Raw genomic sequence first — 67151 nt, 5'->3', positions numbered from 1 at the left:
AGCTAAAAAAACAAAAAGTACCAATGTATATGAAGTCTACACATTAAACACACAAAAAATTCTTTATACAGAATTTTATTTATTTAGTTAGATAGTTATTCATTCATAAAACAGAAAATACCAACATATATATTTACTCATCAAACACAAAAATGCTTCATACTACAGCAATATTAATTAATTTATTTATTTAATCTTAAAAAATACCAACATATACAAGTTTACTCATCAAACGCATTAAAAAATTTCATACAGCAATATTTATTTAATCTTAAACAACAAAATACCAACATATGTTTACTCATCAAACGCATAAAATATTTTTGTGTGTTTGATTAGGAAACTTATTTGTGTTTGTATTTTCTTTTTTATAATTACATAAATTTCACTATATGAAGATTTTTTTGTGTGTTTGATGAATAAACGTTGGTATTTTCTTTTTTATGATTACATAAATATTGCTGTATAAAGACTTTTTGTGTGTTTGATGAGTAAACTTATATATGTTGGTATTTTTTATGATAAATATATAAATAATACTTATAATAATAATTACTTAAATTAATAATAATTAAATGAATAAATAATACTTACAATAATAATTATTTATTTATTATTATTTATAATAATAAATAAATAAATACATTTTGCTGTATGAAGATTTTTGTGTGTTTGATGAGTAAACATGTTGGTATTTTCTTTTTTATGATCATGTAAATAAATAAATATTGCTGTATAAAGCATTTTTGTGTGTTTGATGAGTAAACATCTGTTAGTATTTTTTTGCTTAAAAAAGCTTTTATTGAGCTTTTATAAATAAATAAACACTGTTGCATGAACATTTTTTGTTTGATGAGTAAACTTTGGTATTTTCTTTTTTATGATTAAATTAATTCATTCATTAATTACTTAATATTGCTGTATAAAGCATTTTTATGTGTTTGATAAGTAAACTTATATGTTGGTATTTTCTTGTTTAAGATTAAATAATTAAACAAATATTGTTGTATGAAATTTGTATGCATTTAATGAGTAATGTTGGTATTTTAAGATTAAATAAATAAATATTGCTGTAGTATGAATCATTTTTGTGTTTGATGAGTAAACATATATGTTGGTATTTTATGTTTTATGAATGAATAACTAACAAAATAAATAAATACAATTCTGTATAAAGAATTTTTTGTGTGTTTAATGTGTAGACTTCATATATATATGTATATAATTAATTAGATTATAGACAGAAAGATCATAACACCACATTATATACGCACACTTGTATTTCTTGTGTTAATATTTCTTTAGATTTTCTGTCACTTACAGTATGTTACACAGCAGAAATCACTGACTAAGAATAATACAGAGCATTACCGGACTGGCTTATATCAGCAGCAGCGTTTTATTACTCCCAACAGACGCTGCGAGTTTATATCTCTTTCATCGATAACCTCACACTGCATAACTGTGAAGCCAGATGTCATATCTGATGTTTGTCATCCAGCAGCAGGAACATAGAAAGCAAGAGTACAAGCGTTATGACAAGCAGACGTGACATTGTGTTTGTCATAGAACACGGAATGATAATCTCCTCTGTTTACTCAGGGCTCCGAGGTGACGGGAAAATTGAGGCATTCCAAGCCAGTTGCCTCGGCAACCAGGATATGATAATGTTGCTCTGACAAGAGAGAGAGAGAGAGAGGCAGAATGGAGCGCTGTTGTGTTCAGGGACAGAGCAGCCGGGGGAAGTGAATTAATGGGATAATTTTCACACTGTGAGGGTGGCAATCGTCCTGCTCCTTCATCTTCTCCTGGCCTCCACATCCAAACCTTCATGAACACCAGCCGACTCCATTTTACACGCATCAATCTCCATTCCTCAAAACAGGAGGAGAATATTACATCACGAAATGTAAATGGTGTTGAAATGATCATAATTACATGATGTCAATATGGAGATTCTGGTAAAACAGACAAAATGTGATAGTAAACACATGTACAGAAAAACTGGTGGGAATCTTTGTAGCTATCTAAGCGACACAGAGATAAACAAAAGGATAGTTCTAACATATATATGCACACTTTTTATTTTTTTAATGTCATACTTTACACGCACCATTTTTTCACATAATGTTTAGCTTACAGTCTCTGAATAAAAATCAGCAGTGACTGATTAGACTATATTTATTTATTGTACGTTATGTTAAAGCAAAGCAAACGTTTTGCTAAAATATCCACAAATACAAGTGCCCGGTTTATCAGATAGCAGTAGACTTTGGTGCATTATTTTTTAGAAACAAAGAATAATTGTACAATTAAAACAACTTTTGTTGTTGAGATCACAAAAAAAATTGTGAAAACAACTTATTTCGAGATTGCAAGAAAATTAAGTCATGATAACAAAAAATACTTTTAAGTCATAAAACAAAAACAACTTTCGTTATGTTGACATTACAAGAAAACTATTGTTGTATTATGAAAAAATTAAATCACGATAACGAGGAAACAACTTTCGTTAAGCCATAACCACTCAAAAACAGCTTTTGTTATTTTGAGATTACAAGAAATCTTTTAGGTCAAGATCACAAAAAAGTTTAACTGTGATAACGAGAAACCAACTTTCGTTAGGTCATATTGACGTGAAAACATTATTATGAAAGATTATGAAAAAATTTAATTGTGATATTGAAAAAAAGCCTTGTGTGTTGAGATCACATGAAAACTTTTGTTGTGTTAAGATAACGAGAAATCTTTGAGATTATGAAAAAGTAAATCGTGATAACGAGAAACCAACTTTTGTTGTCATAACCACGCTAAAACAACTTTCGTTATGTTGAAATTACAAGAAAACTTTTAGGTCAAGATTATGGAAAAATTACATTGTGATAACAAGAAAGTCATTCATGCGAAAACATCTTTTATTAAGAGAAAACTGTCGAGAATACTAAAAAATGTAACTTTGATATTGCAAAAAAAAACTTTTATTTTGAAATCACACAAAAAATGTATGTTAAGATTATGAGAAAACGTGTTATATTGAGATTATGAAAAAATTTAATTGTGATAATGAGAAAACACCTTTTGTTGTCATAACCACACGAAAACAATGTTGAGATTAAATAGAGAAAATTAAATCGTGATAACGAGAAACCAACTTAGATTAAGTAATAACCACGTGAAAACAACTTTCGTTATGTTGAGATTATGAGAAAACTTTTATGTATAGATTATGAAAAAATGTCATTGTGATAATGAGAAACCAACTTTTGTCAAGTCATAACCATGCAAAAACAACTTTCGTTATGTTGAGATTACGAGAAAAAATTTGTTATGTCTAGATTAAAACTTTTATTTATATTATGAAAAAAATTCAATTGTGATAACAAGAAACCAACTTTCATTTAGTCGTAACCACTTGAGATTACAAGAAAACTTTTATGTCAAGATTACGGAAAAATTAAATCATGGTAAGAAGAAACTTTTGTTATGTTTACATTACGAAAAAATTACATTGTGATAACGAGAAGCCAACTTTTCAGTAAGTCATATTCATGCGAAAACATCTTTTATTATGAGAAAACTGTCGAGATTACTAAAAAATTTAACTTTGATATTAAAAAAAAAAACTTTTATGTTGAAATCACACAAAAAATGTCGTTACGTTAAGATTATGAGAAAACGTGTTATATTGAGATTATGAAAAAATTTAATCGTGATAACGAGAAACCAACTTTTGTTAAATCATACTCACGTAAAACAATTTTCATTATGTTGAGAATTTGAGAAAACTTTGTGTTGAGATTTAAAAAAAAAATCGTGATAACGAAACTAACTTTTGTTATGTCATGATAACGGAAAATGAAGTCGTGATGATGACAAAACAACTTCAGTTATGTTGAGATTACGAGAAAATTAAATCATAACAACAAGAAACTTTTGTTGTGTTTACATCACGAAAAAATGTAATCGTGATAATGAGAAACTAACTTTCAGTAAGTCATATTCAAGCAAAAACATTTTTTATTATGAGAAAACTGTCGAGATTACTAAAAAAGGTAACTGATATTGAAAAAAAACTTTTATGTTGAAATCACACAAAAAAATTTTATGTTAAGATTATGAGAAAACGTGTTATACTGAGATTATGAGAAAATGAAATTGTGATAATGAGAAACCAACTTTTGTTAAAACATAATCACACAAAAACAACTTTCGTTATGTTGAGATCACAAGAAAACTTTTATGTCAAGATTACGGAAAAATAAAATCATGAAAACGAATAACTTTTATGCTTACATTACGAAAAAACTTAAATCGTGATAACGAGAAACCAACTTTCGTTGAGTCATAACCATACAAAAACAACATTTGTTATGTTGAGATTATGAGAAAACCTTTGTTTATATCACAAAAAAAATGTAATTGCTGAGATTGCAAAACAATTACTTTGTGATAACAAGAAACCAACTTATGTTAAATCATACTCTAGCAAAACAATTTTCATTATGTTGAAAATTTGAGAAGACTTTGTTGAGAAAAAATTAAATCGTGAAAACAAGAAACCAACGACAAATTATGACAAAATGAAAGCATGATAACGACTAACCAACTTTCATTACATTACAACCACAAAAAAAAACAACTTTCGTTATATTGAGATTACAAGAAAACTTATGTCTACATTATGAAAAAATTAAAGCATGATAATGAGAAACCAACATTCATTAAGTCATAACCACGTGAAAACAACTTTTGTTATATTGAGATTATAAAAAAATTTGATGATGAGATTGCAAAAAAATTACATTGTGATAACGAGAAACCAACTTTTGTTAAGTCATACTCACGCAGAACAATTTTCATTATGTTGAGAATTTGAGAAAACTTTATGCTGACATTACGAAAAAAATAAATTGTGATAACAAGAAACTAACTTTTGTTATGTCAAAATAACGGAAAATGAAGTCGTGATGATGACAAAACAACTTTAGTTATGTTGAGATTACGAGAAAATTAAATCATGACAACAATAAACTTTTGTTGTGTTTACATCACGAACAAATTTTATAGTGATAACGAGAAACTAACTTTCAGTAAGTCATAACCACGCAAAAACAGCTTTTATGTTGAGATTACAAGAAAACTTTTGTTATCTCTAAATTGTAAAATGTAATTGTGATAACGAGAAACCAACTTTTAAGTCATTACCAAGTGAAAACTTTTATGTTGAGATTACGAGAAAATTTTTGTTGTTTACATCACGAAAAAATTAAATCGTGATAACAAGAAACCAACTTTCATTACATTATAACCATGAAAAAAAACAACTTTTGTTATATTGAGATTACAAGAAAACGTTGATGCCTACATTACGAAAAAATTAAAGCATGATAATGAGAAACCAACTTTCATTAAGTCATAACCACATGAAAACTTTCCTTATGTTGAAATTATAAAAAACTTCTGATGAGATTGCAAAAAAATTACATTGTGATAACGAGAAACCAATTTTTATTAAGTCATACTCACTCTAAATAATTTCATTATTGTGAGAATTTGAGAAAACTCTAAATTGAGATTACGGAAAAATGAAATCATGATAGAAAAATAAAAAAGAAAGAAAAATGATTATAAATCATGGCCTTTAAGGACTTCTGTACTTTCCAATTACAACGGCCTATAACTATTTTATGATGACAGTCTGATTGAATTTCAGAGTTGTCATTTAGCAGGGGAATGCACGGTGTCTGGCAATAAGAGGCGCGTAAACCCCGCGGTCTGTCAAACAGACATGCTGAAGAGTCGCGTGAACAGGCGGTGTCAGTAACACACGCTCCCGCTGCCGCCTGCTGTAAATCACTCATTAGCGGCGACAGATCTACGAGTCTGATTCACGACTCTGATACGAGCCCGTGGCACGTCGAAACCCCGCGGGGCCCCGCGGAATCAAATCAATCACGTGTTTATTAAAGCAGCCGTTCGCCGCGTGCGTGTGCGCTCTTCTCTTCTCCTGCCTTTCTCGCACTGCGTTTTTTTAATCAATCCATAATTGTCATGGCCGGGCAAAATAAATTTACATTCTCATTTCTGTTTGCCGTGGTCAGCGTGCCGTTTGCTATGCTAATTAATGAGTAATTGCGGTGAGATGTGGGAGGAAGCAGCGAGAGGTTGGTGTGGGGGTGGAGGGGAAGCTAATGAGGTGAGACAAAGGGGTAAAACACAAGCTTGATTTCTTCCTGTGTTCACTGCCATCTGTGAAGCATTATGATGGTAAACCGGCGCTCCCTTGCGCGGTGGCGGCGTACAGATGTGGCATTGTTTCGCTCCTCCGCGGCCTAATTTGACGGCGAACGGCAACAAAAGGATGCATCCGTGGGTTCTGGTGCGCTAAACGCAAAGCGCGGTGAGAGAATCAAAGGCATGCTTTGACAGACCTCAAATTACCTACAAATTATACAGCATGAAAGCAGCACTCAACCCCTGTGCCAGGTTACGCGATGCAGACAGGTGCACGAGCACAACACCTCATAGTGAATATACAAATTAGCTGATGCATATGCACGCATGCTTCAAAAAATGTCAGCTCAATGAAATGCATTTTAATTAAAATGGGAAAATAATGCATGCATGCAAATGTTAAGGATGCAGAAGCATACTCTTTGCATGCAGGCAAACTCCTCAGAGTGTGTATGTCATTAAACCAGATGGGTAATATTACTTGGGAAGCTGGATAAGCTTTGATAGGTTAACAATTTCACTTTACCTCAACAGTTGATGACTTGGGTCATTCTTGAACGATTTAATGTGACTCAGAAGAACAAGGCGTCTGGAGTCGCTCAAGCGCAACATCCTATTAGGTTCTGTACTGGAAATAGTCCACCTGTTTCGAGTCTTTGGGTTTTTCGAGTCGTTCGTTCATCTTATGGGGCTGTCACGTGATGAACGAACGACTCAAACCCGAAAACTTGTCAGATAAGAGGTGAGGTGAACTAATCATAGACTAAAGACCCAGGTAAACAACGAATGAATCTTTTCTGTTTCTTACAGCATTATAGTTTTGTCTTATTTGTAGTGTGATCAACGTTTGTGTAAGCAGTAGATGTGTTAGAGAAGTAACACGTAATTTATATTTTTCAATTATATTTAATGACTCGAAAAATGATTCGTTCATTCTGCTGAACGAGACTCAAAGGTCAGAGTCGGAAAAACGATTCATTTAAAAAATGCTGTAAAAATGATTTTTTAAAGTTGTAAATAGATTAAGTTTATTCTCCTCTCTTTCAGTGAATATGACTTTCTATATGTTTTTGGAGAAGTGTAGCATTGCATCACTTGCTCACCAATGGATGTGAATGGGTGCCGTCAGAATGAGAGTCTAAACAACATCACAATAATCCACAACTAATCCACACCACTCCAGTCCATCAATTTATGTCTTGTGCAGTGTTGGGCATGTTACTTTAAAAAAGTATGTACACTGTAAAAAATAAAAAACACAATTTGTTGGGTCAGCTTAAAATAATTTGTCACCCTGCTGCCTTAAAATTTTAAGTTCAGTCAACTAAAATAAGTTTATTCAACTTAAAATGTTAAGTTGTACTAAGTAACAACTTAGATTTTTGTGTTTGCTAAACTTAACAGATGGGTAAGTAACCCAGCTGCCTTAAAATTTTAAGTTGATTCAACTCAAATATCTAAGTTGTCACTTAGTATAATTTAACATTTCAAGTTGAATAAACTTTTTTTTGAGTTGACTGAACATAAAATTTTAAGGCAGCCAGGTTATACATTATTTTAAGTTGACTCAACAAATAGTTTTTTACAGTGTAGTTAAAGTTACAAAAAGTAACTACACAAACTGAGTTACATCATTATAAAAGTAACTAATTACCAGGGAAAGTGTTCTTTTTTTTTTTTTTTTTTTTAAAAAAGGCTCAAATATGTCAAATAACTTGGATGTCCCCAACATTAAATTTGTTAAATAGAATCTATTATTATTATTATAAAACATAATCTACTATAATGTATTTTAATGCTGCTGTGGGACAATGTGAAAAACACTTTTCAAAAGTAAAAATAATATTATAAATATTATCAACCTTCTACGGACAACTTGGCAATAGAATCGCCATTGGCTTATCATTTTTTTTGTTTATTCACCAGACTAATATTAAATATCTATAGTTTTTTAAATATCTGAAAGTACATTTAGCATCATTCAGTCAAGCATTACAAAATGGTATAATAATAATTTAGCATTAAACTTTAGTAATTAGAACTTTAGTCATTAGAATAACCTTGTATGAATGCATATTTGTCATGTTGACTGAATTTAGGACTGCTGGTGGTGCTTAAGATATTGTGGTAACACTTTATAATAACGACACACTATGAATCATTAGTTATGCATTAATAAATAGTTTATTAATCATTTGTAAATCATTGTTCCTACATTAATAGACATTAGTAAGCAGTTTACAAATACAGCTATAAATGCTTTATTATTGGTTTATAAGCATCTATATAATATGCTTAATAATTGTATTTTCATACTTTATTAAGGATCATTTAATCATTTCTAAATTAAACATTAAATTATTTACAAACCAGTTAGTTAGTAGTTGTAAGTGGTTCATGAGATCATTTAGAAAGTGTTAGTAAATGATTAATAAATGTTTTGAATGCACATTTATACATCTTATTGTTCAGACATATGGTAACAGCTACTCAGTGTGTTAATAAATGCTGTAACACTGCATGATGCAGCATGATCTGAATGCAGGGAAATACATGGAAGTGAATCGGCGTCATTTAGAAATGATTTTTTTTCGATTAATCGAAAAAAAGTTAAAAACATCTAAATGATGGATTTGTTTCTTACAAACACACAGCTTTTGTCTTCTCAAGATGTTAACTGATGGACTGGAGTGGTGTGGATTACTTTTGGATTATTGTGATGTTTTTATCAGCTGTTTGGAATCTCATTCTGACGGCACCCATTCACATCCATTGGTGAGCAAGTGATGCAATGCTACATTTCTCCAAATCTGATAAAGAAACAAACTCATCTACATATTGGATGGCCTGAAGTGAGTCAATTTTCAGCAAATCTTCCCTTTTATTTGTAACGTCTTTGTGTCTTGACGATTGCATTTTAAACAGTACGCACAATGTGCACAGCGTTTCTGAATAAATTAAGTAACCTTCACTCCTGATATTACAACACAGCAGCCCTCATATGCGCGTGTGATCATCGTGTTAAGTAAAAGAGAGCGTAACCCGGTCAAGTCTCTGAACATTCATCATAGTTTGGTTAATCCCTGTAATAAATGTCTACGGAGGCCTGCAGGGAAACACATGTAAATGATGAGGTCGAGGTCTTCTTCTTTAACCCTACATATAAAGGCTTGTGAAATAGAGGCCATGTGGCCTTTTTAACTCTAAGATGAGAGAAAACTCTGATTTATTCACCTGACCTTATTACAGTGAAACAGTAGGGCTCTGAAGGTAAAAATGCCATTCAAAAGCTCCATAGAGAGAAAAATTGATTTTAAGCAATCATTTTTCAAGACAGACACACCATGAGACCCAAGGTTATAAAATGATGGTGTATTCTTCTGCTGAAGCCACAAGTCAGTGTCAGACTACACTTTTGAGAATTAATCATTAAGTTGTCTTGAGAAAGTCAACATACTGCTCTACTATTTAAGATTATTATTATTCTTCTTCTGAGCCAAATTTCGGTATCTGTCTCCTCCTAGAGCTTTCAAGCTAGAACCACCAAACTCGGTCCAGATCTTCAGACTGGTCTGACTCGGTGTGCTGTATCTTTTCAGACTGATCCGGTTTACAGTTTTCATAAACCAGACTATCAAAACCACCAAAAATCCCATAGACTTACATTGACGGAATGTTCAAATGAGCAACACTATTCAAACTCCAACTGACAAAATTCAAATCTAAACTCCCAGAATCCCTTGAGACTCAATCAACACTTCTCTTCTATGTACTATTTCTAATCCATTTACACTCATTTAAGCTTCACTCTAATATTTCTAATCTATCTAAATCATGCTAGCAACATGCTAGTAACATGCTAATCATGCTAACAACATGCTAGTAACATGCTAATCATGGTAACAACATGCTAGTAACTTGCTAATCATACTAGCAACATGTTAGTAATGTTACTTATGGTAGAACCATGCTAACAAAATGCTAGTAACATGCTAATCATGATAAAACCTACTAGTAACTTGCTAATCATGTTAACAACATGTTAGTAACATGCTAATCATGTTAGAAACATGCTAACAAAATTCTAGTAACATGTTAATCATGCTAACAATATGCTAATAACTTGCTAATCATGCTAACAACATGCTAATAACTTGCTAATCATGCTAACAACATGCTAATAACTTGTTAATCATGCTACAAACATACTAGTAACTTGCCAATCATGTTAACAACATGCTAGTAATATGTTAATCATGTTAGAAAACATGTTAACAAAATTTTAGTAACATGCTAATCATGCTAACAACATGCTAATAACTTGCTAATCATGCTAACAACTTGCTAATAACTTGCTAATCATGTTAACAACATGCTAATAACTTGCTAATCATGCTAACAACTTGCCAATAACTTGCTAATCGTGCTAACAACATGCTAATAACTTGCTAATCATGCTAACAACTTGCCAATAACTTGCCAATCATGTTAACAACATGCTAGTAACATGCTAATCATGTTAGAAAACATGCTAACAAAATTTTAGTAACATGCTAATCATGCTAACAACATGCTAATAACTTGCTAATCATGCTAATAACCTGGCAATCATGCTAACAACTTGCTAATAACTTGCTAATCATGTTAACAACTTGCCAATAACTTGCTAATCATGCTAACAACTTGCCAATAACTTGCTAATCATGCTAACAACTTGCTAATAACTTGCTAATCATGCTAACAACTTGCTAATAACTTGCTAATCATGCTAGCAACATGCCAGTAACATGCCAATCATGTTAGAAAAATGCTAGTAACATGCTAATCATGCTACAAATACACTAGTAACTTGCTAATCATGTTAACAACATGCTAGTAACATGCTAGTCATGTTAGAAACATGCTAACAAAATTCTAGTAACATGCTAATCATGCTAACAACATGCTAATAACTTGCTAATCATGCTAGCAACATGCTAGTAAAATGCCAATCATGTTAAAAACATGCTAGTAACATGCTAATCATGCTACAAACATACTAGTAACTTGCTAATCATGTTAACAACATGGTAGTAACATGGTAATCATGTTAGAAATATGCAAACAAAATTCTAGTAACATGTTAATCATGCTAACAACCTGCTAATCATGCTAACAACTTGCTAATAACTTGCTAATCATGTTAACAACATGCTAATAACTTGCTAATCATGTTAACAACTTGCTAATAACTTGCTAATCTTGCTAGCAACATGCCAGTAAAATGGCAATCATGTTAGAAACATGCTAGTAACATGCTAATTATGCTAGCAACTTGCTAACAACTTGCTAATCATGGTAGCAACATGCTAGTAACATGCCAATCATGCTACAAACATACTAGTAACTTGCTAATCATGTTAACAACATGCTAGTAATATGGTAATCATGCTAGAAACATGTTAACAACAAGCTAGTAACATGTTAGCCATGTTAGAAACATGCTAATAATATGTTAATCATGCGCAAAAAATGCTATCAACATGCTAATCAGGCTAGAACGATGTTAGTAACTTGCTAATCATGCTAACAACATTCTAGTAACTTGCAAATTATGCTAACAACATGCTAATCATGCTAACAACATTGTAATCAGCATATAAAATAAAGCAAAAAGTTAATCATGCTAAAACATGTTAACAACAAAAGCTGCTTTCATACTTTTACAACTGCTTCAAAATTTCAGGCTAGGCTTTCTCAAGTCAACTTAAAGTTTGTTCTCAAACTTTACTCAGCTAGTTAATAATTAATATGTATAGCACAAATGGTGGTAGTTTGTGTTTAGCTATATAACATTAGCTAAATGCCTAGTTACATTAGAAATGTAACATTAAATGTAAGAAGTTTAAAAAACTGGAGTTGGCATTACATTAATTTCCAAATTCACTGGTCTAAAATGTCATAAAATTCAGCTTAATAGAAAGTAAATACTTCCACATAATATTCTATATATTTATATAATAGTATTGATAAAATTTGCATTTATTATTTATTTTCTTTTACATTTTAGAATATTTAAAAGGATATTTTAAAAAGTCTGAAAAACATACAATATGGTAGTTTCGCATTTTTTAATTCCAAACTGAATAACGTTTTTATTTTGAAGATGTTGTACTACTACATCCAGTGTTATTTTCATATCTTTGAGATACTATTATACATTTTATTAATATTTTAATTTGTTTTTTATATTTTTTGTTATTTTAGTAAATTTGCAGTTTTCTTCCATTTTTATTTAAACTGTTTTTAATCATTTTATATGCTAATTAGTGCTGTCAAACAATTAATCGCGATTAATCACATCCAAAATTCTTTAAATAGTTTTTGTTTACATAATATATGTGTGTGTACTGTGTATATTTATAACGCATATATAAATACACACAAGCAAGTATATACTTAAGAAAAAAATTATATATTAAATATATTAATATATAATATAAATTATATGAATATAAATACATACATGTAAATATTTTTAAAAAATATATACAGGAATGTGTGCATAATAAATATACACAGTACACATATATATATTTATTATAGATTACTCATTTGACAGCACTAACTCGCATATAAAATGATTAAAAACTGTTCAAATAAAAATGGCAAAAAACTGCAAATTTACTAAAATACTAAAATATTTATTATGCATATATAAATACACACACATGCATGTATATATTTTGAAAATATTTATATGTATATATTTATATTTATATCATTTATATTATATATAAATATATTTAATATATGAAGATAACATTTTTTCTTGAATAGATACATGCAAGTATGTGTATTTACATATGCATAATAATATACACAGTACACACGCTAGATAAGACCTTTCTTCCTTGGCTGGGATCGTTTACAACCGCATTTGGAATCATTTGAAGCCGCATTTAAACTGCATTTTGGAAGTTCAAAATCGGGGCACCATAGCAGTCCATTATATGGAGAAAAATGCTGAAATGTTTTCCCTCAAAAAACACTTTCTTTACAACTGAAGAAAGAAAGACATGAACATCTTGGATGACAAGGGGGTAAGTACATTATATGTGAATCTTGGTTTTGGAGATGGACTTCTCCATTAACTATTACATTTCTGGCATCATCTCAGATATTATTAGTTTGATTCAACTATGTATTGAAGACATTTCTGAAATGTCTATGGAAAAAAGAAAACTATATTATATAACTAAAAAAATATTAGTTGGTTCTTTCTGAATGGGGAACAGACCCTTTTTTGAGAACTAAACAACTACATCCAATGAAATGATCAAAACCTGATCCAGAAGCAGTTCAGTCTCTTTGAAGGAAGCCTGTAATGAAGAGCGATCATGCCTGCGTTCAACGGGAGTCGTGTTGCGGACGGCATTTTTCTTCATGAGTTCTCGTCACTCGAGCGATCACAGTGCCGATCCGGTGGAAGTGCTGACAGACGGAGTCGAGTCGTCACCCTGACAGAAAGCAGCGTAAGGGAAACTCAGACTGCAAAACACAGCGTCTGCACAGATGCATGTACCACAGAAACACACACATAAACACACAGTCAGCAGGGAGGTCCAGGTGTAAAATCAGCACACCTGGAGATCCACATCACTCTGAGATATTAAAAGACATTGACATTTGGGTAAAACAGAGAGCGTTAATGTTGGCGAGGTCAATTTACTCATGGAACAGCTACCAAAATACACAAAATAGTCCCAAAAATACATTACATTTAAATATAATACTGAGAAATAAGCATTATGGTGGTTAAACATTTGCTTGGTTTTGTCTAAAGCTCAGTTGAATTTGTTCTGCATCATTAGACGTGACATTATGGTGTGTTGGATGGCAGTCTGAGAGCAGTTTCCTTTGGAGGAACAAGCCATTGACTAACTGGGCAGCAATGCAGCTGTCTTTGGGTTTGGACACAGTTTGAGTCATTAAATGCGTGTGGAGAGATGAGCCTAACACATATACACACAAACACACACTGGTCCTCCCCAGCTGTGTGTTCTCCTCAGAGTAAAGGGAGCTTGTCAGATATCACAGAAAACCCGGAGCCCAGAGGCTCCAGACGTTCAAAAGTTCACATGCTAACCTTGAATACCAACCACACACACACACAAACACTGCTCAAAACAACTCAGGCCTAAACAACCACACCACATCTGAGCAAAGCAGGAATACAATCCGTCAGTGATATGGACCATCTAAGTAGGTTTCTTAGACGTTATATTTACAAATTACAGTGCAAATTATGAGTACACCCCCTCTGAATAAATATAAAAGATGTATTTTCTTAATGATCACTAACATAATTCATGGAAAGATGGCAAAATTGAAATTATTAAACTTAAAGGAGAAGTCCACTTCCAGAACAACAATTCACAAATAATTTACTCACCCGCTTGTCATCCAAGATATTCATGTTTTTGTGTCTTCAGTTGTGAAGAAATTATGTTTTTTGAGGAAAACATTTCAGGATTTTTCTCCATATAATGGACTTCATTGGTGCCCGATTTTGAATTTCCAAAATGTAGTTTAAATGCAGCTTCAAAGGCTCTAAACGATCCCAGCCGAGGAAGAAGGGTCTTATCTAATGAAACGATCGCTAATTTTTTTCGGAAAATAGATTTTTTATACTTTTTAAGCACAAAAGCTTATGTAGCACAGGCTCTGGGATGTGCGTCCACGACGCTACGTACTACTGAATCACGTCGAAAGGTCAAACTACAGACCCAGTGTTTACAATGCGAACGTACAAAGACTAAGAAAGTGCAAGTAAGTCAAACGCTGTTTACAAACAAAAAGGTACAATGATATCGGACGATTCTGAAGTTGTAGGAGAAAATAAGATGGAGTTTTTTGCCATACTCAGTACACAGACCATGAACTTAGACGTGATTCGTCGGATCATTTTACCGACTCTGACCTTTGAGTCTCGTTCAGCAAAATGAACGAATCATTTTTCGAGTCATTTCGTTCATTTTAGCAAAATATAATTAAAATATTACGTATTACTTCTCTAACACATCTACTGCTTACACAAACGTTGATCACACTACAAACAAGACAAAACTATAATCCTATAAGAAACAGAAAAGATTAATTCATTGTTTACCTGGATCTTTAGTTTATGATTAGTTCACCTCACCTCTTATCTGACAAGTTTTCGGGTTTGAGTCGTTCGTTCATCACGTGACAGCCCCATAAGATGAACCAACAACTCGAAACAGGTGAACTAATTCCAGTACAGAACCTAATAGGATGTTGCGTATGCATGACTCGTTCTTCGCGAGTCACTTTAAAGATTTGTTCAAACTGAAAGAATCATTTAAGAATGACCCATTGCTAATTTGCAGCATAGTGAACGCGCATCCCAGAACCTGTGCTACATGAGCTTTTGTGCTTAAAAAGTATACACATTTTTATTTTTCGAAAAAAATGACTGATTGTTTCACTAGATAAGACCCTTCTTCCTCGGCTGGGATCGTTTAGAGCCTTTGAAGCTGCATTTAAACTACATTTTGGAAGTTCAAAATCGGGGCACCAATGAAGTCCATTATATGAAGATGTATCCTGAAATGTTTTCCTCAAAAACCATCATTTCTTTACGACTGAAGACAGAAAGACATGAACATCTTGGATGACAAGGGGGTGAGTAAATTATTTGTAAATTGTTGTTCTGGAAGTGGAGTTCTCGTTTAATAAAAATAAACAATATATGCCAATATTTTCTGTAAAATAAATAAATTAGCCAATTTTGTTTAAATGAAGGACTGAAGTACACCCTAGATGTTATTCAGCAAATGTATAATATTCTAGTACTTACAGTATGTCCTCCAGAACTTTAAGTACACTGCTTTGACTCTTCTTGGCACTGAATGTATAAGTTCATGACAAAATGGCACATCTGTCCTGTTTAACTCCTGGAGGACGACCTCCTTAAATGCCCTGGTCTTTAATGGGGAGTTTTTCTCAGCTCGTCTCAGAATCCCTCACAGCTGCTCAAGAGTGTTAAGACTGAGTGAAATACATGTCCACTGAAGGATTTTCACCTTGGGAGAATGAATATCTTCATTGTCATGTTGAAAAATGCCTAACAATGCAGGGCATGAGGAGAGGGTATCATCTTCTGTTTCAGGTTTTTGCATTACATCACACAGTGGTGTGTGATTTCATGACAGCGTTGACAAAGCACAACTCCCTCATACCTTCAGCACTCATACATCCCTATATAAGAGCTTTACTACCACTGAACGTCACTGTGGGAACCAGTCACTTCTCACTGTACTCCTCCTCTAGCATCACCAGAACATTTTAGATGCTTTTGGATCCAAAATGATTGACTTGGTCTCTTGAGACCAGATTATGGATTCCCAGAAGTCTATATTTTGTAAATATGGGCCTTGGGAGAGGTTAAATGAGTATTATTGTGCTTTGGCTACAGTAGGTAATTCTAGTGGTGACAACAACCATCCATGTCACTTCTGCAGACTGTGTCGTACTCTGAGATAAAGTGTCACTCTTTTCATTTCTTTTGCTGGCTCTTCTTTTGAGGCATTTGCATGGTATTTCTCCTGCTCTTTTTCTAGCAAAAACTGACTCATGACTTCATGAAAACTTAGCCTTCTCACAAGTCCATTGTTTTTGAATGTTAGTGGTACTTCTGCTATATTTTCACACCTAAAACAATAATTTGGTATTCTTCTTGTACTATTGTCCTCTATTATGCTAAGAAATAAGTCACCTGGCAGTTCTCTTCCAAGTGATTTCATTGTTGACAGCATTAAGTCTGAGTATGATTCAGTAGGCTATGAAACACGTTTAACTGTCAGGAAATTACTTGCCTTTAAAAGTTTTGGTACAATATGCATACATATTAAATCTATACTTTTTTTTTAATTTAGTAACTTTCAGGGGGGTGAACTCATTTTTGCAACACAAAATTTTATCACTTTGATAAGAATTTTTTTTCCCCCTTATTTACCAAAAAGCATTTAAAAAGCATTTAAGTATTCAAATCTTAGATGTTTGCTAAAATCCTTCTATTATCTATTGAAACCCACATAATAATATTTAAAACATATAAGATCATCATTTATTGGGCACTTTTAAATTCTTTAATGTGATGTGGTCACTACCGAAACATGGGATGTTTTGTCAAAAATAAAGTATACTGAATTATCAACTAAGATGTTATGAACGTTTTTGGTTCAATGTATATTTAAACTAATGAATCCTTAACTTTGAAATCAGTATGATCAGATTTTCGCCTTTTACAAAGAAAAACTGGATTCAAAATACAACAAATCTCATTAAAAAAATAAAATAGCAAAAAATATATATTTACAATGTGGATGTAAGCAAAATCTTAATAGGTGAATATAACCCTTCTAATTAAATTATTATTACTGTTTCGGTAGTGACAAATTTGGGGAGAGGACAAATATTTACCTTCTGAAAATACAATATGAGAATTAACTGCACAATTACCAGAAATGTGTACCTTGGATATTGTACAATTTGCATACAGTACATACATTTTTTAATTTTTGGAAAAAGACATTTTTCCAAAAGAAAAGATGTTTCCAACTCTTGACCTTGAACAAATTCTGTAGAATGGCCCATATTTAACTTTATATGTACTTTTTTCTTTTTAAAAGAAGTCTCTTCTGCTCACCAAGCCTGCATTTATTTGACCAAAAATACCGTAAAAACAGTAAAATTGTGAAATATTATTACAATTTAAAATATCTGCATTCTATGTGAGGATATAATAAAATGTAATTTATACCTGTGATGCAAAGCTGAATTTTCAGCATCATTACTCCAGTCTTCAATGTTACATGATCCTTCAAGAAAACATTCTAAAATGCTGATTTGCTGCTTAAGAAAAAAATCTGATCATTAGCAATGTTGCAAACAGTTGTGCCGCTTCATATTTTTGTTTTTCTGGATTTTTTGATGAACAGAAAGTTTAAAAAAACAGCATTTATTTGATATAGAAATCTTTTGTAACATTATAAATGCCTTTACTGTCACTTTTCATTCATTTAATGCATCATTAGTGAATTAAAGTATTAATTTCTTTCAAAAAAGCCATTTTTAAATTAGACTCCAAATGGTATACATAGCTAAAAGTGACTCAAGCATGAAAACAACAAACTGGTTAATCATTCGTGGCCTTACTTGTGTGAAGTATGTTTGTTTCTTATGTAGTTCCTGCCCTGTTCCAGTATGAGAACTATTCCTGTTGCTCAGTGAAGTATTTCACCTGACCTGCTCTCTGTTGAAGACAAAACTGTCTGATTTCACAGCCTTGACAGGTGGAGTCTTCATTCTCATCACGCTTCGACCAACGTGCTCTTGATGGGCAGAGGTATAACCAAAGTCTGGTGTCCCTTCGCGAAGAGCAGAGAGATAAGAGAGACATGGAGCGAGCGAGACTTTCCCTTTGAAGCTGTTGATATTAGCACATCAAACAGAAATGCTTTCGCGCTGCTTTTTCACAATCGGAATATAAAAAACCCTTCAGCAGAGTTCAAACCAAAACACTCCAGATAGCCAGTGACAAATCCCTGAGTCCCTGCTTCTCTTTATCGCTCTCGCTGTCTTTCTCACTCACACACACACACACACACACACACACACACACACTGAATTTCCACATCTTTAATGTTCACAGCAGGAGGTAAAAACGTCTTTGGGTGTTTTTTTCTTACCTCGATCTAATCCCAGAGTATGAGACATTTCCTGTCATGGCGCTCGGCTGACATTTTGACCGCTTATTGTTGACGAGAGCCAGTAATTGAGGAGGCCGCGGTTTGTCTCAGAAATTATAGCTAGTCCATCACCGATTCCAAATTACAGAGAATTTATTGTTTTTTTTTTTTTTTTCCCACTTCAACTTTTAGAACATTTTATTGTTGGATGCCACAGATGATTTTGCGGAGAAGGTGGTGGAATTTTCACAAACAAAACAGTATAATTTAATGAAACGAATGTCTCATTGTAATCAAAAAGACGATGAACTAATCGACACAGCAATTTGTCCCGTCACATTAAAGAGCATGAAAAACACGTTATTGCAAAACACATTGTTTGTATTTCGCTATAAAACTGACATATTTAGAAAGCTGAGACTTTGTTTTATATTAAAAGTACCAAAAGCACAAAGCTTATTGCTATTATTGGGTGGCTGGCGCACTGTAAATAGGCCTACTGAATGCAGTCAAAGACGTGAAATATTATTTCAAAACATACTGTCCTTGCGAAACATTTTGTCTTTGTTTTCGAAATATTTAGACTTTATTCTCGTCATTTTGACTTCATTTTCGAAACATTTAGATTTTTATTCTCGTAATTTTGACTTTGTTCTCGAAACATTAACTTTTTTCTAGTAATTTCAACTTCGAAACATTTTGACTTTGTCCTGGAAACATTTTGACTTTGTTCTCAGAATTTTGACTTTATTCTCGTAATTCAACTTTCGCGTAATTTCTATTTTATTCTCATAATTTCAACTTTGTTCTCGAAACATTTTGACTTTGTTCTCACAATTTCGACTTTATTCTCATAATTTCAATTTTTGTACAATTTCTACTTTATTTTTATAATTTCGACTTTGTTCTTGCAACATTTCGACTTTGTTCTCGCAAACCTTCCGACTTTGTCCTCGAAACTTTTCGTCTTTGTCCTCGAAACATTTTGACTTTGTCCTCGAAACTGTTCAACTTTGTCCTCGCAACTTTCGACTTTGTCCTCCAACATTTCGACTTTGTCCTCGCAACATTTCGACTTAGTTCTCGCAATTTCGACTTTGTTCTCGAATTGTTGACTTTGTTCTAGTAATTTAGACTTCGCTCTCGAAACATTTCGACTTTGTTCTCAAAACTTTTCGACTTTGTTCTCAAAACTTTTTGACTTTGTCCTCAAAACTTTTCGACTTTGTCCTCGAAACTTTTCGTCTTTGTCCTCGAAACATTTTGACTTTGTCCTCGAAACTGTTCGACTTTGTCCTCGAGACATTTCGACTTTGTCCTCGCAACATTTCAACTTTTTTCTCGAATTGTTGACTTTGTTCTGGTAATTTAGACTTCGCTTTCGAAACATTTCGACTTTGTTCTCGAAACTTTTCAACTTTGTTCTCGAAACTTTTTGACTTTGTTTTTTGCAACATTTCGACTTTGTTCTCGCAATTTCGACTTTATTCTCATAATGTTGACTTTGTTCTTGTAATTTCGACTTTGTTCTCAAAACATTTTGACTTCGTTCTCATAATTTCAACTTTGAAACATTTTGACTTTGTCCTTGAAACATTATGACTATTCTCGTCTCATTTCGACTTTGTTCTCAAAACATTTCGACTTTATTCTCGAAACATTTAGAATTTATTCTTAAAACAGTTGAACTTTATTCTCGTAATTTCGACTTTATTCTCATAATTTAAAAACGCTAAATTTTAAAACTCGTAATTTTAAAATTCTAAAACGCTGTTGTAATTTCAACTTAGAAACATTTTAACTTTATCCTTCGAAACATTTTGACTTTGTTCTCATAATTTCGACTTTGTTCTCCCAATTTCAACTTTTGCGTAATTTCTACTTTATTCTCGTAATTTTGACTTTGTTCTCAAAACATTTCGAATTTATTCTCGAAATATTTTGACTACATTCTCAAAATATTTTAACTTTATTCTTGTAATTTCGACTTTATTCTCGTAATTTAAAAAACGCTGTTCAGTTTTACTGTTTACTGCATATTATTCTTCTCGTTATTTCCCTAAAGCAGCTAATGAATCAGAAGTCTCACCTATAGGCTTACTTCCACGTTGAAGAATAAATGGATAATCAGACTACTTTTTGATTACATTTAGATTACTTCTGACCTAACTCATTTATCACATTGATTTAAATAGGACAATCTTGTACCATACTGATATAAAAATAAAACGAGAATGAAAATATATTCCATTTGTTGAAGTGCATTAAAAATTACATTACGCCAAGGTTTCCCAAACTGGATTTGTAATGGAACTGCAGGGGGGTTGTGAAATTAATAAAAACCTAATAATTAATTAAATCATAAAAATGTAAATTTAAAATAAATAATTTTAAAACAACAAACAAAATAAAAACGGTGTGAATGTCAACAAAATTGAAAGACTTTCTGAATGTATATAAGCCGAAGACTATTTTAGAAAAAAAAAATTTAAAGATAAAAGAAAATTATATTAGAGAGAATTAACAGATTATGAATAATTTATTGTTATTGTGTGAATAGTATGTAATCATAATATCACTATAAAAGTAACTGTAATCTGATTACAAGTATTTTAAAATGTAATATAATCTAATACAAGTAATGTAATCTAATTATATCTAAATCTAAATAATTACATGTAATCAGTTACTACCCAGCTGCCTGTCTCCCCAACCGTTAAGATCATACTGAGAAGGAAGAAGGATTTGTAAAGGAAGTGTCTTTTCAGCACTAGAATAAATACTTCTCTGTAAACATTTTTGCAGGGAGGGAAGCATTTTGAGGCAATGCATCATTCGAAAAGTCCTTTGAGGAACATCTTAAAAGTTTATCTTACAGGAAACATGAGTTATTTAAAACACAAGCTTTGCAAGTACATCTTCAAGGCTGCAAGAGCTAACATTACTTTAAAATGCCCTGAGATGGGTGTCAAAATACAAGCTTTTTCAGAGTGGTTTTAAGCACACTTTTGTGGTTGATAGATGGTTGCCTTGCAGTTGCTAGGCTGTGTGATTTTTTTAACCTGTTTTATGGCTCAGCAGGTGAAAATGGTGTGTCTAATTACTTAGAAAAGTATCAACACACTCTCCTCAACAAGATGTTTTGAAAAATCAATTACGTCTGGAGCACAAACGCTGTAGGATGAGCAATAGCGAGGTTGTTTTGATTAATACGCACACCAAAATGTAGTCGACTGGAAAAACGAATAGAAGCAGACGTCAGGATTGGTGATTGGTGACCACAGGTCAACTCCTTCCAGACTGATGTTTCCATTGGATCGCCAACGCCATTTAACATCCAGCTAAACTCGTCGTGACCGGGTGACGTTTCCAACACAATCCTGAAAAAACAGAGAATGAGAAAAAGATTAGAATTCAATAAATAGTTAAAATAGTGAACATTTCGAGCATCCTAACCTATATGAGTTTCTTTCTTCTGTTGAACACCAAAGATGATGTCTGGGAGAAAGGTGGTAAACAAACAAACTATGGAAGTCAGTGGGTACCGGCAACTGTTTCCCAACATTCTTCAAAATATCTTCTATGGTGTTCAACAGAAGAAAGACACTCATACAGGTTTGAAACAACACTAGGGTGAGTACATTGCATAATCTTTATTCTCGAAACATTCGACTTTATTCTTGTAATTTCCACTTCATTCTAAAATCATTTATTCAAAACATTTTGGCTTTACTCTCGTGATATCGACTTTATTCTAAAAACATTTCGATTTTATCCTAGAAACATTTCAACTTTATTTTTGAAACATTTCGACTTCATTCTTGTAATTTCGACTTTATTCTAGAAACATTTATTCAAAACATGTCGACTTTATTTCTAAACATTTAGACTTTATTGTTGTAATTTCGACTTTATTTTTGTAATTTCGACATTATTGTCCTAATTTCGACTTTATTTTTGAAACATTTAGACTTTATTTTCGCAATTTCGACTTTATTCTCGTAATTTCGATTTTATTTCTGAAACATTTCAACTTCATTCTCGTAATTTCGTCTTTATTCTAGAAATATTTATTCAAAACATTTTGACTTCGTTTCTAAACATTTAGACTTTATTCTCGTAATTTCAACTTTATTCTTGTAATTTTGACATTATTGTCGTAATTTCGACTTTGTTCTCGAAACATTTCAACTTTATTTTTGAAACATTTCGACTATTTTCGAAACATTTCTACTTTATTTTCGTAATTTCAACTTTATTCTCGTAATTTCGACTTTATTCTTGAAACATTTTGACTTTATTCTCGTAATTTCGATTTTATTTCTGAAACATTTCAACTTCATTCTCGTAATTTCGTCTTTATTCTAGAAATATTTATTCAAAACATTTTGACTTCATTTCTAAACATTTAGACTTTATTCTCGTAATTTCAACTTTATTCTCGTAATTTCGACTTTATTCTTGAAACATTTCGACATTATTGTCGTAATTTCGACTTTATTCTTGAAACATTTTGACTTTATTCTCGTAATTTCGACTTTATTCTCGTAATTTCAACTTTATTTCTGAAACATTTCAACTTCATTCTCGTAATTTCGACTTTATTTTTGAAACATTTCGACTTTATTTTCGCAATTTCGACTTTATTTTTCGCAATTTCGACTTTATTCTAGAAATATTTATTCAAAACATTTTGACTTCATTTCTAAACATTTAGGCTTTATTCTCGTAATTTCAACTTTATTCTTGTAATTTCGACATTATTGTCGTAATTTCGACTTTGTTCTCGAAACATTTCGACTTTATTTTCGAAACATTTCGACTTTATTTTCGAAACATTTCGACTTTATTTTCGTAATTTCAACTTTATTCTCGTAATTTTGACTTTATTCTCGTAATTTCGACTTTATTCTTGAAACAATTCACCTTTATTCTTGAAACATTTCAACTTTATTTTCGTAATTTAGACTTTATTCTCATAATTTAGACTTTATTCTCGAAACATTTCGACTTTATTTTCGTAATTTTGACTTTATTCTAGAAATATTTATTCAAAACATTTTGACTTCATTTCTAAACATTTAGACTTTATTCTCGTAATTTCAACTTATTCTTGTAATTTCGACATTATTGTCGTAATTTCTACTTTGTTCTCAAAACATTTCGACTTTATTCTCGAAACATTTCGACTTTATTCTCGAAACATTTCGACTTCATTTTTGTAATATCGATTTCATTCTAGAAACATAAATTCGAAACATTTTGACTTTATTCTCATAATTTCTGCTTTATTCTTGTAATTTCAACTTTATTCTAGAAACATTTATGCAAAACATTTCGACTTTATTTCTAAACATTTTGACTTTATTCTCCAAACATTTTGACTTTATTTTCGAAACATTTCAACTTTATTTTTGTAATTTTGTCATTAGTCATATTGTTTGACTTTATTCTTGTAATTTCGACTTTATTCTAGAAACATTTCGACTTTATTCTCAAAATTTCAACTTTATTCTCAAAATATTTCGACTTTATTCTCGAAATTTTCTAATTTATTCTTATAATTTCGACTTTGTTCTCAAAATATTACAACTTTAATCTTGTCATTTTAGATTTTTTTATTTTTTAACGTGGCACTAAAGCGCAGTTGTATGAACACACACTGGTTTTACTGTTTACTGCACATTGTAATTCGGTTTGTTATTCACGGATAATGCCCGTGACCTGGTGATGTTCCCAACAGAAACAGAGAATGAGAAAAAGAATAGAAGAATAGAATTCAATAAATAGTTTAAATAGTGAACATTTCGAGTATCCTAACCTTTATGAGTTCCTTTCTTCTGTTGAACACCAAAGAAGATATTCTGGAGAAAGCTGGGAAACAAACTATGGAAGTCAATGGGTACCGGCAACTGTTTGTTTCGCAACATTTTTCTCAAAATATCTTCTATGGTGTTCCACAGAAGCAAGACACTCAATACAGGTTTGAAACAACACGAGGGCGAGTAAATGACATAATTTTTATTTCTGTGTGAACTGTCCCTTTAAGAATGAAGTTTCTTTTGAGTGAACTATGCTGTTTAATAGGCAGAGAAAGGGAGAATCGCCTACCGCAGTTTGTGTTTCGCTCTGGAAACATTCACTGCTAATACATTTTGCAGGCTTATGGATATTTGTCACGTTGTTTTGCTTGTCACGGAGAACGTATTTTCCACTCAAGTCACAAGAGCTGATGAACTGAGCAGGTGGGCGGGTGGAAAACACGTCTTCGCTGCCTTTGTAATGGACTTTAATGAGCAAATTAACCGCAGGTCAAAGCAGTCGAGCCAATTCCTGAGAGATTTCCACGGCGAAACTCGGAGCGGCTTTTCTCGAGTGGCTCTCAGAGGCCAGACGGACGTTTTTTTTAGGTGGAGAACGCGAGGGATTGTTCAATTACGCTGATTGAGGGCTTGCAATGACCTTTTGAAAGTCTTAATGAGAATTTATCCCATAATGCGATGCAGCGGATTCACAGACGCGTATTCATGACCCGCGTGGCAGTCGTGATAAACCGTGCATTATGGATGCTTTACACATATGCGTCACGGGTTTGAAACGCAAATGTGTGTGTGACGTGTGTTTTGATGGCAGGTGTCTCTGCTGTTCTGGGCAGAAATGTGAGGTTTCATTGGAGATTTGTGCAATCCTGAATCCAGATGTGCTTCTGACTTATAAACTTCTAAAGGAACGTTCAGGTTTATAACAAGCTAAGCTCTATTGACAGCTGTGGATTACGACTGAAAATAATTCGCCAAAAATACATTTGCAGCAATGGAAGTTTAAGGGGAAAGACATTCAGAAGGGTTTAAACGAAAAAATATGCAGCACATCTTAATTCCTTCAAGCAAAAAATTACTAATTTAAAGAATAGTAATATAAAATATAAAATCTGTTATTTTAGTAACATTGGTATACCAGTATAGTTTGTGTTAATATTTTGAAATATATATATTTTTTAATTCATTCACTTTAATTTTTGTTTTTAAGTTTTCATTTTTATTATTGTGTTTTTATATGTCTATATAGGCTTTGTAAAGTTTTTTATAATTTACATTTTTTATATATATATTTTTTAATGGATACATTTTAATTAATTTGGTTTTAGTTATTTTAGTACCTAACGTTTACTAAACCAAACAAAAATGAGAAATGTTGATTTGGCAACTAACTTTAATAAAATATATTATTTATATATAATTTTAGAAATATTTATATAAAAATATATGATTTTATTTCAGTTAATATGTCTGTATAGGTTTTATATGTTTTTTTTTTTCATAGTTTACATATTTTATAGTTTTTTTTATTATTATTTATGGATTTTATTTAATGTAGCTTTAGTTATTTTAATACCTAACGTTAAACTAAACAAAAATGAGAAATGTTGATTTGGCAACTAACTTTAATAAAATATATTATTTATATATAATTTTAGAAATATTTATATAAAATATATTATTTTATTTCAGTTAATATTTATTTTATTTAAATTTTTTTTTTATTTAGTTTTCACAGATTTTTTGAAGTTTTCAGTTTTATTATTGTTTTTTTTATATGTCTATATAGGTTTTATATAGTTTTTTTATATAGTTTACATATTTTATAGTTTTTTAAATTATTATTTATGAATTTTATTTAATTTAGTTTTAGTTATTTTAATACCTAACGTTAAACTGAACAAAAATGAGAAATGTTGATTTGGCAACTAACCTTAATAAAATATATGATTTATATATAATTTTACAAAAATGTATATAAAAACATATACATTTATTTGAGTTAATATTTATTTTATTTCAATTTTTTTCAAATTTAGTTTTCACAGATTTTTAAGTTTTAATTTTTATTATTGTTTTTTTTTATATGTCTATATAGGTTTTATATAGTTTTTTATAGTTTATATATATATATATATATATATATATATATAATTTTTGGATTTTTATTTAATTTAATTTTAGTTATTTTAATACCTTATGTATGAGAAATGTTGATTTGGCAACTAACTTTAATAAAATATATTATTTATATAATAGTTTATAAATATATATTTATAAATATATAATTTTATTTCAGTTAATATATATTTAATTTCAATTAGCAAAAAAAAAAAAAAAAAAAAAAAAACGGTTTTTGTTTTAAAACCCTGTTATGCGAATTAAAAAAAAAAAAAAAGAAGTTTGAAGACTTAAAAGCAAATAATGGTATGAAGTTTCAAATCCCTATAAAATTATACACATTTTCTTCCTGAATAAGTTTGGAAAAAAAGTACGGAAGCAAAACAAGAAAATAAACTGCATTTTTTTATTTTAAGTCAACACGAAATGGTGTTCGCAACTGTTTTAGTAAAATAATATGATGTATTTACCTGTAAACTTTTTGGAAATATGTTTGAATCCCGAACCAGTAAGACTAGAAACATGTATTGGAAAACTAAATGACTTTTGATTTCCATGTTTCAGATGCTAATCCAAGCACAGATTACAGCTACAGGCTTTCTATAAAACTCAATTGGTTTTATGAATTGGCAGCATAACCACACACACAGGAAGTGTATTGGATTTAACCTTTGCCGAGATGTGAAGCATAAGATTTAATGAAACTCTTCACTGCAGCGCCGATCCGTAGAGTCAAATCAATTCAACATGTGTCCAAAGATCCTGCTCTTTGAACTATTACACACAAGACTGATTGCTTCTGCGCGTGTGTGGCCGCTCCGCTCGTTTTTCACTCGCAGGCTCCGCTCCAAAACCTAGTGAGCGACCTTGCTGTCTACAGTCTACATAGAAAGCGTCCTAACTGAAATACAATCTACCCTAGCAAACAGGTAACATTATTAGAACATTCTGGCAACGTTCTCTCAACGTTATGAACACTATCAACACTTCACTAATGTTAACACAAAAATGTTAATCATACATGGAATGTGTTTTTTTCTTGTAAACATTTTAGTTGGATTGTTTTTAGTTACTACGTGTTTTAGAGCATTTATAGAAGTAACGCATTTCAGAAAGTAACGTTTGCAAAATTATAAAATGGAAAAATAAATGAATAATTAAAAACAACCGGACGTTCAGAGAACATTCAGAAACTGTTTTCATAGTCTTCATATTTTAATAATATTTTTGGTCCATTTTTAATATGTATAGTTTTATTGGTTTTAATTTATTTAGTTTTAGTGATTTTAGCACTTCACGTTAAACTGAATAAAAATGAAAAATGCTGCTTTGGCAATTAGCTCAAATAAAGTAAATTTAAGTTTTATATATATTTATATTTTATACATATTTTATTTCAGTTAACATTAGTTTTAGTTAATGAAAATGTTTGTTTTATGGTTTTAGTTTTAGTTACATAATATAATATAACTTTGTATATAATAATATAACTATAAAAACTTTGTATGTGAGTGTTTCTTTATTTTTAAATGATTAAAAAAAATACATTACAAACCTAGACATAATATAATAATTTGAAGGTTAAATAATGGTTAAAATTAAATAATGGCATGTAATCAATTGTTTTCTGAGCAATGTTATTTTAGTACCCCATTTACTATTATAGTTTTTGCTAATATTTTGATTTACATTTTTTTTTGTTAATGTTTTTGTCTATTTCATTAGTTACATAGTTGTTATGTATGTCTATAGTTATTTTAAGCTTGCTATTCTAGTGATTTTAGTACTAAATAAAAATGAGAAGTGTTTCTTTGGCATTTAGCTGAAATAAAGTAAGTATAAGTTTTATGTATATCACTTAACAAAAATGTGTTTTTAATTTAATTTTATATTTTGGTTTTAGTTAACTATAATAACCCTGTATCTGAGTGTTTCTTTTTTATTTTTACATTTTTTTAACCTAAAAATAAAGAAAAATAAAACAAAGTTTGAAGGTTTAAAAGTAAATAATGGTATGAAGTGACAACCTTTCACCATTAACGATTTGTTTGGATGTTCAAACATTTTTGTTTGCTTCTTGTTTCAGAATGTTCACTTAAGTAATGTTTGCAAAATTATAAAATGATTAAAAAAAAAAAAAAAACCTGGATGTTCAAAGAACATATTTTTTTCATAGCCTTCAAATTTTAATAATAATGTTTGGTCGGTTTCATATGTATAGTTTTATTTTTTATCTACTGGTTTTAATTTATTTAGTTTTAGTGATTTTAATACTTCAAGTTAAACTGAATGAAAATGAGAGATGTTGGTTTGGCAGTTAGCTAAAATAAAGTAAGTTTTATATATATTTATACATTATTTTATTTTAGTTAACATTTATTTCAGTTAACAAAAATGTTTGTTTTATGGTTTTAGTTTAAGTTAACTATAATAGCCCTGTATCTGGGTGTTTTTTATTTTTAAATTATTAAAAATGCTGTAAAAACAAACTAGATATAATCAAGTTTGAAGATTTAAAAGTAAATAACAGCATGAAGTGTCAATCTTTTACCATCAAATCAATTTACTTAACCAATCAATCAATATATCTACACAATTGTTTTCTGAGCAATGTTATTTTAGTATCCCATATACTATTATAGCTCTTGATTTACATTTTTTTATTTTCTTACATTTTCAGTCACTTTGTTAAAGTACATCTGTATAGTTATTTGAAAGAAGTCCATCTCCAAAACGAAGATTCACATATAATGTACTCACCCCCTTGTCATCCAAGATGTTCATGTCTTTTTTTTTTCAGTCGTTCTCTAACTGATATGAATCAAAACAAAAACAGTTCAGAGTAAAACAAGACGAGCGTTTGACATTAAAAAGTATATAAATAGTATTATTTTAATGAAAATAACCAATCGTTTTGCTAGATAAGACCCTTCTTCCTCATCTGGGATCGTTTACAACTGCATTTGGGATCATTTGAAGCCGCATTTAACCTGCATTTTGGAAGTTCAAAATCGGGGCACCATATCAGTCCATTATATGGAGAAAAATGCTAAAATGTTTTTCTCAAAAAACAATTTCTTTATGACTGAAGAAAGAAAGACATGAACATCTTGGATGACAAGGGGATGACTGTGAATCTTTGTTTTGGAAGTGGACTTCTCCTTTAAGTTTTTTTACATCTAAAAAACTGGACTTTTAGTATGGAAGCCTGTTTCTGCCACTGAATAAAAAATTAAAAGGATAATTGCTACATTTTATCTCACGATTCAGACTTTTTTTTCTCGCAATTTCAAGTTTACATCTCACAAATCTGACCTTTTTTCTCACAATTCTCACAAACTCACAATTGCGAGTTATAAAGTCACAATTCTGAGAAATAAATAAGTCGCAATAACCTTTTTTTTTATTCAGCGGTGGAAACGGGCTTCCATAGTTTACAGACCTTTCAGCAATAACATTTTCATAGTTCAAGTTTTACATTTAATGATTTACCCTATTTTAGCTAATTGCCAAAGCAACATTTCTCATCATTGTCATTGAGTTTAACTAAAATAGATAAAAATATAAAATTCTACATATGAAAATGACAAAAAACCCCCACAATTATTAAAACTTGATGTTCTCTGAACATCCAGTTTTTTATATATTTTCATTTTGCAAATGTTACTTTTGAACATTCTTAAAACAAGTAACAAAAAATGTTAGATTATCATCCAACTAAAACGTTTGAATGAAACAGGATATATAACTTAAAATAACTATAGACATACTTCCAAAAAAAAAAAAAAAAAAAAAAAAAAATATATATATATATATATATATATATATATATATATAAAATGACTGATCATTTTCACATGTATAGTTTAGTTTTAGTTTATTTATTATTGTATTTCAGGTTAAATTAAATAAAAATGAGAAATATGTTGGCAATTAGCTGAAATAAAATAAGTTTAAATTCGTAAAAAAAAATATTACATATTTTATTTCAGTCAACATTTATTTTATTTTAATTATTAGTAATTTTATTTTTTATAGTTTTAGTTAAATATAATAATAACCCTATCTGAAGTTATTTAAAAAAATACATCTCATAAAGTCTGAAGCTTTAAAAGTTAATAATGGTATGAAACGCAAACTTTTCACCATCATATCAATTCACTGTGGATAAAATTCATATATTTTCTGTGTCATTTGAGCATGACATTTTTTAAATGTTACTTCTTGTTTCAGAACATTCTGAGAACATTCAAAAGTAACATTCACATAATGTTGCAACATAATAAAATGGAATGTTTCCTTAACGTTCATTCAACCAAGAAAGAATGTTACATTTAAAAATGTAAAAACGTAACATTTCAGAGAACATTCAGAAATAACATCAGGTCTTCAAAATATAAATCACAAGCAGGATGAGTTTTAGCAAATGTGTGACAACTTTAAAACACCCTAAACTAATTACACAACCCAGGCCGTCGTGCATTCTGATTGGCTGAGGGATGAGTGTTTGTTTGCGTGCAGGAACGAGAGCGTCACTCACACCCACGCCGACTGTCTGGAGAGAACATGGTGACACTCATGGGTTTATACCGCGGTAATAATAACCTCACAGTAAATGCACATCAGCACCAATTACTCTGACAGCTCAGATACGCACACCTACACGCAATAATTACCCATAATACTCTCATCCCGCTTTCTAATACCATCTCTGGCATTTCAGCACAACAAACACACACAACTGCTCATCACCGCATACTAATGACTGTTTTGTTAGTTATGAATATTCATAACATTCATACTCTTTAAGGTATGTGGATGTTATAACAATAACAATGGAATAAATTAAGCAAATGCTGTGTGATTTGATACAAATTAAACACTGTACAAATTACACTATATCTTACAGTAACATTTAATATTAATAGTCATTAATAGTTAAAAAAATCCTTTTTAGACTTATACTCTATTCATTTACATACTGCTTGTTTTCTTAAAAAAAAGCTTCTCTGTTCTTTTTATATTCTACCTATTTTTTTCTATTTATTTATTATACAATTAACAAAAAAAAAAAGCCTCTAACACCAGCTTGCTTTTTCTTTTATATTCTATTAGCTTTCTTTTTATTTAATATATAATTATATTAAAAAAAAACCCTTGCTACGTGTACTGTGTTAGGCTAACTGAGACTTTTAATATCACTTGCATGTTACTTGCAAGTCGCTTTGGATAAAAGCGTCTGCTAAATGTCTAAATGTAAATGTAAAATCCAACAAAATACAGTATAATACAAAATGCATATATCCAAAATATGTGTATTTTTGTTTTTATTTATTATTTTATTTATGTTTTTATTTACGTTTTTGCCATTAAATAAAGTTTTAATAATTATTTAATAATATATTTTGTCTTAAAATTTTTTTTAAATATTACTTAAATGTTTTAAGACACATAATTATGTTATAAATGTTATCTGCTAAATGTCTAAATGTAAAATCCCACAAAATACAGTAAAATAAAACGCATATATCCATATAATGTGTATTTTTGTTTTTATTTATTATTTTATTTATGTTTTTATTTATGTTTTTGCCATTAAAAGTAGTTTTAATAATTATTTAATAATATATTTTGTCTTAAAATATTTTTTTAAATATTATTTTAAATGTTTTAAGACACATAATTATGTGTTATAAATGTTATAAAAATTATTAAAAACACTAGAATACTGAATTTCTTACATGCACGTAGCAGATCAACAACAAATCTGCAACCGTGAAACAAATGAGGGCTAAAAATGGCAACAGAAGTCAGTGAAGTAGAGAAAAATGTGGCTTGAACATTAACCACAGCCACAGCGAAGCCAGAGCTGAGACCCGCGGCCACCCTCTGTACTGTATTTATGTGCTGAACATACTGTGATCATTCATGCTTGACTCCATTTGAACCGGCTGAGACTCTGAGTGTGTGTGTGTGTGTGTGTTGGGAACAGGCCCACACACTCTCTCACTCCTCTACTTTATTCGACATGTCTTTCATAGCAGCCAGAGTCACTTATCCATGAAAGTCATGGGCGGCTCACCCAGCCGGAGGCTCGCTGCCAGCCGGCCGGATTCACAGTCCCGCCTCCCGCTGCCAGACAGATGGAATCCAGCATCAGCCTTCCAGAATCTCGGAATCCCGGAAAAATTCTAGAAGTCCAGCTCTGCTGGGATCCTGGAACGTTAAACTCACAGGAGTGCAGCATGAAAAAACTGATATAAAAGCAGAAAGAATAAAAGCAGTTTAAATTGTGGGAAATTAACAAGACACAGAATGTGCCTAGTTAAAGTAGATTTTGTTGATTCAGGCTGTTAAAAGAATGTTCCAGGTTCAATAAAACATGTTGATTACCATGTATAAATTGACAATGATTACTAAAAATATTAATATAAAAAGGATTAATACTTTAGTGTTTAGTATATATATATATTTTTTCCAATTATTACTTATTTTAAAATAATATAAAATATATTACATGTAATAAACATTAAATTAAATATTAATATTAATACAGAAATTATTAATTTAAATTATATAAAATATATATTAAGTAAAAATGTAATAAAAATGTTCTATAATTATTAAGATGCTTTGAAACATTCTACTTAACAGAATAAAAATATATTATTTTTAATAAAATGTATTATTAAAAATTAGAATGATTCTGAATAACTGCTAAAATATTCATTTAAAAAATGTTAATTTAAATGATATACAATATATATTAAAATACATATTAAATAAAAATGTAATTAACATTTTCTAATTATTAAGATGCTTTGAATTATTACTAAACATTCCATTTAAAATAATAAAAATATATTATATTTTATAAAATGTATTATTAAATAATTAAAATAATTCTGAATGACTGCTAAAATATTCATTTAGATATTATTATTAATTTAATTGATATAAAATATATAATACATTTAATAAAATATTCTTATATTTTCTTCCATTATTACTTATTTTAAAATAATATAAAATATATTACATTTAATAAATATTAAATTAAACGTTAATACAGAAATTATATAAAATAAAAATATATTAAATATATATTAAATAAAAATGTAATAAAAATGTGCTATAATTATTGAAAACGCTTTAAATTATTACTAAAATATTCTATTTAAAAAAAATTTAAAATATACTATATTTAATAAAATGTATTAAATAATTTTAATTATTTTTAATGATCACTAAAATGTTCATATAAATTATTATTTATAAATGTATATAATTTTTGAATTATAAATTCAATTTGAACAATTTCAAATTATTACTAAAACATTTATGTAAAATTACTAATTTAAAACCATATAAAATACACTACATTAAATTATATTTAATTATTACTAAAAGGTGCATATAGAAATGATTATTAATTTAAAATGATATACAATATATATTAATATATACTGTTTTAAAATTTAAAAGGCTATAAAATACACATTAAATAAAAATGTAATAAAAATTTGCTATAATTATTGAAAATGCTATTAATTATTACTAAAATATTCTAAAATTATATAGAAATGATTGTTATAAAATATATATTAAATGTAATAAAAATGTACTATTAAAATTTGTTCTTTTTAATTACTACCAAAATATTAATATACAAATTGTAATAAAATGCTATAAAATTTATATTATATTAATAAAAATGTATTAAATAATTACCATTATTACTAAGATATCCATAAAAATAAAAAATATATAAAAGTATATTAAATATTAAAAACACATTATATCTCCCAAAAATATATTAATAAATAATTATCTAATTATTTTTCATTATTACTAAAAATACTTAACAAATTATTCTTCTTTTAAAATAACAATGTATTGTTTTATAATACATTAATTAAAGTACTATATTAATATGAACTAATTATTTTTAATTCTTATATATTACTTTAACATATTTAATATATTATTTTAATTATTATGTTTGTAATTATTATTTTCAAAAAATATTTAAAAGGATCATTTACAGTCAGTCTGTGATTTTTTTGCTAAATGGTACAGTAGAATTACTGAATTTATGTGCAGGCCAGAGGACATGATTAACTGCATATTTTATATGATATATAATTCACTGCACTAATTGAATGCATCATATTCATACAAACACAGCCCTGTTAAAAATAGCTGATGTGACCCTCTCGGAAAGAAGAAGGCCTGGTAATTCATCTGCAGAGGATCTGGAAGGAAAGGTAATGACAGCCGGATCCATGGGCTCTTTACACTGACACACAGATGATGCTTTTTATAGCAGCGAATGAGCAGAGTGTTTGTCAGGGTTACAAGCGGACAGAGTCATTAGAGGAAGAGAAGAGCTGTATATGAGGGATCTCTCAGGAACTCACGCTGGAGATGTGATGTCAGGTCCAGGTGCTCGCTTTTATCCGTCCTATCTCTTCGGTCTGTCTCACAAACACACTCCCGGCCAAGATGAAGATGCTGGGAATGAAAGCAAACATGACACTTTCAGCTCCAGAAATCACTGCATGTTTGGATGCATCTCCACAAAACCCCCAGCAATCATTAAATTCAAGCGATTCACTAGGAAAAACAGTTCAAAAGAGCCAGTCGTTTACTAATTAATTGTTAAAAAAAGCACGCAGTGATGGGTGAAACGGAGCTTTTCGAAACTACGAATTGGTTAAACCACTGCGTCATAAAATGATTCACTGTTACAAAGCGATCCACTCGGAGCGCATATCGCGAATCATTTGATGTAGATCAGGAGTTCAGATCGCGAATCATTTGCTTCAGAACGGGGGTTCGGAGCGCGGATGGCGAATCATTTGACTTAGATCGGGAATTCGGAGCGTTTTTCTTTTCTTTTTTTTTTTATTAAACAATATGTTAGATACAGATAATTACATACAGAGACAAAAAAGGCTATACATCTTATGAGGACACAGAGGATGAATAAAGAAATACAGTTTTCATTGCTTTTGAATTAACAGAATTTTGTAAAGTTTCCATATACTTGTACCTGTACAGGTGCATTGCCAAATACAGTCTGATTGACAGCAACTACTATTAGCAAAAATGACATGAAGGGTCAGTGCTGGTTTCCAGAATACTACCATTAAGATTATACTTAAACAGCTCAAGTAGAATATTCAGACTCTTGTGACAGCCATATCTCATTGCCCCACTTTTACCTCTAACATTTATAGAGTGACTAGAATAATAGATAGATTGACTTTCCTGGAGAAAACAAAAATCTACTTCGTGCCTCTTAAAAAACAAAAATAAAAGCCTTCCTTTTATAACTTTTCAAACCCCTGGCATTTAAAGAAAATAGAGACAAAGACATGAAAATGAAATGAGACTAATGCCTGAAAAACTAGAATAAGATATAAACTCTAACATAATAAACTTCACTAGAATAACACAAAAAGCGATAGTACGACTGTCTCTGCAAAACAAAGAATTTAATGAGTATAAGGGCTTGAGTAAAAGCTTTTTTTTTCTTTCTCCCCCTTTTTTGTTCGTTCTTTTTCACATTTGTTTTCCTTTTGGTCATTCAAATTATATATCTTCTTCAAAACGAGCATTCAGTCACATTGACAGCAAAGGATGGATTCAAAAGTAAATATTCCAAATTTATGACCAATGTAAGTCCCCAAAAAAAGTAAAAAATATAGTAACAGATCTAGCACGTGAAATACCACCAAATAGGTAGTGGTACTTTAAATCTTAGTGCTCCAGATTCTATTCATCTGAATACAACACAGTCTACGGTCTGTCCATCCTGTCCGAAATGAGGCCAAAAAAAAAAAAAAAAACGCGAAACACTTCATGCTTATACGTTTCGTGGGCATCAAAAAAAGTCGTTTGGTGCACGGAAATTTCGACGAGGATGCCACAGCATCACTCACCCTACGGATCTTTGGCAGAGATTCTTTTAACATCAATATAGGCGAAGGGGCCTCTGAAGCTGCTCTCTTCCCCTCCTTTCGTGCTTGCTCGACAAGCGGCCAGAGTTGGTTCCGGGCGTCTTTGGTGCTTTGCGTCAGGTCTTCGAAAATCCTGATTTTCCTTTCTTTGAGCACGGCGGCGGTTCTGGAATCCCTCCAGATTTGATCTCGGACGTTGCGTGAAAGAAACTGCACGATGATTCTTGGGCTCGAGCGACCTCCTTCAGAGCCAGTCTATGGGCGACATCAAGCGTGTAGATGAGCTGATCTGCTATCACAGGTGAAACTTTACTGAACAGATCGATGAGAATCTTCTGGACATCTTCTCCTCACTGCTCTTGAATACCGGCCACTCGAAGATTCCACCTCCTCTTGTAAGCATCCAGTTCGTCACATTTGTCACGCAGTACACGGTTCTCCTTTTCCAGAGATTCCACCTTGATCTGTAACGAGCTCACCTTGTCTGTCACCTCTTCTACTTGATTGTTCATAAACTCAAGCGCCTCAGTCACACTGTTTAACGAACGCGTATTATTTTTTACTGTTATTTCGAGGGATTGCATGCGAGTCAGAAATTCCACTTGCATGTTTTCAACTCGCTCCAAAACTTCCAGCAGGTGCGATTTGGAGACCGCCTGATTGTTTGACACCACTCTGTCGACCATTTTCGATTTCTTGGAAGGCGGTTTAGGAGTTTCAGGCAGGGGGATTTTCGATCCAGATGTATTAGCTGCGTCACTCCCCTTAAACGCTGCATTAGGAGATTTCCTCGCGTACGAATGCATGGCTTCTCGAACACGCTTAACTTCTTGCATCGCGCTCGTTTAAAAGTTAAAAACATTAGAAAGACAAAAGAACTGAAAAAAACTACTCAGACCAGCAACTAAGTTATTATTATATTCCCTTTTACATTTCAAGTTACTTAGGCCTATCAACTGCAAAAAAGTGCAGAGCTTCAGCACATTCTTGTTACTCGGTCGCCATCTTGGCCCGCGCTCCCGAAAATTCGGAGCGTGGATCGCGAATCATTTATTTCAGATCGGGAATTCGGAGCGTGGATCGCGAATCATTTGATTTAGATCGGGAGATCGGAGCGTGAATCATTTGCTTCAGATCAGGGGTTTGAAGCGCGGATTGCGAATCATTTGCTTTAGATCGGAAGTTCGGAGCGCGGATGGCGAATCATTTGATTTAGATTGGGGGATCGGAGCGCGGATGGTGAATCATTTGATTTAGATTGGGAATTCGGAGCGTGGATGGCGAATCATTGGATTCAGATCGGGAATTAGGAGTGTGGATTGCCAATCATTTGATTTAGATCATAAGTTCGGATCTCGAATCATTTGCTTCAGATCAGAGGTTTGAAGCGCGGATTGTGAATCATTTGCTTTAGATCGGAAGTTCGGAGCGCGGATGGCAAATCATTTGAGATCGGAGCGCGAATCATTTGCTTCAGATCAGGGGTTTGAAGCGCGGATTGCGAATCATTTGCTTTAGATCGGAAGTTCGGAGCGCGGATGGCGAATCATTTGATTCAAATCGGGAATTAGGAGCGTGGATCGCCAATCATTTGATTTAGATTGGGAATTCGGAGCGTGGATGGCGAATCATTGGATTCAGATCGGGAATTAGGAGCGCAGATGGCAAATCATTTGATTTAGATCGGGAGATCGGAGCGCGAATCATTTGCTTCAGATCAGGGGTTTGAAGCGCGGATTGCGAATCATTTGCTTTAGATCGGAAGTTCGGAGCGCGGATGGCGAATCATTTGATTCAAATCGGGAATTAGGAGCGTGGATCGCCAATCATTTGATTTAGATTGGGAATTCGGAGCGTGGATGGTGAATCATTGGATTCAGATCGGGAATTAGGAGCGCGGATGGCAAATCATTTGATTTAGATCGGGAGATCGGAGCGCGAATCATTTGCTTCAGATCAGGGGTTTGAAGCGCGGATTGCGAATCATTTGCTTTAGATCGGAAGTTCGGAGTGCGGATGGCGAATCATTTGATTCAAATCGGGAATTAGGAGCGCGGATGGCGAATCATTTGATTTAGATCAGGAGTTCGGATCACGAATCATTTGCTTAAGATCAGGGGTTTGAAGCGCGGATGGCGAATCATTTACTTTAGATCGGATATTCGGAGCGTGGATCGTGAATGATTTGATTCAAATCGAGTTCAGGGCGCGGATCATGAGTCATTTGATTCAGATTGGGGTTCGGAGTGCGGATCGCGAATCGTCTGATTCAGATCCCAATACCATGGTTGAACCATGGTTAATGTAGCAAAACCATGGTTAATTTGTGGTTACTGCGTATCACGAATCATTTGATTCAGATCGGGAGTTCGGAGTGCGAATTGCGAATCATTTGATTCAGATCGGGAGTTCGGATCGCGAATAATTTGATTAGATTGGAACTTTTTTTCTGATTTCTTTCTCTCTTCCATCCTTTTTTTTATTAAACAGTACAAAACATCAAACCATTTTGGGCAGTACAGTTATAAAAAAAAAAAAAAACAGAAAAGTCAATGTTTTTATTATGGTAAAAGTGTAGTAATGTTTTTGGTGTATCGATTACCATTTGTATAACCACCGTTTCACTACAAATACCATGGTTAAACTATGGTTAGTGTAGCAAAACCATGGTTAATTTGTGGTTACCATGGTTTATAGTAACCATGTATTTTGTTGTTGTTTCTGTTGTTTTAGTAGAACCATGGTCATTTTCGTAAGGGATGTGTTGCCAAGTTAACCAAAAAACAATAAATGTACACCAGAGAACACACAGGGTGAATACAGAGATGCAGTTTGGACTGCTTTAGAATTAACAGAGCCTTGGATAGTTTACATATACTTGTCTAAATCACCTTTTAATAAGGAGAAGAGTGGTTTAGAGACAGATATTTGTTTATGTATGTCTAATTTAGTTATATTTCATACTTTCCTATATTCTCTTATAATTAGTGAAACAATACTAAAAAAACAACAGAAAGGAAGGTCACCTACAAAATAAGATTGGATGAACATTAAAAAAAAATCTGACAAAATGTCTGTGTGTGGATAGACTGCCAAAACAAGAGAATCAGAAGAGTGACAAAAACAGCAACTCACTTCAGTGTCTCCAGTGTGACATCAAATGCAGTGTGACGTCATCTGAAAAGGAAATTTGTTTCAGAGATGGAGCATTTTTCTAAAAGATCATGAAAAACATTGTTTTTCAATTTAATAAAGAACGCTGCTGCATTATTAAGGGCAGGTAGATGAATGAAGTAAAGAGAGGGGGTTGTGATTGTCTGGTTTGTGTGGATCGGAGGTGAGTTCAGTGCAGTCGAGCAGCTCAGGCTCTTCAGACAGACAGAAATAGGATGAGAGGAATTAAAGGCCAGCGGGAGTGATGCTGCCCCATTTCCTGATGAAAAACAGCTTGTCTCGCAGAAGAGCTGCTTCTCGGGAAGCTCACAGGCTCACAGCGTCTGCAAATAAAGACTCAAAACAAGCTGAAAACAAGAAACAAGAAACAATCTGACTTTAACATCTAAGATTCTGTCTATTACACACATGCGCTGAAGTTTTGTTGTCTGCCACTTTAAATCTCTCTGGTGGAATCTGATTGGCTGTCCGTGTTTTTATCTTTCATTAGCTGGAAAAAATCATTTTGAAACTGATAACGACAACATGCTGTTATGTGAACTTCTCTTAGGTGGTTGCTAGGGAGTTGATATGTGGTTAATCGTGGTTGCCAATAAGTTGCTACAGGATTGTTTAGGTGTTCAAGCGGTTGCTAGGGAGTTGCTAACGGGTTGTTTGGGTGTCCAGGTGGTTGCTAGGGAGTTGCTAATGGGTTGTTTAGGTGTCCAGGTGGTTGTTAGGGAGTTGCTATGTGGTTGTTTAGCTGTCCAGGTGGTTGTTAGGGAGTTGTTAGGTGTTGTTTAGGTGTCCAGGTGGTTGCTAGGGGTTGTTTAGGTGTCCAGGTGGTTGCTAGGGAGTTGCTATGTGGTTGTTCAGCTGTCCAGAGGGTTGCTATAGGGAGTTGCTAAGGTTTTTTTTTTAAGGGGGCCAGGTGGTTGCTAGGGAGCTGCTATGTGGTTGTTTAGCTGTCCAGGTGGTTGTTAGGGAGCTGCTAAGGCGTTGCTTAGATGTCCAGGTGGTTGCTATGGAGTTGCTATGTGGTTGTTTAGCTGCCCAGGTGGTTGTTAAGGAGTTGCTAGGGGTTGCTGGGGTTTTCAGGTTCTTGCTATGTAGTTGTTATTTGTTCTGGTGGTCACTAAGGTGTTTATATATGGTAATTCAGATATTCAGAAGATTGCTAGGGAGTTGGTATGTGGTTGCTCAGGTGTTCAGATGGTTGCTATAGTGTTGATATGTGGTTGTTTAGCTATTCAGGTGGTTGCTAGGGAGTTGTTATGTGGTTGTTTAGGTATTCAGGTGGTCGCTAAGGTGTTTATATGTGGTAACTCAGGTGTTCAGGAGATTGCTAGTTGATATGTGGATGTTTAGGTGTTCACGTGGTTGCTATGGTGCTGATATGTGGTTGTTTAGGTGTTCATGTGGTTGCTAAGGTTGATATGTGATTACTCAAGTGGTTGCTAGGTAGTTGCTATGTGGTTGTTTAGATGTTTACATTGTTGCTATGGTGCTGATATGTGACTGTTTAGGTGTTCAGGTGGCTGTTAACGGTGTTGATATGTGGTTACTCAGGTGTTCAGGTGGTTGCTAAGGACTTACTATGTCGAAGTTTAGGTGTTCAGGTGGTTGCTATGGTGTTGATATGTGGATGTTTAGGTATTCAGGTGGTTGCTAGGGGGTTGATATGTGGTTGCCCAGGTGTTCATGTAGTTGCTATGGTGTTGACTAGGGAATTGATAGGGAGTTGCTACAGGATTGTTTAGGTGTCCAGGTGGTTGTTAGGGAGTTGATATGTGGCTGGGTTTTCAGGTGGCTGCTAGGGAGTTGCTGCGTTGTCATTATTTGTTCAGGTGGTTGCTAGGATGTTTATATGTTGTTGCTCAGGTGTTCTCGTGGTCACTAGGGTATTTATATGTGGTAATTTGGGTGTGTAGGCGGTTGCTAAGGTTGATATGTGGTTACTCAAGTGGTTGCTAGGTAGTTGCTATGTGGTTGTTTAGATGTTTACATGGTTGCTATGGTGCGGATATGTGATTGTTTAAGTGTTCAGGAGGTTGCTAGGGTGTTATTATGTGGTTGTTTAGGTGTTCAGTTGTTCGCTAGGGTGTTTATATCTGGTAACTCAGGTGTTCAGGAGATTGCTAGTTGATATGTGGATGTTTAGGTGTTCACATGGTTACTACAGTGCTGATATAGGTGGTTGCTATGTGGTTGCCCAGGTGTTCACGTAGTTACTACAGGATTGTTTAGGTGTCCAGGTGGTTGTTAGGGAGTTGATATGTGGTTGTTTAGGTGTTTGCTAGGGTAATGATACTCTGGGGATTGCTAGGGAGTTGCTACAGGATTGTCTGGGTGTCCAGGTGGTTGTCCAGGGAGTTGCTATGTGGTTGCTTGGGTTTTTTAAGTGGTTGCTAGAGAGTTGATATGTAGATGTTATTTCTTCAGGTGGTTGCTAGGGAGTTGCTATGTGGTTGTTATGTGTTCAGGTGGTTAGGTTAGGTGTTTAGGTAGTTGCTTGTGTGTTGATAAGTAGTTGCTCACGTGTTCTGGTGGTCACAAGGGTCTTAATATGTGGTAATTCAGGTCTTGCTAGGGAGTTGTTATGTGTTTAGGTGTTTAGGTGTTCAGGTGGTTGCTATGGTGTTGATATGTTGTTACTCAGGGGATTGCTAGGGAATTGGATTGCTACAGGACTTCTAGGTAGTTGATATGTGGTTGGGTTTTCAGGTGGTTGCTAGGATGTTACTATTTGGATGTTTAGGTGTTCATGTGGTTGCTACGGTGTTGATATGATGGACGGATAGATAGACAATGATAGATATATAGATAGATAGACAGACAGACAGACAGATAGATAGATAGATAGATTCAGGGGATTCAGGTTGTTACTAAGGTGTTGATAAATGGTTACTCATGTGATTGCTAGGGAGTTGCTCTGTGGTTGTTTAGATGTTCACATGGTTGTTATGGGGTTGCTTACGTGTTCAGGTGGTAGCTAAAGATTTGCTATGTGGATGTTTAGGTGTCCAGGTGGTTGCTAGGTTGTTCATATGTGATTTGATTACTCAGATAGTTGCTAGGGTGTTGATATGTGGTTGTTTAGATGGTTGCCAGGGCGTTGCTATGCAGATGCTAAGTTGTTTTGGGTGATTGCTATGCAGTTTCTAAGGTGATGTGACTGGTTTTAGGACATGGAAAAGTTGTTTTTTATGTGTTCAGGTGGTTGCTATGGAGTTGCTATATGGTGTAACACATAGGTAAGGTGTTGTGATTGGTTGCTAGGGTGTTACTATGAATTTTAAGGATCGCAGGTGGTCAGTGCTGGTTTGACAGTTATACTGCAGCTCTCCCGTTCCCTGATGGAGAAAACAAGCTTACAAAAACAGATACAGAGAAAAGAGTCTGTTCACTAGACATAAAGTAAGAAAAAAGAGAGGACTATACATCAGCACACTGGAGCAGACAGAAATATACACACATCACATACACACTTCACATCACAGCGCCAAACAACAGCCTAAGGGGAACAGTATATGTGGTCAGCGATTCCAGAGTTTGGCTGCACAGAGAAAAGGAAAGTTAAAATATTGTCAGTGCCCTGGCATGGCCTCATGAATAAACTATTTCCTCTTTGTAGAATTTCATTTTGTGCTTGGTACAGGGGTTTTCTGTTGTCTGACACACCTGTTCCAAAAACAGCGCATTCAGCGGTTTGTGAGGCATAATTTCCCCTCTCTGACCAGGCTGAAGTGCGTGACCTGAACAGCGTGTGTTGAATAGCAGAGATGAGCAGAGGTGGAGTTGTTGTCTCTAAAAGCTACTCAATATCTGATCAATTTAAACCTCACAATCACTGGAACTGATGCAGAATACGAATGATCCGCCAGTGAATCCAAACCAATGCTCTAAAACGCTAATGGTTCAGCAATTGCCTTCATTACAACAGCAGAACCATTGAATCAAACATCATATAAACTGAACTATGTTCAGCACAATTGCAAATATGATAGTATTTTTATGCATGTGCATTTTAAACACAGCATAGACTGTTACATTGTCTATTTTTGCTCTGCAAATGAAGAGTTCCAAACAGTGTTTATGAATGAATCAGCTGAATTAATGATTCAGACAGACAGATAGATAGACAGACAGACAAAAAGATGGATAGATAGATACACAGATAGACAGACGGATGGATAGGCAGACAGATAGACGGATAAATAGACAGACGGATAGACAGACAGAGGAACAGACATACAGACAGATAGATAGATAGATAGATAGATAGATAGATAGATGAATGATAAATAGATAGACAGACAGATGGACAGATAGACAGACATATACAGACAGACAGATAGATAGAGACAGAGAGATGGACAAATTGACAGAGACAAAGAGATTGACAAACAGACAGACTGATAGACAGAGGGACAAATAGACAGACCGACAGACAGATGGACAGACAGACAGACATGGACAAACAGACAGATAGATAGAGACAGAGAGATGGACAAATTGACAGAGACAAAGAGATTGACAAACAGACAGACTGATAGACAGAGGGACAAATAGACAGACCGACAGACAGATGGACAGACAGACAGACACAGATGGACAGATAGATAGATAGACAGACAGACAAACAGACAGATAAACGGACAAATAGACAGACAGAGACAGACAGACAGACAGATAGAGAGACAAATAAACAGACAGACAGACAGACAGATAGATAGATAGATAGATAGATAGATAGATAGATAGATAGATGGACAGATAGACATATACAGACAGACAGACAGACAGATAGATAGATAGACAGACAGATAAACGGACAAATAGACAGACAGATAGATAGATAGATAGATAGATAGATAGATAGATAGATCGATAGATAGATACATAGATAGATACATAGACGAAAGATAGATAAACAGACAGACAGACAGATAGATAGACAGACAGATGGACAGATAGACATACAGACAGACAGATATACAGATAGACATACAGACAGACAAACCGACAGACAGACAGACAGATAGATAGATAGATAGATAGATAGATAGATAGACAGATAGACAGATAGATAGATAGATAGATAGATAGATAGATAGATAGATAGATAGATAGAAAGATAAACTGACAGGCAGATATACAAATGGACAGACAGACATGGACAAATAGACAGACAGATAGAGACAGAGAGATGGACAAATAGACAGACTGACAGATAGACAGACAGAGACAAAGACATTGACAAACAGACAGACTGATAGACAGATGGACAAACAGACAGACTGACAGACAGATGGAAAGACGGACAGACAGATAGATAGATAGATAGATAGATAGATAGATAGATAGATAGATAGATAGATGGATATACAGATGGACAGACAGACAGACAGACATGGACAAATAGACAGATAGAGACAGAGAGATGGACAAATAGACAGACTGACAGATAGAGAGATGGAAAAATTGACTGATAGATAGACAGACAGACAGACAGACATAGATAGACAGACAGACAGCGAGGCGGACAAACAGACAGATAGACAAACAGATAGATGGATAGAGAGACAGACAGAGCCAGATTCAAGAATTGTTAGAATGAAGTATCATGTCATTCAGAACAAATGAGTAAGCAAGAGGTTTCAGACACTCAGGTTTTCCAGCACTTGCACAATAGTGTGTGAAACACAGGGAAACTGCCTGGACGCGTTTGTGGAAAACGAGACTCTGGAATCTCCGGAGCTGAATGATGTCTTTGTTTAAGCGGTGAGTGTATCGCACACTCACACAAGCGCGAGTAAATAAAACCAGACACCTCGAACGGCACAAGCCTCTATCTGTGATGACCTGATGATTGTGATTGGAATTACACGAGTCTGTGAATCAGACTCAAGTTAACATGCAGATGGAAACCTGCTGCTAGACATGATCTCAGGATGCTCAATCAAAACCCAAACACATTAGCATAATCATTTAACCGCTGTTAAGGATCCAGAGGTCGAGTGATCTGAAATCAACCAGAGCGAAACGCTCAGAGTTGGAGTGAAATGTCAAACTGGCCCCGGATCTGAACGCTCAGGGCAACTACAAACACACCCTCACATCTTCCCAAGAGCCCACAGCTGGCAGTGAGCGAACAGATGCTGGTGTAATTATAGCGTGTAATGACACCCGGCAAACACACACACACAGAGTTGCATTTCGGATGCTTAGCAGATGCTGTAACGCTGAGCGGAGTGTGTAGGCCGGGACTGTTTAACGCTGGAATAAACATCATCAGGGTGAAAGAGAGTAAAAGAGAGGAGAAGCAGGCCAGAGAATGAGGTAGATGAGAGACAGATAAACTCAAATGCACACACACACACATATATGGGTGAGCTGAAAACCCCAACTTAAAGGGACAGTACATTAATACATAAAATTTACATTTTCATCCTTTAAAGTTGTTCCAAACCTGTATGAGCTTCTTTCTGCTGTTGAACACAAAAAAAGATATTTTGAAGAATGTTGGGAAATAAACAGTTGACGGCACCCATTGACTTTAAGAACATGGGGAAAAATACCATGGAAGTCAGTGGCTACCAGCAACTGTTTGGTTGTTCAAAAAAATCTTCTTCTGTGTTCAACAGAAGGAAGAAACTCATACAAGTGTGGAACAACTTGGGTGAGTAAAGGATGAAAAATTTCAATTTTGGGTGTACTGTCCCTTTAAACCGGTCTAACGTAGTGTGCTGGTCTAATCTAGCCACTATGCTGAAATCCACTAGATTGATGGTTTCAGTGTTTTTTGGCACTTTTTTAGGCTTATTATGTAAATGGATGTAAATGTTTATGTGCAATTCAATACATAAATCCTAAATTTAACTAAATATTTTTTGAGCGTATTGAGTTGAATGGGTGCCGTCAGAATGAGAATCTAAACAGCTGAAATCCACTGGTCCAGATTGATGGTTTCAGTGGTTTTTGGCACTTTTTTACCCTTACTATTGAAACTTATGGAAATGTGTACACGCAATTCAATACATAAATCCTAAATTTAACTGTAAATATTTTTGAGTGTATTGAGTTGAATGGGTGCCATCAGAATGAGAGTCTAAACAGCTGAAATCCACTGGTCCAGATTGATGGTTTTAGTGGTTTTTGGCACTTTTTTACACTTATTATGCAAACTTATGGAAATGTTTAGATGCAATTCAATACATAAATCCTAAATTTAACTGTAAATATTTTTGAGTGCATTGAGTTGAATGGGTGCCGTCAGAATGAGAGTCTAAACAGCTGAAATCCACTGGTTCAGATTGATGGTTTCAGTGTTTTTTGCTCTTTTTTAGGCTTATTATGCAAACTTATGTAAATGTTTACGTGCAATTCAATACATAAATCCTAAATTTAACAAAATATTTTTTGAGCGTATTGAGTTGAATGGGTACCGTCAGAATGAGAGTCCAAACAGCTGAAATCCACTAGTTTTAGATTGATGGTTTTAATGTTTTTTGCTCTTTTTTAGGCGTATTATGCAAACTTATGGAAATGTTTACATGCAATTCAATACATAAATCCTAAATTTAACTGTAAATATTTTTTGAGCGTATTGAGTTGAATGGGTGCCGTCAGAATGAGAATCTAAACAGCTGAAATCCACTGGTCCAGATTGATGGTTTTAGTGGTTTTTGGCACTTTTTTACCCTTACTATTGAAACTTATGGAAATGTTTACACGCAATTCAATACATAAATCCTAAATTTAACTGTAAATATTTTTGAGTGCACTGAGTTGAATGGGTGCCGTCAGAATGAGAGTCTAAACAGCTGAAATCCACTGGTCCAGATTGATGGTTTTAGTGGTTTTTGGCACTTTTTTACACTTATTATACAAACTTATGGAAATGTTTACATGCAATTCAATACATAAATCCTAAATTTAACTGTAAATATTTTTGAGTGCATTGAGTTGAATGGGTGCCGTCAGAATGAGAGTCTAAACAGCTGAAATCCACTGGTTCAGATTGATGGTTTCAGTGTTTTTTGCTCTTTTTTAGGCTTATTATGCAAACTTATGTAAATGTTTACGTGCAATTCAATACATAAATCCTAAATTTAACAAAATATTTTTTGAGCGTATTGAGTTGAATGGGTACCGTCAGAATGAGAGTCCAAACAGCTGAAATCCACTAGTTTTAGATTGATGGTTTTAATGTTTTTTGCTCTTTTTTAGGCGTATTATGCAAACTTATGGAAATGTTTACATGCAATTCAATACATAAATCCTAAATTTAACTGTAAATATTTTTTGAGCGTATTGAGTTGAATGGGTGCCGTCAGAATGAGAATCTAAACAGTTAAAATCCACTGGTCCAGATTGATGGTTTCAGTGTTTTTTGGCACTTTTTAAGGCTTATTATGCGAACTGATGTAAACGTTTATGTGCAATTCAATACATAAATCCTAAATTTAACTGTAAATATTTTTTGAGTGTATTGAGTTCAATGGGTGCCGTCAGAATAAGAGTCCAAACAGCTGATAAAAACATGACAATAATCAACAAGTAATCCAGACCACTCCAGTCCATCAACTGACATCTTGTGAAGCCAAAAGAAACTCATTGTGACGGCACCCATTCACATCCACTGATGAGCGTGTGATGTAATGCTACATTTCTCCAAATCCGATGAAGAAACAAACTCATCTACATCTTAAATGGCCTGAGAGTGAGTAAATGTCAATACAGTATGTTTTATGAGAAATCCACAAGCAAAATGATGCCAAAAGTGTAGAAGAGATCCCAGAAATAAACCTGTCAACTCGATCTTCTGCCGGCGCAAATATAAAAAACAGCTTCCAGCTCCTCCTGGTGTAATTCAGACAAAGTGAATTAACATTGACCAGAATTGATCCCTGTCTGGTATAAATAAAACATGTAACACAATAACATACACAGCAGATAGTGCTGATCCAGAGGCGCTGGGTTGCAATCGATGGGTGAGCTGGACACAGCCACAACACGCATGAATATTGCATTCGATTTCCTCGATGGTCGAGTGCACTCGTGATCCTGCAGACAGAATGACGTCACATGCTGCTTCAAATCAGTTTAGTGTGCTTGAAAATAGAAGCTGTTACATCATGTAATCATATGCAGTCATGATGCAAGATAAAAAAAAACCCAAAAACAAAACATATATATATATATATATATATATATAAATTATATATATAATAAAATAATAAAATAAAATAAAATAAATGTAGGGAAAGTGGTTTGGAATAGGAATAATGGATGAAAATGACAAAATTAAGAAAATAATAATAATAATAATGAAATAACTCAACTCCACATAGGGTAATTGGTTTGGAAAATAAAATAAAATAAAATAAAATAAAATAAAATAAAATAAAATAAATAAACCCACCGCAAAAATAAAATAAAATAAAATAAAATAATAAAAGGATTGATGGATTAAAATTACAAAATTAGAAAAATATTAGTAATAATAATAAAATAAAATAAAATAAAATAAAATAAAATAAATGTAAGGAAAGCAAAGTTTGGAAAAGGATTGATGGATGAAAATTACAAAATTAAATTGCAAAAAAAAAAAAAAGATCATAATAAAATAACTCATAACATTTGGAAAATGAATAATGAAAAAAAACCCACTGCAAAAATAAAATAAAATAAAATAAAATAAAATAAAATAAAATAAAATAAAATAAAATAAAATAAAATAAAATAAAATAAAATAAAATAAAATAAAAAATAAAATAAACCCACCACAAAAATAACATAAAACAATAAAAGGATTAGGAAAATAATAGTAATAATAATAGTAATAATAATAAATGAATGATGAAAAAAAAAACCACTGCAAAAAATTAAATAAAATAAAATAAATGTAGGGAAAGCAGTTTGAAAAAAAAAATACATTAAATTAAATAAAAAACCCAATGCAAAAGTCAAATCAAATAAATAAAATAAAATAAACCCCACAACTCTACATAAGGAAAGCGGTTTGGTAATGGATGGAGGGATTAAAAAATAAAAAATAAAATAAAATAAAAATAACCCACTACCCTTGGAAAATGAAATGAAATTAAAATGAAAGTAAAGATAACCCTCAACCCTACAGAGGTTAAAAAAAAAAAGAAGTTATTATTAAATGTTGTTATTAACTAAAACTATTATAATTTTTAATTAAAAACAAACAAACAAAGAACTAGAACAAAATTGCACTAAAAATAAATTAAAGCTACATGGAAATCTATAAAAAAAACTGAATGAAAATGACAAAAGCACATAAATAAATTACCAAAAATGGAAAAGTAAAGGCTTATACAAAATATAAATCAATATATAAAAGATAATTAGAAATATCAATAAATACTATAATAGAATTTATAAGCAAAAAAAAAATGTAAATGAAGGAAAAAACTACAAAGTGCACCTTTAAAATCAACATGAAACAAAAACATATACTCTTTCATCAAAATAGTGTCATAACTTGGTCCGCTTCTCACTTATCTAAATATATGAAGTCCCGTCATACATTTTTTCACATTGAATATCCAGTTTCACACAAAAATACAGCAGATTACTAAGACAAATGTGTCGTGAATGCAGTTACATGTTGATTTTAAGGTTAAAAGGGCATATTTGAAGCAGAAACACATCAGTAACATAATGGCGTGTGTGTGTTCGTATGTTCAGCACACGTATGTGAACAGACCTGAGCTCTTGAAGACTGTAGAGAGTGTTTTCAACCGAAGCGCCGCTGGGCTGTGAATTCCCTCCTCACACTTCACAGATAACCTTGGACACAAAACATGAATATGGAGAGAAAGTGTCATGAATAAATAATGGTGAGCACCGCAGAACAGCTGGAGCACAAAAAGAGCTGGAGGAGAAAGAGAGGAGAGGCACAGAAGCAAAGAACGACGAGTCCTCGACAGAAAAGAGCAAGACGTGAACGGTTTTTGACTGGGGTTTCGTGTATCTTGTGTGACAGCCGTTTTCTCAGGTGAACATCAGCAAACCGCATCTGCTTAAAAGGTGGTTTGGGATCATGTGAACGCTTACGATTTGCAATTGGCATTAAAGTGAACTGTCACTGATGATGTATCATGAATATACAATGAGCGTAACAGGATAAACTCGCAGAAAGGGTCCATTCTAATAAAAACAGGCAACATTAAACATCATTTGCAACGCATTTTACATCCATAATTGTATTTTCTAGTAAAACGTGTTGCGAGTGATGAGAATATATTTAGATCAAGACTTTATTTTATCTGTGAGGATTGATTGGATGAATGATCGGTCATTAAAACTTTAATAAAATTATTAGTGTACATTTATAATTAGTGTACATTTAAAAATATTAAAAACATTTATAATCCTAAATAATACATTTTTAAAAATTAGAAAAAAATGTGTAAAATAAGAAAATTATAAAATTAAATAAAATTAAATTAAATGTAAATAAAATAAAATAAAATAAAAAAGGGCAAAAATTGATGGAAATGTAAAATAAAACACAATAATACTAGAAATATGTAAAGTAAACAGTCAAGTAAAATAAATGATGAAATATTGAACGAAAGAAAAAAACAAAAAATTGGATAAAATAAAATGGATGGAAAAAATAAATAATAGCAAAAAATGGACAGATAATAACAATAAAATAAATAGATGAAAAATAAATATAATAAAATAAAATAGTTCACTGCAAAAAAATAAAAATAAAAAGTAAAATAAAATAAAATAAAATAAATGTAGGGAAAGTGGTCTGGAAAAATAAAAAAACTAAAATAAAATAAAATAAAATAAAAAAGACTTTATTTTATCTCTGAGGATTGATTGGATGAACGATTGGTCATTAAAACTTTAATAAAATTATTAGTGTACATTTATAATTAGTGTACATTTAAAAATATTAAAAACATTTCTAATCCTAAATAATACATTTTAAAAAATAAAAAAAAAAAAGAAAAATAAGCGTAAAATAAGAAAATTATAAAATAAATTAAATTAAATTAAATGTAAATAAAATAAAATAAAAAAGAGCAAAAATTGATGGAAATGTAAAATAAAACACAATAATACCAGAAATATGTAAAGTAAACAGTCAAGTAAAATAAATGATGAAATACTGAACGAAAGAAAAAAACAAAAAATTGGATAAAATAAAATAAAATGGATGGAAAAAATAAATAATAACATAAAAAATGGACAGATAATAACAATAAAATAAATAGATGAAAAATAAAATAAAATAAAATAAAATAAAATAGTTCACTGCAAAAAAATAAAAATAAAAATAAAAATAAAAATAAAATAAAATAAAATAAAATAAATGTAGGGAAAGTGGTCTGGAAAAATAAAAAAAACTAAAATAAAATAAAATAAAAAACCCAATGCAAAAGTCAAATCAAATAAATAAAATAAAATAAACCCCACAACTCTACATAGGGAAAGTGATTTGGAAATGGATGGAGGGATTTAAAAAAAAAAAAAAAAACTAAACTAAAATAAAGATAACCCTCAACCCTACAGAGGTAAAAAAATTAATAAATAAATAAATAAAAAAAAATAAAACAAAGTTATTATTAAATGTTGTTATTAACTACAACTATTATAACTTTAATTAAAAACAAACAAAGAACAAAACTGCACTAAAAATAAAAAAATAAAATAAAATAAAATAAAATAAAATATAAACAAATCTACAACCCGCAACATAAAATAAAACCCACATGAATGAGTTAAAATAAAAGTGACTTGCCTTCAAATGATCTTTGGTACAGTACTGTCAGTCATTATTCATTATTACTGGCTTTTTATCAAAACAATAGAAGTCCATGCTCTGATTTAAAGGGTAAATGTGTGTAAACTGCTCGTTTAATCCATACTGAAGCCAAAAGAAAGCTCAGTCTCAGTTGTGTTTTCATGAGAGCTGTGATCAGATCAGATCAGACGAGTCACTCTCAGGTCAGTGTTTTCTTCAAGAGGATCTTTACAATCACTGGCAGAAACTGGACAGACGCTCACACAGTCCTGCTCTGCTGTAGGATGATTCACGCTTCCTCCGTCATATCCATGTTGACGCGGCCTGGGTTTGTGTCCGAGCAGCCGAGCCGTTGGACTGGTTATTTATCCACGAGCAAGAGTCTCTGTGAGGCATCAGTCGTGTCCGAGAGCATCACATGAAGCAGAGCGCGACTGTCCGTTACTGACCACAGCTGGACGCATGACGAAACAAAGACTTTCTTTGCAGAAGTGAAAGTAGCGAGTAACTAAATTAACATTATGCTTTATGTGTGCAGAAACTCTGTGTGACATTTTCCCATGCACCACCACAATATTTCTCAATGGCTTTTATTTTATATTTTATCCACCCATTTTCCAAACTGCTCTCTTTATAACTCTGGTGTCCTGCAGAGTTTAGCTCCAACTTGCCTCAACACAAGTTTCTAGTATGTCCAGTAAAAGCTCGATTAGCTGGTTCATGTGTGTGTAATTGGGGTTCGAGATAAACTCTGCAGGACCCCGGCCCTCCAGGACAGAGTTTCAGACTGAGTTTTATTATTGTTATTATTATTATTATTTAAGACTCATCGGTTTTACTTTATTAGATTTTATTTTACTTCATATTTATATATGTATTTTTTAAATCCATGCATCTGTTTTCCAAACCACTAGGACTGCAGGATATTATTTATTTTAATTTATTTTATTTTATTATTTAAGGGTCATGGGTTTTATTTTATTAGATTTTTATTTTTATTAGATTTTATTTTACTTCATATTTACATAGATGTATTTAAATCCATGCATCTATTTTCCAAACCACTTTATATAGGACTGCAAGTTATTATTTATTTTATTTTATTTTATTTTATATTTTATCCACCATTTTACAAAGTGCTTGCTCTATAGGGTTATTTTATGCTTTATTTTATTTTATTTTGTTGTATTTTATTTTAGGGACTTGAATTTTATTTTATTTTATTTTATTTTATTTTATTTTACTTTTTTATTACATTTTATTTTACTTCATATTTTAACTTTTTATTATTTTTTTTTTTTTTTTTTTAATCTATGCATCTATTTTCCAAACCACTTCATATAGGATTGCAGGTTATTCTTTATTTTTAATTATTTTATTTTATTTTAATATATTTATTTTAATATATTTTAGTTCATATAGTTTTTTTAATCAATGCATCTTTTTTCAAATCACTTTATATAGGATTGCAGCATTTTTTTTTTTTTATTTTACTTTACTTTACTTTACTTTTTATTTTATTTTATTTTATTTTATTTTATTTTATTTTATATTTTACCCACATATTTTCCACCAAACTGCTTGCCCTATAGGGTTACTTTAGTTTATTTTAGGGTCATGGATTTTATTTTATTTTAGTTCATATTTTATTTGTATAGGTTTTTTTCCATCCATGCATCTATTCTTCAAGCCACTTCATACAGGATTAGAGGTTAATTATTTTCTTTTCTATTATATTTTATTTTACTTCATATTTTATTTTTTTTTATTTTTTTATTTTTTTTCCAAACCACTTCATATACGATTGCAGATTATTTTTTATTTTTTAATTTATTTTACTTTTATTATATTTTATTTTAGTTAATATTTTATTTATATAATTTTTTAATCCATGCATCTATTCTCCAAACCACTTTATAGCAGATTACAAATCTTATTACAGATTTTATTTTATTTTATTTTTTTATTACATTTTATTTTACGTCGTATTTTAATTTTTTATAGTTTTTTTTTTTTTTTTTTTAAATCTATGCATCTATTTTCCAAACCACTTCATACAGGATTGCAGGTTATTCTTTATATTAAATTCTTTTCTTTTATTTTGTTTAAATACATTTTAGTTCATATTGTTTTTTAATCAATGCATCTTTTTTTCAAACCACTTTATATAGGACTGCAGCATTTAATTTTTTTTTTATTTTACATTTTATTTTATATTATTTTATATTTTATCCTCTCATTTTCCAAACTGCTTGCCCTGTAGGTTTATTTTATTTTACTTCTTATTTTATTTTTAAAGTTTTTTTTTTTTTTTTTTTTTTTTTTTTTAATCCAAAGATTTTTTATTTTATTTCCATTTTCCTAACCATTTACTACTTGCGCTTTAGGGTCACGTGTTAATATAATTGTATTTTATTTTACTTTATGAGTCACTGGCAGTTTCAAACACGCACAATGGTCAAAGGATTGCGTGTTATGACTTGCACAATGAAAAAGTGTGTGTTCTTCCACCTGTCTGTTGTGTATGTGTTTGGCGCACATTAAAACGCGCTGGGGTTGCAGACTGAAGGTCAAGGTCATCAGGGTAAAAGCCTCTGGGAAAATGAACAAGGCTGTATGGTGAACATGATACTCTGCTTGCTAGCTCTTGCTTTCTACAGAAACATGAGAAAAACAAGACGGCTGTTACAGTTCAGTAGCTTTAGCTGACGCTAACATGATGCAACAGTGAACCAGGCTTTCAATGTCTGAAAAACACCTGACAGACTTATTTATAGGGACTGTAAAACCTTCTGTACATTTTGTATTTCTGAACCCTTTGGCAGTTCAAATGTTTAAGGGCAGAGATGAAATTTCAAGCTAAAAACATTAGAAATAGAGGTTGATATTCCATGCATACTTACAATTTGCATGCTTTCCACACTATATATACACTGCATGCTTCAAAAATAACACGGGTAGAATGTAAGCATGCCATTTCACAATACCTCCTTGGATGAATGGCGTAAAACCATAAAACTCACTTCCCTCTGAGATGTTCACACTATCAACTCGCTGTTTTTACAGCGGTGAGCTGCTGACAAGATAAAGACGCCGGCGCTTTTAGCAGCAGAGACGACCGCTGAGCCAATCAGTCAAAAGACACTGATTCATCCGCGCTCCTCCACAGGACCACGTCACACCTGGGAACTCGACGCGGAGTCTTAATTGAAAAGGTGACGATTATCATCTGCAAAAGAGGGCGTTTATTCAATTATTGTTGAGCTTTGATGAGTCATTACATGATCGCTGTAAAACGACTCATTAAAAACTCCTCAGATGAGGACGATGAAGACGTCTGTAAAAGACGCTGTGAACAGAGAGAGATGTGCTGTGGAAGCATGTTTCCACCACAGGATAAAAAATAAAGAGGTAATTGTGGTTTTTTTTTTACCTACAATTATAATTTGGAGAAAAAAAGTCAGAATTGCAAGATACAAACTCAGAATTCCAATTTTTCTGCGTAGAATTCTAAGGAAATCTTGCCGTTCTAAAGTAATAAATATATAGCAATTTCTGAATTTACATCTTGCAGTTCTGTTTTTCACCATGGAATAAAAAATAAAACATGTAACTGCAACTTATCTCACAAAATTCAGACCTTTTTCTCATAATTGTGAGATTCTGAGTTTAATTCAAAATTGCGAGAAATAAATTCAGAATCCAGAGAAAAAAGTCAAAAAAAGGTCAGAATGGTGAAAAAAGTCAGAATTGCAAAAAAAAAAAAAAACTCACAAAAAAAAAAAAAAATTCAACAAAAAAATTCAAAATTCAAAAGTCAGAATTGTAGTTCAAAATTATTGTATCGTAATTCTGACTTTTTTTTTCAGAATTCGAACAAAAGTCATTTAAATTTTAAATCTCACAATTCAGTTTCTTTTTCTGCCACAAATTTAAAAATAAAAAAGGTAATTGCAACTTTTCCTCACAATTCTGACCTTTTTCTCACCATTGTGAGTTTGCATCTTGCAATTCTGATTTTAAAATTTTGATTTTTCCCAGAATTCTAAATGAACAGATCACAGTTCTGTTTTTTTTTCCTCTTAGAATTGTAAGTTTACATCTCACACCACAGAATTAAAAACAAACAAGGTAATTGTAACTTTTTTATTTCACAATTCATTATCAGAATTGTAAGTTTGTATCTCAGAGTTCTGACTTTTTTTCTAAGAATTCTGTTTACATCTTGCAGTTCTAATTTTCAATTTCAACTTTTTCCCAGAATTCTAATCTTACATCTCACAATTCTAAATTAATATATCAGTTGTTTTTTCTCAGTTTTGATTTCACCACGAAATAAAAAATAAACAAGACAATTGCGACTTTTTTTCTGACAATTCAGAATCCAGAGAAAAAAAGTCAAAAAAAGGTCAGAATGGTGAGAAAAAAGAAAAAACTCGAGAAACGCGAGAAAAATTCAAAATTCAAAATTCAAAATTCAAAAGTCAGAATTAATGTATCGCAATTGACTTTTTTTTTAGAATTCTAACAAAAGTCATTTAAAGTTTAAATCTCGCAATTCAGTTTCTTTTTCGACCACAAATTTGAAAAAAAACTTTTCCTCACAATTCTGACCTTTCTTATCAGAACTGTGAGTTTGTATCACTTTTTTCTTTATATTCACTTTAAAAATCACTTTAAATCTTACAATTATGTATTTTTTCTGCCACAGAATTAAAAATAAACAAGGTAATTGCGACTTTTTTCCTAAGAATTCTGAGTTTACATCTTGCAGTTCTGTTTTTCACCACGGAATTAAAAATAAAACATGTAACTGCAACTTATCTCACAAAATTCAGACCTTTTTCTCATAACTGTGAGATTCTGAGTTTAAGTCAAAATTGCAAGAAATAAATTCAGAATCCAGAGAAAAAAGTCAAAAAAAGGTCAGAATGGTGAGTAAAAGTCAGAATTACAAGAAAAAAACTCAATTGCGAGAAAAAATTCAAAATTCAGAGAAAAAAAGTCAAGATTTTGAGATTTAAACTCAGAATTGCAAGATGTAAACTCGTTGTAATTGTAGTTGTAATTCATGTAGGGCAATTCTGACTTTTTTTTTTTTTTAGAATTCTAACAAAAGTCAAAGTTTAAATAAAAAAAAAAAGGTAATTGCAACTTTTCCTCACAATTCTGACCTTTCTTATCAGAATTGTGAGTTTGTATCACTTTTGTCTCAGAATTCTAAGTTTAAATCTTGCAATTCTGTCTTTTTTGTGTCACATAATTAAAAATAAAGGTAAATTGCGACTTTTTTCCTAAGAATTCTGAGTTTACATCTTGAAGTTCTGTTTTTCACCACAGAATTAAAAATAAAACATGTAACTGCAACTTATCTCACAAAATTCAGACCTTTTTCTCAAAACTGTGAGACTGTATCTCGCGATTCTGAGTTTAAGTCAAAATTATGAGAAATAAATTCAGTATCCAAAGAAAAAAAGTAAAAAAAAAAAAAAAAAGGTCAGAATGGGGAGAAAAAAAGTCAAGATTTTAAGATTTAAACTCAGAATTGTGAGATGTAAAAAGTCAAAAAAAAAAGACTTTTTTCTAAAAATTCAGAAGTTTTTTTTTTTTTTTTGCAGTTTGCAGTTCTGATTTTCCCAGAATTCTAAGCTTACATCTCATAATTCTATAATGACAATTCTGTTTTCTTTCTTAAAACTTTTTATCTCACAATTGTGAGAAAAAAAAAGACCTAATTATAAGATATTGAAAAGATATTGTAAGAAAAAAGTCATAATTGTGAGATAAGTCTAAATTAACTTTTTTTTTTATCCCATGATTTACATGAGATATCCCACAAACACTTTATTACAGACATACAGTATTCTATACAAAGAAAATATTCTGTTCTCTTCCATTTTGTTCTATTCTGCATGTGTTCACTCCAGATGCAGATTTCTGTGTGTGTGCTGTGAGATTTTCTTGCGATGATGTTGTTTCAGTAATTGTTTATATTTGCTGCAGGAATCCTGGCAGGACTGCGTGGAGCTCGAGGGATCGAGGGAAATGGAAGTTTGGCATAATAAAAGTGCTTTTTCCACAACACGCCTCATAAGGCTCATTAAAGTCGGCTGTGTTTCCCCTAGAACAGTAAAAACACTTCCAGCGCTCGTGGAGCACAGACTCGAGACGACACCACATTACTGAAAATGTAAACGCAAATCTCCTTTTTATATATGTATCTGATATATACCTTAGATATATTAACACTTGCATGACTACACATTTTACATGTTAAAGGAGAAGTTCACTTCCAGAGCAACACTTCACAATAATGTACTCACCCCCTTGTCATCAAAGATGTTCATGCCTTTCTGTCTTCAGTCGTAAAGAAATTATGGTTTTTGAGGAAAACATTTCAGGATTTTTCTTCATATAATGGACTTCATTGGTGCCCCGATTTTGAACTTCCAAAATGTAGTTTAAATGCAGCTTCAAAGGCTCTAAATGATCCCAGCTGAGGAAGAAGAGTCTTATCTAGCAAAACGAGCTGTCATTTTTTTTGGAAAATAATATTTTTTATACTTTTTAAGCACAAAAGCTTGTGTAGCACAGGTTCTGGGATGCGCGTTCACGACGTCACGTACTATTGAACCAACAGACCCAGTGTTTACAAAGCGAATGTGCAAAGACTAAGAAAGTGCAAGTAAGTCAAACGCCTTTTACGAACAAAAAGATACAACGATGTCGGACGATTCTGAAGTTGTAGGAGAAAATAAGATGGAGTTTTTCGCCATACTCTACCTTTTTGAGCCAGAGTACACAGACCATGAACTCAGATGTGATTCGTAGTAGCGATGGGAAGTTCGGATCATTTTACCGACTCGGACCTTTGAGTCTCGTTCAGCAAAATGAACGAATCATTTTTCGAGTCATTTCGTTCATTTTAGCAAAATATAATTAAAATGTTACGTGTTACTTCCCTAACACATCTACTGCTTACACAAACGTTGATCACACTACAAACAAGACAAAACTATAATGCTATAAGGAACAGAAAAGATTCATTCATTGTTTACCTGGATCTTTAGTCTATGATTAGTTCACCTCACCTCTTATCTGACAAGTTTTCAGGTTTGAGTCGTTTGTTCATCACGTGACAGCACCATAAGATGAACAAGTGATCTAATTCCAGTACAGAACCTAATAGGATGTTGCGCGTGCACAACTGAACGAATCACTCCCCGAAACGACTCGTTTTTCCCAAGTCACATTAAAGATTCGTTCAAAATTAACGAATTGTTCAAGAACGACCCATCACTTATTCGTAGCATCGTGAACGCACATCCCAGAGCCTGTGCTACATGAGCTTTTGTGCTTAAAAATTATACGAATTTTTCTTTTTCAAAAAAAATGAGTGATCGTTTCGGTAGATAAGACCCTTCTTCCTCGGCCGGGATCGTTTAGAGCCTTTGAAGCTGCATTTAAACTACATTTTGGAAGTTCAAAATCGGGGCACCAATGAAGTCCATTATATGAAGAAAAATCACATTAAACTTCACATTGTGAGAAAAATAGTCAGAATTGCTAGAAATACAATCAGAATTCAGAGAGAAAAAAAATCATAAGATATAACTTCAGAATTGTGAGGGGAAGAAAAATCAGAATGGCGAAATGTAAATTTAGAATTCCAAGAAAAAAAGTCAAAACTGTGAGAAACAAACTCATAGATCCAAGAAAAAAGTATGAATTGTGAGAAATAAACTAAGGATTCATAAACTGCAAGAAAAAGTCAGAATTGTAAGATATAAACTCAAAAAAAAGGGCAAAATTGTAAAGAAAGAAAAAAAAATTAATAGCAAGATGTAAGCTCAGAATTACAAGAAAAAAAAGGCAGAATTGCACAATGTAAACTGTGAAAAAAGTAAGAATTTGCATGATTTAAACTTCAAATTGTGATAAAGTGTCAGAATAGCTAGAAGTACACATAGAATTCAGAAAAAACATGTAGATATAAACTAAGAGAAAAGAGAAAATTCTGAACGGCGAGATGTAAACTCAGAATTCCAAGGAAAAAAAGTCTGAATTGTGAGATATAAACTTAGAACTCAGAGAAAATAGTCAAAATTGCAAGAAAAAGTCAAAATAGTAAAATCATAATTGCGAGAAATAAACTCAGAATTTTGAGAAAACAATGTAAACTCAAAATAAAAAAGTCAAAGTAAAAAAAAAAAAAAGATATAAACTCAGAATTGCAAGAAAAAATTCAGAAGGGCGAAAAGAGGTCAGAATCCAGAGAGAGAAAAAAAAAAATCAAAACTGTGAGAAATAAACTCATAATTCCTAGAAAGTGAGCCTGAATTGTGAGATAAAAACTCAGAAATTAAAGAAAAAAGTGAAGAAAAAGTCTAACTAGCAAGACGTAAGCTTCAAATTGCGAAAAAAAAGTCTGAATTGCGAAAAATTAACTCAGAATTGCAAAATGTACACTCATAATACTGAGAAAAAAATCAGAATTGCAAGATGTCAACTCAATTGTGAGAAATAAATTTGAAAAAAAGTCAAACTTTTAAGATATAAACTCAGAATTGCAAGAAAAATTCAGAAGGTAATAATCTACTCATAATCCACTAATAACACAAGTGCAAAATGGGTTGAAACTCATTTTTTTTTTTAGCTGCAAATAGCAGTAAATTGACATGCACAAAGCTAAGCAAATCATATTGTGTGATTCATTGAAAGTCTCTCCTCCCATAAATTTTGCATCAGAAAGGGAAACTCCTACAAATGCAAATGCATACACAACTGCATATTTTTTCACTGCATCTTCAGTAACTCCTGATGTAGTTTTGTAATGCCAAAAGATGGTTTGCGCTGACGTTAAGACTTTATTTCTTTACAAGAAGTGTAAATGTCTTGATTAGCAGGGGCCACAGACGTACTCAAACTCACGACGCGCTCGGCCCCATCTCAACCTACAAATGGACAGGAAGGAGAAAACGGGGGCCTCCGTCAGCTAAGAGACCAGGCATGAATGGCAAACATGTACAAGTGCAAATGAACTCCTGGAGAGACACAGAAAGACAGGAGGAATGCGTTCATTCGCTCCTTCAGGGGCCCCAAACTCAGGGGTCATTGAGGATAAAACCCTAATAACATCAGTTACACTCCTTTCTGTGAGTTTACATAAAGCAGCGCAGGAGAAAAATGAGATTTACACATGAAAGAGAAACACTTTCCCTCCTTTACATACAGCAGGTCATGATATCTCACTTCCTTACAAATACTGAATCACACAAACGCTTTAAAGCTGAAACAGTGAATCCTCGAAAAATAGTCAAAAACCTGTAATTGTCATTAAATTAATGCGTCTTACATATATATTTAATTTTACACACATTCACTATTATTACAATCTTTATTATTTATTACACCATTTTTTTTTCTTTAATTTTCACTGGCATTTTTTACAATCATTTAATTTTAAAATGTTTAAAAAATACATTTTAAAATTGTATCTATTTTTTCCATTCTATTTCTTTTTATGCACATTCACTATTATTAAAATTTACTTTATTATTACAGCATTTTTTAATTTTCACTGGCATTTTTAAAAATGATTTAATTTTAAATTTAAAATGAAACAAAAAAAAAAAAAAATTTTAAAGTTTTTTTTTAATCTATTTTTTCATTCTATTTCTTTTTTACACACATTCACTAGTATTACAATCGTTACTTATTACTGCATTTTTTATTTTCACTGGCATTTTTTAATTATTAAATTTTTAAATTTAAAATTAAATGAAATTTCATTTAAAAATCTAATTTTTGAACTGTATTATTTTTAATCCATTTTTTCATTCTATTTCTTTTTTACACACATTCACTAGTATTACAATCTTTATTAATTATTACAGCATTTTTTAATTTTCACTGGCATTTTTAAAAATTACTTCATTTTAATTTTCTTAAATGAAATGAAAATAAAAAATTACATTCTAAAATTGTAATATTTTTATCTATTTTTTCATTCTATTTCTTTTTTACACACATTCAATATTATTACAATGTTTATTATTTATTACAGCATCTTTTACATTTTCACTGGCATTTTTAAAATTATTTAATTTGACATTTTTAATTAAATTAAATTAAATTAAAAAATATGTTTTAAGAATGTACTAATTTAATCAATTTTTATTCTATGTCTTATTTTACACCCATTCACTATTCTTACAATCTTTATTTAATTATTGCAGCATTTTTTTTTTTTTATTTTCAATGGTACTTGTTAATTTTTTTGCATTTTTTAATTTAAGATGAAATGAAATAAAAAATTACATTTTAAAATGTTATTATTCTATCTATTTTTTCATTCTATTTCTTTTTTTTTTACACACATTCACACAATATTGTATGTATGTATATACATTTTTACTCTTATTGGTAAACAATTCAAATTTATGGTAATTATTAGTGAAAATGGAAATTGCACAAAAATGAATGTAAAACATGCACAAGTTTAAAAAGCATTACAGTAATAGCAATGCATTTTTCTGGCATCACTGTAATGAGAATTTAGTGTGGAAAGTGTTTAATTATCAAATAATAAATAATAATGATCAATGATCGATAAAATAATAATAACGCAAAAAAACCTGCAAAATGAAATTTTTCTTTTGAAATTCTTGAGATTTACTCAAAAACAGTGACCCCTCTTTTTCAAACAAACAACAGATATCAGATATAGTTAAATGCTCCACATCCAGTACTGAATTATGAGTTTCAATTATATAACAGATTAAAACTAGATTAAAAAGTTCATCAAGACAAACTTTAGGTTGGCTTGAGAAAGCCGCACCAGAAAGTTTGAAAAATTTCGAAAAGTTTAAAAAGTTTTATGAAAAAAAAAACTTTTAAGTTTGATTTTTCAGTCTGAAATAGTTAAAAATAGTTAAAAATACTTTTAAAAGGTTAAAGTTTGAATGTTTTGAAACATAGATAGATAGTCTCAGTTACTAGCATGTTTTTAACATGATTAGCAAGTTGTTAGCATAATTAACAAGTTGTTAGCGTGTTGCTAGCATGTTTCTAGCATGATTAGGAGGTTGCTAGCATGATTAACAAGTTGCTAGCATTTTGCTAACATGATTTTATTATGATTAGCATGTTTTTAACCTCATAAGCAAGATACTAGCATGTTTTAGCATGATTAGCAGGTTGTTAGCCTGTTTCTAGCATAATTAGCAAGATGCTAGCATGTTTCTAGCATTATTAACAGGTTGCTAGCATGTTTCTAACATAATTAACAAGTTCCTGGCATGTTTCTAGCATGATTAGCAGGTGCTAACATGTTTCTAACATGATTTTAGTATGATTAACAAGTTGTTAGCATGTTTCTAGCTTGATTAGCAGGTGCTAGCATGATTCTAGCATGATTAGCAGGTTGTTAGCATGTTTCTAGCTTGATTAGCATGTTGTTAACATGTTTCTAGCTTGGTTAACAAGTTGTTAGCATGTTTCTAGCATGATTAGCATGTTGTTAACATGTTTCTAGCATGATTAGCATGTTGTTAACATGTTTCTAGCATGATTAGCAGGTTGCTAGCATGTTTCTAACACAATTTGCAAGTTGCTAGCATGTTTCTAGCATGATTAGCATGTTGTTAACATGTTTCTAGCATGATTAGCAGGTTGCTAGCATGTTTCTAACACAATTTGCAAGTTGCTAGCATGTTTCTAGCATGATTAGCAGGTGCTCACGTGTTTCTAACATGATTTTAGTATGATTAACAAGTTGCTAACATGTTTCTAACATGATTTTAGTATGATTAACAAGTTGCTAACATGTTTCTAGCATGATTTTAGTATGATTAACATGTTTTAACCTAAAAAAGCAAGATACTAACATGTTTTAGCATGATTAGCAGATTGTTAGCCTGTTTCTAGCATGATTAGCAGGTTGCTAGTATGTTTCTAGCACAATTTGCAAGTTGCTAGAATGTTTCTAGCTTGATTAGCAGGTGCTAGCATGTTTCTAACATGATTAACAAGTTGCTAGCATGTTTTTAGCACGATTAACAAGTTGCTAACATGTTTCTAGCATGATTTTAGTATGATTAACATGTTTTAACCTAAAAAAGCAAGATACTAGCATGTTTTAGCATGATTAGGAGATTGTTAGCATGTTTCTAGCATGATTAGCAGGTTGCTAGCATGTTTCTAGCATAATTAACAAGTTGCTAGCATGTTTCTAGCATGATTAACAGGTGCTAACATGTTTTTAACATAACTTTAGTATGATTAGCAAGTTGTTAACATGTTTCTAGCATTATTAGCATGTTGTTAACATGTTTCTAGCATGATTAGCAGGTTGCTAGCATGTTTCTAGCACAATTTGCAAGTTGCTAGCATGTTTCTAGCTTGATTAGCAGGTGCTAGCATGTTTCTAACATGATTAGCATGTTGCTAACATGTTTCTAGCATGATTAGAAGGTGCTAACATGTAACTAGCATGATTTCAGCATGATTAACAAGTTACTAGCATGCTTCTAGCATGATTAGCAAGTTGTTAGCATGATTTGCAGGTGCTAGCATGTTTCTTGCATGATTAGCAGGTTGCTAGCATGATTAACAAGTTGCTAGCATTTTGCTAACATGTTTCTAACATGATTATAGTATGATTAACAAGTTGCTAGCATGTTTCTACCTTGAATAGCAAGTTGTTAACATGTTTCTAGCATGATTACCAGGTGTTAACATGTTTCTAGCACAATTAGTAGGTGTTAGCATGTTTCTAGCATTATTCTAATATGATTAACATGTTGCTAGCATGTTTCTAGCATGATTAGCAGGTGCTAACATGTAACTAGCATGATTTCAGCACGATTAGCAAGTTACTAGCATGTTGCTAGTATAATTAGCAAGTTATTAACATGTCGCTAGCACAATTAGCATGTTTCTAGCTTGATTAGCAAGTTACTAGCATGATTGTAGTTGCTAGTCTTGTCTAGATCGATAAATAGATTAGAAATATTAGAATGGAAGTTTGAATTGATTAGAAATAGATCATAGAAGGGAAGCTTGATTGAGTCTCAAGGGATTCTGGGAGTTTAGATTTGAATTTTGTCAGTTGGAGTTTGAATAGTGTTGCTCATTTGAACATTCCGTCAATGTAAGTTTATGGGATTTTTATGATTTTTAATCTTTAATTTGATGAAAACTATAAGGCGGATCAGTTAGAAAAGAGACAACACACGACGTCACATCAGTCTGAAGATCTGGGCTGAGTTTGGTGGTTGTAGCTTGAAAGCTCTAGAAGGAGAAGCCTTCAGAAATTTGGCTAAGAATAATAATAAGCTGAAGTAGCAGATCAGTAATTTGTGCACAAAAACCCTGTGCATAATTCATCAGCTCGACATAAGGCCTGTCGTGAACACGCGTGTGGTTTGTTGAGAAGAGTCACGTGAAACTCTTGATTTATCGTTCTTCTCTGCCCCATTAACAGCCGTCAGAGCGGCCGATCTGCAGCACAGTTGTAGGAGAGAGACAGGTGTAACGAGCCACACAACAGGAGATAATTAGTCGCAGAAGTTTTCTCTTTTTTTGGGTAACTGATAAAAACCCATCTGCTCTGGCAAATCACGCAGCAAAAGCTCTTCGGCTTATCGCAGACGAAGAGAGAAATCTGCTCACGTACACTTCAAAATCAAGCTTCTTAATGATTTGGTGCCTTCCACCCATGAAAAGTGAGTTTGAGAGGATCTTCTCAGACGTTTCTCTTGAGAAAACATGTCAGACAATGAATCAGATCAATTAGATCTTCTCATGCTGTTGGTTCAGACTTTGTTATGTGGAAACATCTGTTTAGTTTCTTGTAGTTTGATGAGAAATAAATAAATATGAATTTAAAAAAGATTATTTGTATGTTGCATTAATAAAAAAATGCTGCAAAAAATAAATAAATAAATAAATGAATACAAAATGTAAACAAACGTGCAGACTGACATCTAAAAAAAAAAAGAAATGTAAACATCTTTTTCTATTGTATGTTGCATTAAAATAAAATAAAAAAATCATCCCAGCAAAATTTATTAAAATCATTAAAAATAAATAAATAAACAATAAATAAACAACACACAACATGCAGTTTGAAAAACGCCATCTAAAAAATAAATAAATGTATTAATAAATGTAGTTTTTAAATTCTGTGCCATGATTTTAAAAAATTACCTTCTGCAAAAAGTGAATAAAAATATTTTACAAAAATAATAACAACATACAACTTGCAGTTTGTACAGTCCATCTAAAAAAATCTGCATGTTGC

General features: G+C 32.0%; 1 long non-coding RNA gene across 1 annotated transcript; it reads right to left on the bottom strand.

Annotated features, from left to right (window-relative positions):
• Positions 1 to 21546: 21546 nt before the first annotated feature.
• On the bottom strand, positions 21547 to 50874 carry LOC127156171 (uncharacterized). Its single transcript, XR_007825686.1, has 4 exons — positions 50789 to 50874; positions 40030 to 40071; positions 35350 to 35443; positions 21547 to 22369 (listed from the first exon to the last, which is right to left on the bottom strand). It is a non-coding gene; the product is annotated as an uncharacterized LOC127156171 (long non-coding RNA).
• Positions 50875 to 67151: the final 16277 nt, after the last annotated feature.

Source organism: Labeo rohita, chromosome 25 (assembly GCF_022985175.1).
Source record: "Labeo rohita strain BAU-BD-2019 chromosome 25, IGBB_LRoh.1.0, whole genome shotgun sequence".
Lineage (NCBI taxonomy): Eukaryota > Metazoa > Chordata > Actinopteri > Cypriniformes > Cyprinidae > Labeo > Labeo rohita.
This window is presented reverse-complemented; position numbering and strand designations above follow the sequence as displayed.